We start from the raw sequence: 71,920 nt of genomic DNA, 5'->3' as shown, positions 1-71,920 counted from the left end.
TTTGCCTAGGTCCATGCAGCAGGTTAACAGCATAGTCAGGATTAGGAATCCTGGGCCCTGAGTCACAGGTTAGTGCTCTCTCCAGTGCATGGCATTACCTCCTCCGCACGCGATCCAAACATACCACATTCACAGCAAATAATGGTTACAGATAGGACTTGAATTTAGGGAGCTGCTACACTGTACATAGTATCATAAGCACGTATGGGTGCATACGGTTAAAAAGAACAAAAACTCATCCAAAAGCAAGATATTTCTTTATGTATGCCCCTTTCCTGGCAAAGAGGAAAGAACAGCATGCTACAGATGTGATTGACATAGTTTAACATACTAATGGACTGTCTTGTCAGACACTATGGTAAAGAGCATAACACCAGAACAGGCACAGAGGCAACATGGCCTTGCCTGGCCTCCATCTCCCCATCAGTACCATCACCACTCAGCCCCCGAGAATCTGTAGAGTCAGGCAGCTTCACACAGGCATCCACTGAGTACTCCTCTTGGCATGCAGCTGGGTGGATTTCCCCACCTTTGTGTTGCATTGCACATACAGAGAGAGGTACTTCCCAGGAGCAAGAAAAGCTTTGTACGCCCTCAGCACAAGCATAATCAAATCACTTTTTCTTAAAATTAAGCTTGATGGTCCAACACCTGGGCGTGGTTTCAAATTTAGTTCTTTTGAACAAAGGCAAATGGGCTCTAACATTCAGATTTGTAGCAATACACTGGATCAGGCATGTATCATAAACCTTTCACACAGCTCTAGAAATAATTCCTTTTGTCCCTACAAGAGTTATATATTTGGCAAATTCATCTCTTGTGTAACGTTATTGTCTTCCAGTGTAGTTACATGAAGGATGAATTAATCCTGTTACAAATGATTTTTTTACAAACAAATAATTGAGGCCTACTGAATGAGAAATAAATAGACTCTGCTATTTAAAAGCCAAAGCAAGACAAAAACTGCTTCCCATATTAACTCCTTTAAATCTCTGCCAAAAAAAAAAGGTGTCAAAGGTCAGGAAATATAACACAACCATGAACTGCAACATCGCATGCTCTTTCACTAAAAGGAGGAACTCAACTGCTAGTGAAGGACAAGGAATTGATCAAGCAGCAATAAGTTCATTCTTCCGACATATAAAGAGTAGAACATAGCTCCTTTGTTCCACATTTGTTCCATGCAGTTATCAACCAGAATTTGCTTAGGCTTTCATTCCAGTGTCATTGTGCAGACTTATTCAAAGAGTATGGACGGAGCGGCAGTACAGAGATAACTGACCCATTTCTCTCTTTCTCATCCCCACATTTAATGGACTCCATTAAATGTGATCCACCTCGAGTTTGTAGGTAAAATAAAATGTAAAGTAGAAGAGAAATGTTTTAAGAGGAATAAGGTGGGTGTAAAAGGTCACAAAATGTAGAGTAGCAAGTTTGGAAAGTCCTCAGAAAACATGCAACATGCTTGTGAATTATGTTATCGGAGTACAGCAGATTTTATGGTACTAGGTAACATCTGGGTGACAGGTTAAAATCTTTTCTGAATGGGTATAGCACAAGCATAGTTTAAGAAGTGAACTTAAGGGATGTTTCTCTGTCGTGAGTGCTTGGTGATGTTTACTTCTTTGGTCAGACAGCCTTCACCCTGCTTCAGCTCTTCTGCTCTTATTCAAAGTTTCATTATCACCTCAGTACATTTTAAGATCTTGCAGCAGAAAGCCATTTCATTTGGTTCCTATTACTTGCAAAATATATGGTAGGAATTACATCACTATTCAGTATACCACAAAGATATATCGCACACCAGTATGCCCAAGGTGGCTGGCAGGGTCCTGCGCAAGCACTGGCAGGTGGGGCAGGACTGTCCCTCTCTGAGCACTCCATCAGGACAGGGGGAGCAAATAACCCCAAGGGAGAATCGCAGAAGAATTGATCATTGCTCCCCATTTCTTCCTCATCATCTGCTTCTCCTGACAGGAGGAACAAAACTTCTGCCTTTCTTGGGTATGCCCCTCCCCAGCTTCACCCTTCTGGGTTCAGCCAACACTGAGCAACCTGTGGGCACAAAGTGAGGATTTTCTTTCTCTTTGGAATATGCATTGTGGAGAACGATGGTAAAAGCTGACATAACACAAGGCTACATGGCTCAGCGTTCCTGGTGTGCTTTTCCTTCAGTTACAACAAAAGTTATCTACTCAGCTCCCTTGTTTCTGTTTGAAGGAAGTTTTCATCTTCATTAAAATTCATTGTTCCCTATTCTCCCTCCAGGGCTTCTTGTTAATTCTATCTTTGTTATCACTATATCTACTATAAATATCCCAGCTCTGTTTGTCCTCCCCTCTGTCTTCTGTTGGTTTGGTCACAGCCACTGCCTACTACTTGTGTTTCGCTACAAAATAATTTACCAATCAACTTTAAAGAACACTTGAGCATTTGTATCTCACCAGGGAAGATCAACAGGTCTGTGGCCATATCCTACTTTTATTGACTCTATTCAACTGCCCACAGACCCTTCAAGCATTTTCTCTCGGAAGTCTCTTGCATCCAAACCCTCATGCCTCATCACTTAACCTTCTGTTTTCCATTTTACAAGCAAGTCCAGAGACAAAAAGCACCCAGACAGCTGTACGCAGGTTTTCCAAATCCTTGGTTGATTGACTATAAGCTAAGCCACTCTTCTTTCCTCTGTGACTTCCTACACCACATGGATGTTCTTCCCCTTGTTTGTATTGCTGCCTTATCTCCCTCTCCCGGAAACATTTTTGTTCTTAAATCTCATCTGAAAACTTTCCAATTCCCTTTCCCTTTTTTCTTGTTACAAAACTCATTTCCTTTCCATTATTTTCCCTTTCCTTTTCCCTTCTTCCCTGGCCCTTAAACTTGATCTAGGTTTCAAAAATAATTCTGCTGCTATTTCTTCTTTATTTCTGATTTTCTTATGTTCATACTACTCAATCCTCAGAGATTGTTTTTCATTTTTGTCTCCTTGAGAGTCACTGTGGCAATCTGTGTAAAACATTCCTTCTTTTCTTTATCTCTCTCTGCAAAGCATTCTGCCTCACTTTTTATGGAGGGTGCTTTTATAGAAATAAATTAGATTCTGATTGTATTGGAAATGAAAAGGCTAGAGTAAGCAAGCTCTGAGGACACTGGAAGCATTATAAGTAGCAATATTTATTCTTTAGCTATCCTTATTAAAAAAAAAAATAAAATTAAAAAAAACCCACAGAGATAACACCCTGGAAAATTTTAGTACACAAAACACAATTTGTGTGTTCTCATAATAGTTAGTTTGAATTCAATTTTGTACTAGGTAGCAAATTTTGGGAAACTATTCAAAGCAAGTCCTTAAATAAACAAAGTCCCAGACATAGAGAGGGATAAAGAGAGACTTATCTGTAGTTAAAATCCATGTCTGCGCTTTTAGAGAATACAGTGGTTTTCCTCATCCTCATTTTAACTTCCATGTCATGCCTCATTATATCCTGTCTTTAATATATAACCTTTTAGGTATAGGTACTCTTTTGCTTCAGTGTCACCAACAGGAGAAGAAAATAGTCCTTAAATCTGTAACAGCTGCATATGCTTCCCCCGAAACCGAATGCACTGTAGATGTGCAAGCCTTCACTATTAAATATTTTCATCTGCTTATGTGATGTACACATGCAGCAAGTTAGCAAAGTGTTAGCTTGCAGTGCTCCCAGCCAGTCATATATCTTCGTTCTCCATGTGTTGTTGTCTTCCATCTTATGCACATCAATATCATCTTTACTACCTATCTCCACTTTTTATAATGCACCTAATATAAATCTACCTGAATGCTTGCATAATAGGCAAAAACATGTGACTTAATATGGAGAGTTAGACAATCAAATGGAGAAATCCATTTTATGAAATTTCATCAGTCTCCAATGTAAAAGGCACATGGGCTTTGTTTGGTTTTGGAAGAAACGGAGGGTTTTAGTTTCTCATCACTAATTCTGATATTTCAGAAATAAGGCGGTCCTGTCAGCTCTCACACACAAAAAATACTCACATTAATGTCCTCTGGACCCTAAAAGGTACTCACCCTGGCTGTAACACCTTAGACAAGGGAAGGTGATGGGCTGTTGGGGATACAGGGCTTCTCCACCATTTGGACAAATGTTGCTTCATGCCCCTCTCTGCAGCATACAGGTCATGTATGCTACTGAGCAGCATCACTTGGAGCCGCCATCATGCCTGCTTTGCACCCTTTCAAATCACTGTGCACCAATGTAAACTCCAGAGAAAACAGAGCTTGTTCTGGGCAGAGACTGGTAGCCTTGATTCGAGAAACACAAATGTCCACAGAAGAAATTCGTGACGTTCTCCATGCCATCCACCCAACAGCGATCTACCCTTTCTGCTCTACAACGCCTACATCAGCACTGTGAGTTCACATGATAGCTAAAGGACACTAACAAGGAAGAATAAGGACAGAGATTCTCTTTTTGTCAATCCAACACAGCAGTTGGTTAAGAAGAGAAAAACCCCTGGCACACAAGACTTCTACAGTTCCTACAGAAGAATAGAAATCCCTATGTTTTTGCTGACACTCTCGTTTGGTCTAATAAAGAGATAATACTTCTTTCTACAAACCTGGTCTCAATAATTTATGGCACTTCAAAAAGCTTCATTTGCCAGCATCCCCCACATACAAAGATCCCGCAGAAACAATCAGAGTGGTTTGGTGACTGTGCAAGCAGTGAGTGACAGAGGACTTTCACTCAAGGCCAGTCTGCCCACACAAAGCTGATGACATGGGTGCATTGGCCTGCCCTATTGATTCATGCCTATTAGCACTCGCTGAACTGATTGTGTTTCCTGTCACAGCTCAGTTATTATATTATCAAGTTCTGCTTTTCATATGTGGAGCACAGTGAATTTGAACCAACTCCAGCAAAACATAAAGAGAGATGCTTTGGTTTCCCATATGTGACGGGATATGATTTGACCTGTGTGGCCCACAGCTCCTGTGCCTTAATCACAAAAATCCCTTGCAAATTCAACGTGTAAAACTGTAGGTACACTCATTAAGATTTTGCCCCTGTTATTATTAATATACCACTAGACAAATCAGACACTGTCTTTAACTAATTGAAGTGCAGGGTGTCCTATAGATAGCCACTTGTATTATTTCATATATGACTGTAGCCAGAAAAAAAATTCATCTCTCTGTGAGAAGATCTCAGGTTGGCCAGAGCTTTGAGGTCACATTTTCTAGATCTGTTGCTTATACCGAGCTCTCCAAATAAGACAAGGTTTTGAATGTGAAAGCCAGATTTTATTACAATATAAATTAGAATAGTTGATTTTTCAAACAGAGAAACATGCAAATAAAACAAACACTATCATAGATGCTTACAGCATTAAGACTATTACATCCAAATTTAGGCTTCTAAATAAAATTGCTTTATTATTCACAGGCAGTGCCCAACTGGAAGCTCTGACTTCATCAGAGAATTATGAGTATTGGGTACATAGCCACAAATAATTAGGTAACTTAATATCAGTTTAGGACTAAATTCTAATCCTAGACATTTAAAAATTTTAGTCATGTGAATGTACTAGGTGTACACGTAAGGTTTTGCTCTGGCGCATCAAGATACACCTCTTCAACTATTCTGCAAATTGTAAATTCAGCCAGGTCTCCCCAGTGGCTTACCATGTTTCCCTTGTTAATAACTAACAGTTTTAAGAGTTACCCATATGTTTTTTGTCAGTCTTCAGCTTTCTAGGATTACCTGTGTACCATGTCTTGAATGACAGAAATATCATTATCTCATAATTTATACATTGTTGAGTCACTATGTATTGTGCCTATGTGAAGCACCTGAAAAACTTATATTTATGTACAAAATCAAAGCAGATCTATCTTGAGCCTTTCTCCAGATGTAGAAATCTGAAAGGAGATGGCAGTATTAGTACAACTGTATAGCTGTATAGCAAAACAGCAAGGTCGTTGGGCAGAGAAAGTCACGATTGTATCTCTTAGACACAGGTTACTCTGCTTGCCTCCAAACACATCGGTGCTGCAACCATTCAGAATGGACTTTCCATGGCCTTTTTCTTAGCCCTGCTGGTTCTTATAACAGCACTTATATTCACGGATTCAGCAGAACCATAAAAGCAGCACAGAAAGTGTTGAGATAACATCTACCTTTTTTCCTGTTTATTCAGTCCACCTTTTCGTGTAGACTTCAAAGTGAAAAAGATGTAGTCATAAATGTGAAATTAATATGCATTTCAGGACTCGTGTAAGCACACTGCTCCATATTTAAAAGTCACAAAGCTGCTCTCTCTTTTACCCATTACGGCTCTTAACTAAGTATCTCCATTCATTTCCAAAATGATCTTAGTTCTGTGACTTACCTTGATAGGTAACATTCAATGTCAAAGAACAATGCCATTGTTTAAGGATGCAATGGTGATGTATATATTACTATTGCTTACACAATAAGAAAAAGGTTTCTACAGAGGTATCTAAATTCATATAATGATCCAGATGTGTGTCATAATCTGTCAACATTTGTGGTAAACTTAGGCCAATGTTTTCAAAAGTGACTGGGGTTTATGAGTGGTTTTGCAGCAACAGGGATCAAAAAGTGCCTGTTTCACAATACTTTAAATTTATCTTGATCACCCCAGAACTTCACAATCCTGAAACTAACGCCTCTTTGCAATCTTGGGAAAAGTGACATGATTACAAGCCAGTTCTGACTTTTTGAAACATATTCACTTTAGCACGGTAAGCACCAGTGCAAGGAGTTGTGCAAGTGGGATAGGGATTGCACACAAAGGGTTTACACTGGTCACATTCATTGTCAGATTTCTGTGAGAAGATGCCTAATTCACATTGCATCGTCTCTGCCCCATGGCTGACTGACTAAAATATTTTTGAAGAGGTGGAGATCAGTTGATATATACATAGTGAGTAATTATATTAAAATTTTCATATGCATTTTCGAACACCACCAATGCCATTTTTAAAATATTTGGATTTCATATAGTTCTCAGATATTTGCAGAACCTGTAAATATCGAAACAGAATGATTAAAATAACTCCCAAATTACACTGGACCAGTCCAGCATTATTTGCAATTAAATTCTAGTTTGCTTTCAAAATATTTATTCCTAGTATCATTAGAAATAATTATTACTCTTCTAAGTTGCAGTCAGGATCAAAGTTTCATTGTGCTAATCGCTGAATATTCAGAAGAGACAATCCCTGCTCCAAGGAGGCTGCTAGTTTAATAGGCAAAAAAAACAGAATCCAGATGGGGAAATGTGATATAACATACAAGCACAGTGGTTAAGGTGATGATAGCTTCACATCTTAGCCAAGAGCCTGCAAACTGCACGGAACTGGTTGATATCCACACCCATACAGTAACCCATTGATTCCAGTGGGGCTCTGACAGGCAGCTAGAGCTTCCTTGAAAGCGCTAATGTCAAAACAGGGGTGTATTAATTCCTCCTCTAAGGCTTTTTCCCCTTCTGTTATATTAATTCTATTTGGAGGTTTCTCACTTTTTGCCACTTTCATTTTTACCTTCTACCTATACTTTTAATCAGCCTGGGTTGCTTCTGATTTCATGTATACTTAAAACTGTCTGATGTAATCTTTGGGGTTTTTAATTTTAAAAAATTTGAAAATAAAAAAATTAAAAACCACACTAGCTATTTTCAATTTAATTTTCAAACCTTTCATTCTTTCAATCAATCCCTTCTCAGCTAGCTATACATTTTGTGGTCTTCTGCTTTTACTATTTAATTCCATCCCTTCCTTCTCTTCAAATCTCAGAGTTACTTTAAACTTTTAGTTCTTGGTCCTTCCCCCTCGCCAAATTCTCAGAGAATCAAATTACTTCTTCTACAGTCAGCACAATGTCTTGATTATCATTACGTTGTCTAATTTAATCTTTGCTATCGCTTCAGCGATATGAATTCCAAAATAAAGCACTGTATGAAAAATAGTGTGAAAATAAACTATCTATTAATGATTAGAACTCCTGCTGGTTGCCTGGCTGTATGTGAAATGATGGCAGTCACATGTTCAAAGCATGCCAACCGAAGTGTGGCTACCATACTTAGCAGTTTGGTTTCTTATGTGACAGTTGTATGAAATACAGCAAAGAACCTTTCCGTGGCTTTACAGTCTTATACAGTGCTCAATGAAAAAGCTGTGTCAGAACTTCAAGTGAAGATGGATCTTTAATATAACAAGTAAGCTAAGAAATGTGAGAGAACAAGGTTTTGTGGTGGAAAAACAGCAAGCTGTTTTCTTCTGTAAGAAAGTTTGTTATTGAACACGGACTGGTTAAGCTAGATTTTTCCAAGGCTGGTGCAGATCATCCCTATCCTGGAAGGGTCAGATACTTTTTCATTGATGAGTTAACAAAATATAAATCGAAGAAATGAAATAACTGTGTGTTTAAAATGTGAGCACGTCTGTATCAGTTTGACTACAGATACCTCAAAGAGAAAAGGGGTTTTTTTGCATATCTGTGGCATTATCTTCGGTCCTCTGTATCAATCTTGCTGCAACCCTTTTTACACCATTCAAGGAGCTCTGAGTGGTGCAGACTGGAGGATGATTCATGGCAGCTGTCTCCTCTGCTCCGTGTCCCTCCTCCTCCACAGGGAAAGAGCTGTCTGAAGTGCAGGATTTGAGGTTGATGGCTTTTGCTTTCCTCTGTTTTTTAAATGGCAAATATGCAGTGTTAAGTGTTTATGGCCACAAAGACTACGTAAGAGATGTAACTTGTTCTTGGAGGGGGAGATAAATTCTGAGACACTTCTTACTTCCAGTGAAAGCTCACAGGAAAGTCGAGTTCTTAGTTGCTGTATCTCTGTCAGACAGGCGTTTTAATGTTGGTGGTATTATAAGGGCACACATTCCTACTGTCAAAGAATGTCCTTTCGTCAGCATAGTTTTCCACTTGGGGTGCTAGCAGAAACTATGCTGACAAAAGGACATTTTTGCTGGTATACAGTGAATCTACCTGAGGAAGGTCTGCTGATAAAGCTACTCCAACAAAAATTGTACAGGTAGTCGAAGCCTTGAGCTGACTCTCCATAAATTTCTACCTTCTGCAGAGATGAGTTTCTTCCGGTAGTAGATACTTCTGTTGCTCTTCAGGAGTCACTGTGGATACAACTTTCACCCAAGAGATTAAAATGAGCATAATTGAACTTAGCATCTGGACAAATGACAGAAGATCCAATGAGTGAGTGGATTTCAAAGTTTCTATAGTATAGTCATGAATCAAGAAGCAGAGAAAAGCTCCATGTGACATAGGTGACAAGGTATTTCCATATTGACTAAAGTACCATATACCTGGGTATATGGTGGTGTCCCTATACAAACCACAGTCTGTTCCCATGTATATAGCAAGCCTCAGAAGCTGCCATTTTTGCACATAGAAGCCCACTGAAATTCTCCAGGAGACACTTTTCCAGCAGCTGACCATGCAATGAACTGCAGGATCACAACCCACAAATACCAGAAGGAATCTGTATTTATACAATGCATTTTATAGCTGTTACTAGGTAATGCAGTGATAACCGGTTTGTAAAACAAGTGTAAATGTCATGGTACAGACATGAAAATAAGGGGAAAGTGGCATAAGAAATATTTTATATACACCATATTGAAATATTATTCAAACCTCCTACAATTTGCTTTATTTTATTGGTATAATTATACATCCTTAACCATTGGCTTACACCATACTTTAAAACCAATATTATCACTTCTGTATTAGATCACTACATCTTGCTTACGCGTTGGGAAAAACAAAATATTTACTTGATCATCTCTAACTTACAACTTTCTGAACCAATTCCCTCATTGCTAGCATAATTCTTGGTTCCACACCAAGATCTTCAAGAGCAGACTAGGCTTTAGCCGTGCAACTCTCATTAAAAGCAGCTGGGAGAGTAAATCCTTGTGTGACTAAAATGCAGGGATACGAGTTTGCCAGTGATATGCCTCTCAGTTTATGTGACTAATCAGTCTCATCTGTGATAGCATGATACAGGTAACTTTGAGGGACATGCTTTCATTAAGCTGTAAATCAGTCACCTTTTTGGAAAGTGACACTATCACATTGGCATACAATTACGCTACTTCAGATGCCCTCGAGGAGACACACTACAGCCCTATTTTGCACAGTGCACATGGAGGTTATTCCCCCTCCTCAGGTTCATAGATGGCCTTAACCATCCTAAGGCTCTTCCTACACTCAGAGAATGAACAACAGGAAACAACAATAGAGCAATTATTGGAAATTACTGCTCAAGCCAGAATTTCCTAACACTTTCAAAGTTTGACAAGTACATACACCTTTGCATAACTAAGTGGAGGTTTGCACTGCGATTGCATGAGGCCTTCAGTAAATAGTACAAATGGTCAATTTTTCAAGGTATTTAGGTGTCTGGATTTAGTAAGCGAGCTAGAAATCTAAGTATGCTTAAAAATCTTCCCTGAATCCTAGCACATCACCGCGTGTGGGCTCATTCATTCATTTTAAATGTGCGCACACCCCATATTTCTACCAGGGCAGGATTTGGGATTGACTGCAACAGGGATTACATATTTGAATATTCTGAAAGTGGCATCTAAGTCTCCATGTCATAAGTTTTGCTAAGATTATTGTACCAGTGGATTTTCTCAAATGTAACAATTCTACTACTGGACATTCGTATAATTTCCTGTGTCCTCTGTTTGCCCTTTTTCCAAGGGCATACATTTATAAACTGAGGTTATAAATAATTAATACAATTTAATTTTCAATACTGTGGAAAAAGGTATGCTTGCTGTATCTTTAATAAAGTAGGTTATAACAAAACGGACATGTGAGCTTTGACTGAACAGAAGGTTGCGATAACCTGTGATATTTTCCAAACGTCAAAAAAAAATATTGGTTGGCTAGTTAGTGTTGTATAATGTAGCTATTAATTTCAATGGGATTATGCCACAATAGAATCCTTTCAGTAATTTTAAATGTGTTTGCACAAAATGACCCCAGCAGCTGAAAGAATGAATCGTATTTTGTTCTGACAAAATCTAGTCCAAAATTAATTTCTGCGCATAGTTTATTGTACTCATCAAAATTCTGAATTTAAATATATAGCTATAAATATTTAAATATAGGTTTCCGTTTGTAATTTCCAGTGTATTATTATAAAATTATATAAAGTCAAATATCCAAAACTATGACTGATATAATTCGGGTAGTTCCATCAAGATCAATAGTTATGCTGATTAACACCAGCTGAGGATCTGGCCCAATGAATAGCTAACTACATAATGAGGAAAATAATTCACTCTGCTATTAATTAGAAAAAAAGAGCTAACAAACACTTAATCCAAATGTTGGGGTTTGCAGAGGGTGTTCCAAAGCACGTAGGCAGTTGTGGGCAATTTGGGAGTGGATCAAAGTGTCAAGTTGTGGAGTTCCCACATTTCTCTGTTCTCAGCTCTAAACCCTTTGCATATTTTGGGAGTAAAGGAGGAGTCTACATTTTTTGCAGATGCTGGAAATGTGCCAAATTCTCCTATTACAAATATTTCTACATACTGCCAAATGCTCCTATTGGGAATACTCCTTGTATCCCCATAACTACTGGTTTTGCTCAGTCCATTACTCAATAAAACTAGCCACCAGTCCATCTGGAATAATCTGGTCAGAGAAATAGAGCCCCAGAAATTCAGACACATCTTGCTGAAGAAACTGGGCAGTTAATAAATCCAGCATGCTGAGATTTATTACATAATTTTTGCATTAAAAGAGAGTATAAAGCACTGCCTCACAGGTACAAATATGTTTTACTAAGGATCACGTAATGACATGACTTGAAATGATAATAGTATTTAAAAGTATGATGTGAGAGAAACGGTCTAGTGATAATAGCTATAAATTTCTTTTAGACCTGTATTTTCCATTCGTTTGCCTATTATTGACTTCAGTGGGGCCAAGAGTTCAACCCTGATGTCCTAATGATTTGGGAAAAATTGAAAGTATCTCAGCTTTAAAATCTTTTATTTTCCACCTCTACGCAGTACTTGAGATCAAGTATGTTTTCCCTGGTGAATCTAAAAAGAAAGGAATTCATGTATTTGCTACCTTCTACTTTCTACATGCAATTTTTCTATTTTCTTATCATTCTGTAACAATGAAACATGCCACATTAGTGCATAGAGCTTTAATCTTAACCTGTCAGATGCATTCATTCCTTTCAATGTAAAAAATTGCATTTCACATTTTCTTTCCTTAGACCCCAAATTTGCAAACACTTAAGCATATGCTTAATATTAAGTCTCATTTGGTACAGAATGGGAAAGCAATGAACTGTACTTAAGAGACATCAGTGCTCTACAGAAATATTTTATAGCTGTTTTTCTAGACTACACTTAATTATTTTAATACCAAATTGAACTGTTTCATCTCATCTCCAATATACCAGAGAAACCTTATAGCTGCTCTTTAGGCTTCTTTTGATCTGGTGAATATTTTCTGGTTTCGAGAATTTCTTCGAACAACCCAATGATTTAATTGCAGCTCTTTTTCCTCTAGCCTAGCAACTAAGTCAGAGCCATTCCACATTAAAGGCAATGAAAATAGACTAGACTGATTTACAATAAAAATATTTATATTTAATATTAGTGTTTCTATAGTAGGTCACTAAAGGAATAATAAAAATGGTAGGCTGTTGTTACTGCCTTAAAAAAAAGAGATTTTTATTTAAGTAAATCGTGTCAGTGTCTGAAGCCTACTGGATTATCTTCTAACATATGGTAAGTATTGGTTATGTGGTGTGCTGGCTTGCATTTCATTGTTGGAAAAGCATAGAAAACTGATTTTAGTATGCCTTTGCTCTTAGCAGCAGGGTATAATCATTTTTAAAAGAAATTATGGAATCAAGCATTAGCATACTGTGTAAATTTAGGATTTATGGGAGGATGTCATATATCACACACATATATTGCTTTGGGATGCTTAGAAAATCTTCAGTACCACATGTCACTGTTTTGTCGTTGTTTAAAATGGTAACTAAGCACACGCAAAAAGATAGCAATGCTAGGATAGTCTTCTAAAAAATAACATTCTTAAGTGTTTAATAAACATACTGAAACCTTAATATATTATCCATTTTAAAGAATTACCTTCTGCAAATGCATCTAGTTATCATTATCCCTGAGGTATTTGAGCTTCAGGTACTTAGCACCTTGCAACCTTGCCCTTTTTAAAGGATTTGGTTCAGGTGCCTGGAGGTGGGAGGATGCACGTGGGTGGAAATGGGGGCTCCTCACATGCACAGAAGAGAAAATCGGTCCCTCGTGTCCCCATACGTCCCTTCACAATGGACAAACTCTTTTCTCTATGCAAGGGGAACGAGCACTGTGTCAGCAGGTGACACTGGCTGGCCACCCCTACGCACCTCCAGCAGGTACAGGATGAACACATCGGGCTTTTACCTGGCAAAGCACTGGGAGGTGTGCTCCGCTCCCACACCGGTGGGCGTCTGCCCCATCTCCTGAAACAACAACCTGCACATTGTCACTCTACACAGGAAACCAAAATTGTAATTGAAAAGTGAGAGAAAAGTACACATTAGATACTTGCTGGATCGCACTTACTACTGATGGTAGGCTTGACTTTACCCTTCACTTTAGATTTTAGCAGTTTAATTAATCTACTAATGTCAAAAGGAAAATAATATGTTCCAAGCATTCATTCTAAAGACTTATTGCTTTGAAACTCCATTTCAAGATCAATCTCACCTCTATCAAAATGAATGTAAAACTCAGAGACTAGAAGAATCCTGTGCTGTAACCCTCCACCATTGTCACTTTTGTTCCATCAGACCTCTCTAATGTGTCACCTCCCGTTTGATCACTGCCATTTATTCCATACTTGTGTCTAAATAAGGCTATATGTTATTCAACCACACAGTGAGAGCCAAGCCACAAAACCCAAAAATTAAGGGATTTAAGGTTATTGGCTGTTACAGGCCTGTTCTGTTAGATTATGGCTACATGGGAGCTTGTAGTGAAGCCACTGCATTGGCCAGTCCTGGCAGCAGGCTATGAGGAGAGGGCAGAAAGTCAGCATGGACCACTTTCTTCATTGCACCATGGCCCATGCTGTGCCAATGACACTGGGCTGCCTGTTATTGAGCAGTGACTGGTCAAAGTCCTCTGAGCTGTGGAGCTAACACACCTCTTGCTTGTCCTGTGCCAGGCAGACGATAGCACTGTATGAATAGTGACTGCTACTAGCACGTGCAGACAAACCACAGACCCCAAGGAGGTGGGAGGAGAGAAAAGGGGATTTGGACCGCACAAGGCTGCTCCGTTTAGAGACCAATGAGACAATGATGGGGGGAGCTGCAACTGGTGTAAATGACGGTTAACAGCCGTTTTGGGAGAGACCACGTTGCGTTCATGTAACAGCCGTCCAAAAGTGATTGCTTAAGAATAAGACATCTTGACACTTCATCAGGGACCAGCCCTGGTCTCCTGCCCTCAGCTAGGTGATTGCTTGATGGGAAATAAAAAAGTAAAGCAAGAATCAAAGTGCTGATGCATTGGCTCTTAAACTTTAAACTGCTAACTGCTCATGGAAGGAAGAGGCACAACATTACCAATTAGTTTAATTATAACGTGCAATGCTAGAGTCTGCAATCACATCAGCAACTGGTCCGAGCTGCTTGAAAGTAGCAGAGGTACGTGTTGAAGCACAGGCATCTCATCCTATGTGACTCACTCACTGCGTTGACAGTGACGATAATTCACATTTGCAGACAAATATTCAGCAACTCCGATATAGCCTGTGATCTATCACTTAGAAATATCCCTGCAAAAACCCCGTAAATCTGTAACAACCTGGAGAAATCCCAACTTTTGCTATTGCTCCATGGCCTACCATCCCCTGCCGGTGTCCCAGCCATGTTCCTGGGGCAGACAAGCTTTCCAGATACAGCACTGGAATGGACCAGGAGGTGTGTTGGCTCTGTGCAAGAAAGGGGAACCTGGGTGAAGCTATAGGAAAGCGACTTTTGAAGACAGATGTGAGCCTCCAAGGTTCGCCATGCCTGAGAAGAAGTTTTCTTTCTTCTTGTTTCCCTCATCGGGCCCCTGCTTCCTCACTGGCATTTTGCAAAGCCTGGGGACCTGCGGGTGAGCTGACTGCCTCTGCCTAGGTGTCCAACAGGGCAGTGCCGGAGACCGGTTTTCCGATCCATTAAATCATTTTGAAAATGCAATTACGTCTAATTAGTGTTTAGCATTGGCTGTCTTCAGTGTTTATATTGGTTTGCTTCCATGAAGTGAGATTTCTGGCTTATTTATTACTGCTAATATGTTACACCCTGCTTTGACAGTCACCTTATGTTCTGCCAGTTTGGGTTTTTTTGTCAATTACACTGATTTCTTATGTGACTCCTGATCTTTATCTACACATTCTTTTCGCTGCATCCTCTCAAGACAGGAGTTTGTCATGGTTGCTGGATGGATTGTAAGGGCTGGACTGTAGAATAACTGCACAAGAAGTAAGGGATTTGTTTACAAACATCTTGAGAGGGTAAGTTTGCCCAAGCACACAAGCTATCCAAATCTCATGTAAAACAGACCTCTTGCATTGAAGGGGAGTAAAGAAAACCTGTGGCTCATGGTTGGGTTTGTATTTGCATTTTCCATCAAGGGATTATTTGATCCTCTCTGCAGGAAGCATTTACTTGAAAGATGGGTCTCAGCCACAAAGTGTAAATTCCATTTCACTCTCCCTAAAAGTTTGGGTTATTCAGAACTCCCAAGTTTTGATCCTCCTCCATACTAAACTTAGTCTATGGAACAAGAGCTACCTTCCTTCACATTTCAGCTGTCTCTTTAATACACACTCCTCTATTTCATTGTTAATCACGTCTCAGCCTCTTGCTCACATGTGACAATGTCAGCTCAAGCATATGCAACAAATTCATAATTCAAAATTACTTGGCTCTGCAACACAAGATAATCTTAAGGAACAACTGGAGATTAAATACTGTAATATAATACTCACAAATACGTTATCCGATAATGTACACTGTGATTTAAATCCTACTACTGCCAAATTCTTTGAATCATTAAACACGTGATACCAAATGGACAGTTTATTCATTGTAGAAATGTTTTGACATTTTGGATCAAAATAGTTTTTAGAATGGTTAGCTAACTTGCTTAGCAATTGTTTTTGGGTGTGCTGTATAAACTAAGAACACCTTATCAGTTACGGTGAATTATAATTTCTAACTCAGGACTGCAGCAGTATATAAAAATTGGTGGAGTTCTCTAGAAAAGAACAACATTTACGACTCATAAGAACTAAAGGCTGTTGTGTCTTGACATTAGGGTGGGCTGGGATATTATGAAACTAAACTTCTACTAAAAAACTTTTTTTTTTTGCATTAGAATTAAGCTTAAAAAAATACATATTTGACTTCCTGAATTTACCAAGGTTGTTGGCATCCTAGTGCTATGTAGTTGTGCAGCTGGATTAGATCAATTACTCCCAAAGCTTTTATTAATACTAGTTCATGCAGTTGCATTCTGTAACAAAATCAATATTTTAAGGGTGAACAGCAACACGTTTTCAATTTCCTTGTAGACATTGAGTCAGAATCTGGAGTGTAACACATTTAGTAGTGTAATCAGTTCATCTTATTCATCTTATCATCAGTTCTTGCTTATTTTCCTGAAGCTCTAGTAATCGTTTATTTTTACTTTTTCATATCCTTACCTAGTAATGGTTGTTTAACTGCTTTTATATCATCTACAGTGAACACTTCAAAGAGACGAGGGGAGAAGAGGAAGGGTGTGTAAAAAAAAAAGCAGTTTTATCACAGTCATGTAGGTAACAACTGTGTTATCAAATATTTTAGTTTATCCTTTTTTATAAAGAATGCTAATGGTTCAAACATGCACTCAACCATATGTGAAGAGTTTACAACCTCCCAATAAAGCTATTTTTGATTAAACATAGACTCGGGGCCAGCTGTGGCCTGAGTACTGAACTCCACTCCTGTCCACTTTTGAATGAGGTCCAGCACAGTGAGTTGTGCCTTGCTTGCTTTGGAGACCAATGAGAGCTACCACGGATGCATGCAGGAGCAGAAGTGGCTTCTTTGGGAACCACCAGGAAGAACCTGGGGTGCCTGCATGGGAAAAGCCATCTGCCACCAACAAGTAGGGACAGGGACATGGCGCTTCTGAGAGATAGACCCTGATTTCTACCTTATCCTCCTAAGTTTCAAACAGTCCTCTCCCTCAACCAACCACCTTCTGTACAGGGAGATATTTCTCTACATGTAGGTTGCAAGACTAAAGATTTTGATATTAAATGTTGTTTTCCAGCAAAAATGTCAACACTGATGATGTTTTCCAGGATGTCTTTTTCCTATATTTGTTAACATCATGCCTCACATTTCAGTGACTTTTATTCAAACTTACTACAGCTGAGTTGCAAAATGTTGTCTTTGTCCTTAAGACCATGACAGAGAAGTTTATCTGCATTCAGATGCCTACTGGTTTGTGGTATTTCAATAATAAAACAGCAGGATTGAAGGCTCATGATGAGAAATCTGACTAATTACCTGTTAGATGATAGATGGTTGTAACTCGGCAGTGCCAGTCACTGAAAACAAAACACTTCTAGATATCAATCAGCTTCCTGACAAATTCAATTTCCATCACATTCAGTGGACAATAAATGTGAATTTTACCTCAGCAGCTATACAGCTTTGACTTTTAACTTTCCAATATGCATAATGATATTTTAATAGAGATTTTTTTAAGTAAATTAGTATTTAAACACCTGACATATTCATCTTTCAGGCTCAAAGCTGGTGGAAATAATTAATGTTATAAATCCGTCTTGTGTTCTACTACAGACAGCAAAGGTGTATTTAATAGCAGCTTTTCTGTTTTCTCCATATATTTTTATTTAAGACCAACTATATACAACGCTTGTAATGGAGGTATTGACCTTCTTTTTCCAGTATCTTATTCCTCCATATGTCAATGAGTTGGGTGCAGATCCTACAGATGACTCGAAAACCAAAATGTCCAATTATCACCATGACACATGAGCATGTGGGTAAAGTTAAAACAAAGAAGGATTGAAGCATGGAAATTGAATATGGGTTCGAAGAAACACCTCTCTTTCTTTCCACTTAGGAACCAATTGCATTGTCAACATCTGGAAGTTGTGGATAAGCTTGTCCAATTCAGAATGAATCTGAGTCCACTTACTCTGTTACAAATCAGGAGAGGTCAATTACAGTGTGTTTAATATCCATGTCAACTGTGTGAGATGAGAATTAGGCTCTAGAGGTCATCAATCTGTTTATTATGTTGGACACAATAAAAGGAAAGCTAAGAGGAAACGTTAGCACTGACCCCACGTTGTTCCTTGTATCACTGCAACTAACCATCCTGATGAGCAATCCTCTGCCCGTGCATCATACATGCACAAATCAGACATAGCAGGCTCAGTCCCAAACATCTGAAATCTTCACATATTGTGGGATACAAATTCAGACCAAATCATTTATCTCAGCTTTATGGCAGGTGGCATCAATACAAGAAAAAGGAAGGGCAGCAAAATTATAGTTATACTTGGTTTAGAGCACTGTGGCTCTCCTATTCTATTTCACCTAATAAAAAATGGGAAAAAAAAAAGCAACCCTTAATGCAATTGTCTTCCTTGGAGGTGGGGGCATGAGGTGCAGCCATTTCAATGTGCTCCGTCAGCTGCCAGTGACAAAGCGCAGCTCTGAGGAACCACCATAGGTGTCCGCGCAGCTCTCGGTGCAGGAGCTGCGGGGAGCTTTGTCCTTGGGAAGTGGGATAATTATTAAGCAGGTAACATCTGAGACCTGCTTCTCTCAAACAGCACCGGGGAAAGATAACTGTGTTAGTGTAAATGATGGTAGAGGGTTTCCAGGGCTGGCCACCAGTCTGTGTGTTCAATTTGATTGATTGGCAGGTGCTGGGAGAAGCCTTGTCTGCTCATTTCTCCCAACCAGAAACAGCCTCCGTCTTTACCCAGAGCTCCCCTCACAATCTCCCTCTCAGCAGCAGGTTCCCAGCCGGCTGATGGACCAGGGATGGGCAGAAGACACCTGGGCAACCGCGGGGACCACCCTGCTCCAGGGCTGAAGCAGGGACCCGGTGCAAGGCACGGCGGGTGCCGGCTGCCTGGGCTGTGGGGAGCTCCGTGCCAGAGGTGAGTGGTGTGAAAAGAATACAAGAGGCTGAAAGGGCTGAGAATTTTTCACCAGAGTCAGAGTTTAATCAGGAAACACACTATGGTGCTGCCATTTCTCCTGAACAGGAGTTTCTTTCTTTTCCACGGCGCACCTTGACATCTCACCATAAGCACCCCGGGAAGAGCTGTCCAAGCACCAGCCGCAGTTTGCAGGTTTCCCAGGGTGCTGAAGGTCACACACATATGAATCAGACCTGGTTGCCTGGCCTTATGTTGGGTTTAAATGGTTTTACACTGGAAGCTGCAGCCAATTTGCCCTCCAAACCACATCCCTCTCTGCAGCCTGCCATTTTGCAAGTAACTGTTATTTTCCAATTTGCAGTAATACATGTTGCTGTTTCTGAATTTTCAGGAACTATTTCTACTTTGTTTTAAGAAACATCCTTACTAGTACTGGCAGAGTTTGTCTTTTGTTTTGTACAGTTGGGCTATCTCTGTAAAAGGTGCCAATATATCTATGAAATAAGAGGTTTAGTGCATCAGTGAAAAATTATGTTCTTAAACACAGGTTATTAATGCTTATGTCACCAATCTGCATGCGTGCACATTCAGATACATATATATATATATATACATGCGTATATATGTATAATATATGCAGGTAATCGAATAAGAATAGCTTATATTTTTACATCCTTTGGAAACAATGATGGTTGTATCAACAAATTCTTCTGTTTCTGATACCAATAATAAATTGCCAGGCTCACATTTATGTACTACTTTTCATTATATATGTATTGAAGATTATGTAATGATTTTTTCTTAATCAAACCACTGTACAGAGGAGGTCTACTTAGGCATCTCTTAAAGCAGCCTGACATCAAAAGATTTCAAAAGGACAAATGCTGCTTTTAAAAGCTAACACACTATTTAGGATTTTAAATGACAGAGGTATGATTTAGCCTGCCTTATTACAGCTGTTATAAACAGTATTTCACATAAGAATATGATTCTCTCATTGCTTTCCAGGTAGAGTTTCCACTGGCTTCATTAAAAGGCCTGAATGTGAAACAGCTGCAGAACCATGAATTGGGTCCTGGCAAGTGAAATCGCTCAATTTTTTTTAGCCCTTGACATGGCAACATGGCAGCTATTTAATTACACTCATACAAGAACAATAAATAAAAGTTATATGACCTTATGTTTAAATAAAATAAAATCCACTTATTGTTTTTAACTAAAATGTCATTTCTCATTTATTTTTCTGCTATGTAGTTGCCAGTGTCAATTTTTAGGCTCAGTGCACAATAGTGATAAGGTCAAAACCTGAGACACAGTGATGTGATTAGTTCTGTCCTAGGCTACCTCATAAAAATGTCTGCCACACAGCACATGCTCTGTCATGCAAGAAAAATGGTTTACCAAAGGGTTCAACTGAACAGAGAGTTGTATGTACATGCAGAGGGTGCTACCCGGACTTTCTGCAGTCTCCTCTCAACTGGTTTGTACAAGGGAGACGCGATGGAGAGAAAGAAAGAAAAAAAAAAAAAAAAAGAAAGAACAAAAAAAGTAAATAGAAAATAAAACCAGACACTCTGGAAAAACAAAAATTGAGGTGGGTGGTCTGGCAGCTCGAATAACTGTTGCAGATGACCTTATGGAGCCAAGGTGTGATTCATCAATCCCATAATACTTGTGATATGCGATATTTTCCCTGCTTTGGAATAGACACCAACCCAAACAAAACCTGACTTGATGAGGTTTGGTTCACAGAGGTCTCCTCTCTCCATGAGAATAGGTGGAGTTACAAGCATCAGTACCAAGCACTGATATGGTACCATAGACAGAGACTTTATTTATCATGCAGAGAGTGAAAACAAAGCTTTCTAATAGATTTATTAGTAAAAGGGAACAGAAGAAACTAGTATGGACAAACTGCATGTTCCCCATGTCTCAGCTGCCAGGACTTCCTGCCCTCAGGCTTAGATATATTTATCTGGTTATAATTCAGTAAAGTTGTGTGATTTCAAGCCATTCCAAACAAACAATACATCTAGGATATCATTCAAGGATGTCCTGACAACGCAATATTTCACATTTCAGTTTAAAATAAAAAATTGAGATGTTAATTAAATGCTCTCACAAAGATGAGTTGTTCTTCTCAGAAATTGTTCTTATTAATTTTAATTTTTTAAACAGTTTAAGGACTGTAAAAATTAAAATGATGACAGTTTTATCTGGATGAAATTACTATAATATGTATATCACTGGGAAAGGGAGAAAAGCATATGGAATACATAAATTCAGAGCTTGATTGTGCTGTTTCTTTGTATTCAAAGGCCTCTTTGACTTCACTGGAAATTTTACATATGTGACAGTTGCAGAAATGAGTCTTCAAATTGTAGAGAAATCAAATTTCCATGTTAAAGAGACCCTGTTTCTAATTTCACTTGGAAAAAAATCACAGTTTTTCAATATGTTCCAAATATCATTATTTTTCCAGCCTTTCTAAACATTGGTGCTTTTTATAAGTGAGGGATATTGGGGGGGGAAGAAAAAAAAAAAACCACACCACTTTGTGTTTACCAGTGGACAAATATGCTACTGGAACAATCATTTGGTGTCAAGTGTACTGTCAGAAGTAAAGAGAAACAAGAGTAATACCATTTGCACCCCAGTGCTCAAAATAAGATATTGACACCATTTCTTGAAAAATTAAATTACTAAAGAAAAAAATCTTAAAAGTTTGCATTCCGCTGCCTTGTTGAGAGTCCTCACACAAATTATAGTCAAATTAATATCCTTTTGTCTTCAGCACACATACTTTATGACCCTGAGAGATGTTCTCATGTAAATGTCTGATGTTTTCTTATTTTAAAAGAGTCATATTTTCACACAATCACTGGCCAAAGAAAAAAGCACAACCATTAGCTAAACTTGAATGGTGAAAGTCAGTTGTGTGTTTGCAGGAGTCACAAGATTATCTGGGCTCTATTTAGTTCCCACTTAAACCTCCAAAATGATTCAACTTTAGCCATTCTTAACATAATTGCACTGATGCCAAAGGGTAACGTCTGACCAGACTAGTTTGTACCCAGCTGCACTGACAGACAGTCAGACTCAGCACATTAAGAGAGTGCTGTTTTTATTGCAACTCTTCACAATGTCTTCATGGTTCCTAGTCAACCATTAGTAGTGACTCGCTGGTTGTTAGATAATGGAAGTTCTCACTAACCTGAAAACAAACGAAAAAAATCAAGACCCATTCTAACACCGGTCCTCTCCGTGTGATAAATTCTGGCTACTATGCCTCTAAGAATAATATAATTATCTTAAATATAATTCATTATCTTAATTTTACAATGCACTCTATATTCTCAACATAAGCTAAAAAAAAAACCAAACAAACAAAACCGGTTTCTAGATTATGACTACTTAAAAAAGACAATCATGGTGTAAAGGATGGAAACATTATGACTCATGCCTATCAATTTTCTTTTGCCTAGATCCAATTATACCTGAAAAAAAAAAAAGAAAAAAATGCAATGGTCTGCCAATAAATTGAAATTGTTAGCATTAAAATCATGTTTCAAGTAGGTTAGTAAAATGCCACCAACCTCATAAGCAGGAAGGACAGTTCTTTCATTTGCCCTGACTGTGGGACACAGGAACAGGTTTGCTCCTGCTGAGACTATGAGGGGGCTCAAACTTTCCTTTCTCTAATAAGGTCACCAAGAAACACAGATATTTGGGGCATAAAGCTGCAATCAGCTGAATACTGTCAAATGAGAAAAATCTGTGTACCTCACATGATGCTTAGCATCTTGTCAAACACGGGTGCACTGACTTAAGGTCAGACCAAACGTCTGCCTCCTACTCTGGTCTTTGCAAGAAGACTCTAACACTGTTACTATTAAAATTATATAAATGAGTATCTTCCACAGTCATAAATATTTTCCCAGCAAGATTTTTAACCGTTATCCCCGATTTTCAGACGTGATCCACTCTGCCAGATTTTAAGGACAGTTTTACAGAACTGATGCAAACAAGTTTAAATCTAAGATCCCACAGCAGTGTAATAAATATTCATCAGTACTGTGTTTGCCTTTATGCACTTCCCAAGCTTCAAAATAGCTAAATGACACAAATTTGTTACAGTGGTAACAGCAACACAATTATGGTTAGTGGCCTGTCGCTGCTACCATCCAACTTCAGCTTACAATAATATAAAACTCTTGACAGGCCATTCGTGGATCAAACTTAAAATATAAGGAAAGAGGAGAAATGGTTTTAACAACTGAAAGTTTATGGAATGTCCAACTGACAAGCTAGCATATGGCAAAGAAAAATAAATGTACAGTGAAAAAAAAAAAAAGTACATGCACATCACAAATAGGTTTTATACATACACACAGTATTTACCCTGACATTTTTGAAAAACAGTACATTTCCTAAAGGAATGGCAAGAAATTAAGACCCTGGGGGATGTTCTCCTCCATGCCAGGAATCCAAACTGAGCTCAGGAGAGGCCGAAGTCCATCCCACAGACATGAAACAAATGATTTCTGCCCATCTGGGCAGCAGGCACAAACTGGTGCTGGAGGTGGATGTCTCGGAGGGGAACCCAGGGATTCATTAGGCAGCGAACGCTGCCATCCTTGCAGGCAACAGCCGCCTAGAAGAGAAGCTTTCACTCCCTGGCTCATTACTAGCATCACACCAGAAACAAGATACAGTTTGGTGGTGTTACTCATGCTTTAGGCTTGCTTTATGAACCAGGAAAGGAGAAGAAATGACGGGAGTGAAGGAGCAGGAGAGAGAGAGAGAGAGGTCCCCAGTGAGTGGCCAAGAGCACCCAAGTCAGACTCCTGCTCTAAGCTGCCAGGGTTGAGTTTCTCCCTCTTCATCAGCTCTTTGGAAGCCAACGCAGGCAAGCAGCCAACCCAGCTGCAGCAACTTTCCCAAGTTGACAGCCACTCCTTCCCAGTATCTCCACCAGACCTGATCAGGCTGGCCCCGAGGACTGTAGGAACTTCTTAGGAATTATCTCTGAAACAAGGTCCCCCACTCAAGGAAAAAGCACTCACCCATCTTCTCACAAAGGATCGAATATCAGAGTGCTGCAATGGGGCCTTTGGTTACTAAAACATACTTTTTATAAAAATCACACACTCCATAGCTCCATGTGCTACCACCCAATGAATTATTAACATAAATAATTAAAACTAATATATGGTTGTAAAAATAAATGAATAAGTATATTTCATTATGCAGTATCCTTGATTTTTATGGTGTTTGTTTGATTACTCACTAATTTGCAAAATGTGGTAATCTGCAGTGTGCATCCCAGTCATTAGTGAAATCATACTGTACTGTAGTCAACAGGCTGATGAACTGACATGTTGCACCAGCAGCCCATACCTCATATAGAAGGGAAGAAATGAATTAAAGGGCCTGATTCTTGTTTTTATAAAAGCCAGTTTACAACACTCAGGCAATGAAGAGTAACCACTGAGTTTTTGCAGAGAGGCCTATGGTGATATAAATGAACATTAAAGTAAATAATAATCTGACCAAAGACACGGCTTAACGGGGATGGGGTGGGTGCCACATATTTTTTCTTTTAGTATCTCTGATTAAAATTGGTGAGAATATCTAACTGACACCTAGAAGACAAATATAACTCGGCATGGGTCAACAGCATAAGTTCCAACACCCAATTTTGAGAAACGTATGTTCTCTTGAACAGATATATTTGTGTTATCTTTGGCACAGCTATAAATAAATATTAAATCCTCGTCAGTCAAAATAAGGAGTACTCTAAGGTTTCACTTTCATCAGATAACAATAACACCTCTGGAAAAACATTAAGTCTAAATCATAGCATATTTATTATTTGACAAAAACTATCTTACACAATATTTTGTTTTAATTCCCAGATGATTTACATAATAGAGTATAACAGCTGCTATAACAATTCCAATGTTGTTTTTTTCTGAGAACTCTTTGAATCCTCTAACACTTGAAGTGTTTTTCCAGGTCTTATTCTTTAAATTAGCATGCCTTGAGAAAATACCTACATGTATTTTCCTAGAACCACACTAGCTATTGATCTCAGCTAACAAAAGTGGAAGAATTCATAGGTCATTTCAAAGTCACCTGTTGAACTACGAGGTTCAGAGAAGAAATATTTCTCCTTCTCCAGACTAGAACCTCTACAAACCGGTGGGCAGTACAAATGCTTTGCAGGGCACGTAATGGTTTTGGTGCACAGGCGGAGCAGAGCTGCCTGGCAGATATCACTGTATTTCAGCATTCTAATCTGAGCCCTGAAAAAACTGACTCTATCCTGAGTTCCATCTCAGGCAAAACTCCTCCTGAAGCAGCGGTGGGCCTTTTGTTTAATTCTAGCCACATGCAAATTTATTTTGGGATGAGCCAATAATTAATCTACTAAAAGGTTCCATGGGACACTCTGAAAGTTGCCATGAAAAATTATTGTCAGTGCAGAGCTGAGATGCTGCTTTATAGAATTAGCTCATAAAATAGTATCATGTGTAATTGCATTCATGTTGTCACTGTCTCTTTCTAAATCTCCAGAGATTTACAGCACCACACACTGGAGCAAGACTATCTAATATTTATAATGTTTCATTATTTTCATCTACTTGGAACAAAACCTATAGACTTATAGAAAATCCAACACGATGTGTCAGAAATAGCAGTGTCCACTTGCAGGATTTATAGCAGTACACAAAATGCAGGCAGACACAATACCACAGTAAATGCAAGCTACCAAACAGCTGCATGGCATTTACTCAAAATACTTTATGCATTTAACACACTTATTGAGCGGAACTTGAAACAGGCTCATTGTTTATTTGGGCATGTCAGAGGGGAAATTTTGTTTCTTTACTAGACCTACAGAGTATAAACAGATCTGGATTGTAAAGCCCTTTCATCATACCTCTACAGGTAAAAATAATACTTTAATGACAGCTTTGGCTGGGGAAAAGTTAAAAAGCTTCAGAACTTTTCTTGTAGTTTAACTCAAAGTCCAGCTTGGAAAAGCCAGATTGTTCTTGCATAGCTTTCATATCAGCAGTGAGTTTACAGCTTTTTGAAACATTTAGGATTTCATCTTAACAATTTCCAACTTACAACAGAAAAACTAGGAGCATGCAGCTTTCCGATTGCTACTGTCAGCCAGCAAACACTACAGCAAGAGTAAAACAATTTCCTTGTAATTGGTGGAGTTTTAAAATACATGTCTGAGCTTCATAAAGAACATAGCACTGATGTCAATGGGAATTTTGCCAGATTAAGAAAGGAAGAATTTGGCCCTTTCTCTGCAGCTACTGACAACACTGCACAATTTTATGTTGTTAGGATTTTTTAATTAAATGTGCTATTCTTCAACGCACAATGGAACTTAAAAGGAGAGAGTATCTAAATATGAAGCTAAGTTTATAAAGGAGTTTCTAAGTCTTTTGCAAATGAGGAGAGAAAATTAAAAATTCCAGTCATGCTGAGATTTTCTAGATAAGCAAGTCCATATATTTTTAAGGGGTGGGTGTTTTTAAATAGCTGTGTTTTTTGCTCCAGTCACTAAGTATCATGAGAAGGAGAAATATGATATTAAGCAGGATCTGATCCTAAACTTATGGCTCCAGTGGGAACAGACTGAAACTCATTTATAGCATACCCCAACAGAAACACTCCATTTGCTGTAGCAGTATTTACTGCATCTGAATTCTCCTACCAGAAAACAGCATTTTCACAGTCAAGTTCCAGTATTATTAGGGAATTAATAATTAAGTGATATCTGTAGAACAGTGCTAAGGTTGGGGGGGTGGGATGGAGATCTCTCGTTGCCATCATTCTTTGACAAAGAAGAATATAGATTTGGTAATCTGGTCAATTTTCAACTTTTAGTCATATGGCTAAAAAAAATTTTTACTGGAGAGGACCTGACCAAATCTTTTAGATAGCTTCAGCATTCATACAAAAATACACCTTTATCTAAAAGAACAATAGCTTAAGAGATATCCCAAAGGCAATCATTGCTCAGATAAAATGAACCTTGCATATCATTTCCATCAGCTCTGCCATACCAGTCCAGCCTTCCTATCAGGACTCACATCCAAACACAGATCTTTTTATGCCAGGCGTGGATCAAGAAATTTTAATCTAGCTCTGGAATGTTACCTGTAAATAACATGCTGCAAACCAAAGCAAGACTGGAAAGAGATTAAAAGTGCTGTACCTGTACAGTCATTTGTACTGTGCCTGAAGCCTGTTCCAGCTCAACAGGAGTCTCTCATTGATTTCAGTGAGGTTTGGTTTAGTCCCTTATTTCAGCCCTCATGTTTCACAGTTTAATGTAGTTACACTTCCCAGTAGCCTTTGTCCATTGCTCCTTGTAGGAACATTCAACAATTTGCCATATGATTAAAATGTTTGTTGAAGCATAAACCACATTCTATATTGATCAAACATACAGACTGAACAACTCCTACAAATATCACAGCAGAAAAATAATCCAGCATTTAATTTTTTTAATATCCTAAATATTTTAAACAAAGTAAATTTAAAATTATATTTAGAATCACAGATATTCACCTCAGTGAAAGTCCCGCTGCAAGCAGAAATGGTAAATAAAAATAAATAACTAAATCTATATGGATCAAAAGATATGACTGACACTAAAATTGCCATAAGCAAATAACCTGCTTCACTCGCCTCCATGAAAAATAATGATTTTGATTTAAACCCAGACACTTGCATTAGGCAAGTGAGTGCCTGTATTATAACCCCTCTTCCTAAACAAAACACATCAGTAACAAGTCTAAGGGTTCAACGGCTTTCCATAAAGCATAAAGACAAGGAAAACCCAAACTTGAATAATTAAGCATGTTTTTTTATAAATAGGAAAAAATATCTTCAGTGCTGTGATGCTGGCACTGCATTTACAAATTGTCGATTTATCAATCATATGATATTTACAATGTTCCTTGGTTTGTATTACAGAGCTGGTGGAAATATATTCCTATTCAGTACTCACATTATCTAACAGATTAATATTTTCACTGTATTTCCTAGATTATAGTTCTTTCAGGTATCAAGCAGAAACTATACTTGCCCTGTTAGTATTTTTTTTTAATGTACAGTACCTTAAAACCTAAAATTCTACTGTAACCACTCTCCATTACAATGCTTCATGCTTACGTGAGTATAAACTTTCACCATTCAAGAAAACAAAAAACCATGAAGTTTTAAGTGCAAAAGAATACCTATTTGTAGAAAAAAAAATTGTTCTTATTTCAGAAATATTACACCTAGTCCAAGTTTATTTCTAACATGTGAGCTGTTTGAGCTTGCTTGGCCTGCAACCTGCAAATGTATCCTGTCAGCGTGACTGTCTGGTTTTTTGCTATGAATTATTAGTAAAATCTACTTGAAATAAAATGGAGGAAGAGTTATACAGTAATATCTGCATAGTGGTTTTATCAACTTCTGAGGTAACAATTTTACATTCTGACTGTAAAATGTGCACAGAAAATGGGCCTGAGAAAGAATTCGAACCTTACAGCATTTGGTTTATATTTTTTTTACTAGAAGTGAAGTGTCTGGCACATCATTCATTTACTCCTGAAGGTGCAGATTTGAGGACATGTTCAATCCTGCTCTAAGTTTAGAAAGTTTCAGAATAAAAGGGAACTATCCCCAAAGTCCCTGCCCTCTAGGTCTGTATTTTAGATAATGAAGTTTCTGATGGTGTTGGTCAACACAGACCAACTAAAGAGGAAAGAAAAAGGGGGGGGGGGGGAGAGAAAATTGCAGAAAAGCGTATGTTTTTGCATTTCTTCTGCGTTTATTCAGAATTGTATCCATCTGGGCGAAACAACTAGCTCCCCAGCAAATTAATGGTCTGATGATTCAGGGAAATGTAGAGCTGGGGGTCTGGTTGTTAAATGCATGTAAATGAAGAAAGGAGTGCAGGGAGGTGAATCTAGTTTGGTAGGATAGACATTTTTCATATATTATGTATTAATTTGGAAACAATGACCTCCTAACAAAATTCCAACGTTACAGCAGTTTTATTAAAACACATCTTCAAATAAAGAATCAAATTCTCTCGGACTCAGCTGCAGACCACTGAGGAACCTGAGCAGAGGCATCATTTATTAGCAGAGGCGACTCATTAGAGAAGGGGAAATTGCTGTCTGCTGGGAACTCGGTCCTGCTTCAGCTGGAAGTTTAGCGCAGGATCGGCCCCTCGCCGTGCCCCTGCCCCCTCCCGCCCCGCTGCAGGGGGGGAATGGCTCTCACCTCTTCCAGCGGGGAAAAAAGGGCATGAGCCTGCGCTTGGGAAACGCTCCGTTCTCTCTAGAACAACAATCCCCCCGCAAGCCTGCGTGAGCAAAGCAGCAGTGTCCGCAGATACTCAGCAAACGATCAGTTAAAACCCGAAACGCGGTTTCCTTATTTTTTTTTCTTCCTTTTTCTTTTTTTTTTTTTTTTGACAGAAACTTCTGGGGATTAAGCCCTCTCCAGGGTTTGCCCGTGCCTTGTCATGTGAGTAACGCCCTGCACAACTTAACGAGATAAACTCTGGCAAGCTAATAAGGCAGGGCGAGGTCCCGTGCCTGCCGGCACCCTGGCACCGCGTCCCCGGGGAGGGCGGCCGGCTCCGCGCCCTCGCTGCCGCCCACGGAACCCAGTCCCGCCGCAGATCGAGAACCGCGCCGGCGGGGAGGCCGCAGAGCGTCCCCATCTCCCGGTGGCCAGGCCGGCCCCGAGGGCAGCGACGCGGCCGCGCAGAGCCCGCGGGCGCGGAGCGGCAGGGCGGAGCTGGAGCTGCCGGGCACGGTCCCGCCACTCGTGAGCACCCGCGGCCTCTGCGCGGCTGCGGAGCGGGGACCTGCGAAAGCGGATTCAAGAGCGTGCCGGTTATCGGGCTCGTTTCTCGGCGGCGCGCAGGGGCGGCTTTTTGGCAGAGGCGACGTGCTCTGAAGTTGGCGGTGCCCGGCGGCTCTCCGCGCCCCTCCGCCGGGACTGTCCTCCCGCCGCCGCCCTGGGGCGGGAGGGCCGCGGGGTAGCCTCTGCCCCGGCTCCTGTTGGTGGGAGCCGAGCGCTGAGCATCGCTTTATCCGGAGAACTAGAGGGTCTGATTTATCCAGTGCTCATTTGCGAACGGTCTCCTGCTAAATCATGTCAGCCAAAGGTCAGCCGGACTCAGCGGTTCTCTTCATTTTCTTAATTTTTAAAACAAAACGCACCCCCCCCCCCCAAAAAAAAAAAGAGGGGGAGGGCGATGGGGGAGGGCGGGGGAGAAAAACCAGCAAGTTATTCAAATGCAATCTCATCTGAATAATCGTGAATTTGATCCAGTCAGAGCTGCAGACTGTACATTAAAAATAAATGTCCAGGAGGCATTTACTGTAGTTGGCGGTTTTTTTAATATAGAGGTTTTAAAAATGCAACGTCTCTCCAACCCCTCCCCCCAAATATGGAGTGAGCTTTCAGGTATTGCACGAACCTTGCAAAGTGGTATCAGTGTGTCTGCAACACTACTTAGGTTGAATGCATGAACCCCCAATCATAATTGCATGTTCACAAAGCACATATGGCAGCTGCATTCTTTGTATAGCTTGTTATGGTCTGGTGTGTAATGTAAATATAAAGATCAGACCCAAAACAGCGGCTCGCTCTCCCCATAAAAAAAAAAAAAAAAAAAAAAAAAGTTGCTTTGCAAACTTAAAAAGAATGACATTAGTGCCATGCTACCGTCTGAGCCAGCAATGATTATTTGGTCTGTTTGTTCCCATTCAGAGTTAATACACGACAATAGTTTTACTCTGTGCTGCTTGACGTGAAACAACTGGGGTTGGGCAATTCTGTTCCAAACAAATGCAACTTCTACACCCATCCCTGGGACAGCGAGCCGAGAGCTGAGCTAGTTTTGCAATGGAGAAAAGCATCACTTACCACGGCGGGGATCTAGATCTCGGCAAATGCTGCCAGTAGGTCTGAGAAGTGAAAAAACTGGAAGGGAAGCGCAAAAGGCAGAAAGTTGGAAAGGGGGATTTGTGTGTGTGTGTGTGTGTGTAAAAGCCAGAGGGAAACGCGAGCACAGCGCTCCCTGCTCTGCCTGGTCGCCACCAAAACAAAGATCCAGGAGTTAAGGGAGCAAAGCTGTGCCAGATCTACACACACAGTTCCTCAGGGCCAAACCTCAGCTTCTCACTCACTCCAGCTAGCGACAAGGGTTAATGCTCCGGAGGGACAGGCTAGCCGGCCCCTGACACCATTGGCTAGGAAAGAAATCAGGTTTAAGGTAAATTTACAGGCGCTTTCCAAGTTACAAAGGGGCAATTTGAAATGGAATATAATAATACTAACAATAATAATAACAGAGCCCTTCCTGGTCCAGCTGGCTAAAAAGTGAGGGCACGTCCCTCTCCCCCGTCACCCCCCCCCCCGCCCCGAAAACGCTCCGCGGTCCCGTCCCGGCGCAGGAGCCCGCGCGCTGTGCCTGCCCCAGCCCTGCCGGGGGGACCCGGGGATCTCTGGAGATACAACACAGGAACGAAGCTGGGGGAAAAAAAAAAAAGGCGGGGGGGGGACACGACTGGGAGGAGGGAAGAAGCGACGCAGCCATGAGCACTAAATGCAAAGGTTCAGCCTCACACTTGGAGGAGATCAACAGTTTTCTTGGGAGTTTAATAATACGAGCGGGTTCCCATGCGAAGGCGGGGGCATGTGGCTCAGGTGTGTGTCGGGGTGTCACTGTCCCCCTGACGCCCTCTGCACCCCCTGCAGATAACGAGAAGCTTCCCCTTCGACTAAGGGGGGAAATGGAAGAAAGAAAAAAGCCTGGTTGGAAAGGGAAAAAAATATGTGTTCACACGTATCTGTGTAAATGTTGGAGTAAATGGTGCCCACAGTGCGAGCCTGAAACAAGCTTCCACTTGCGGAACTGAGGTCAGGATCTGCCCTTTCTGAAATGAACAGGCGACATGATGGACATCGGCTTTATTGTCGCCTCTTGTAGTTGGCTGGGGCGCGCAGGGAGCCTCAGTCGGGCGGGGAGGGGGGCACAGGCACTCAAGGTGTTGGTCGGAGAGGCTTTCACAACCCAGCCCCTGCGCACACACCGATGGGCGCGTTTCTCTGAAGCGCCGGGCAAGGAAGAGAGAAGGTGATGGAGAGTGGTGGGCTGTAGCGGAGGGGGAGAGGGAGAGAGGGGCTGCGGAGGACGACTTGTCGCTGGACGATTTCCAGCCAGCCTCGCTCCACCCGGAAAGGCCTTTCTGGGAACTTCTGAGGGGCCGGGCCGGGCTGCGCGGCCGCGGCCGTGCCCCGCCGGGGCAACGCGCCCAGATGCGCCCGGGAGCCCCGCGCGGGCTCCGAGGGCGCCTGCCCGCTCCCTGCCGCGCTCTGTAGGGAAAGAAAAACCCACCTCGTTAGCAAGATTGAGAAGTACATTTCTGATAACATGGGATGTAATTTTGCCACCGCACAAAGGGCTTTAAAATCACTTTGTGCCGCTGAACAATGAGCACTGGGAATTATTACTATTTGTTTAAACACTGCAGCCTACAAACGGAATAAATGCCAAGACTGTGCGTTTTTTCTTCGGATCTATCATGCGATGTCGATATATCAGCAATAAAATATGATGGGCCATACAGCGTAAAGAGATTTTACTAACAGGAGAGAGGCAGAAAGGAATCCATTACAAGAACCTTTCTCCCTTCCCCCGAGACTGTACTTTTCTGGCGACTGTGCCCGTTATGTTTTGCCATATAAGCCCACGAGTAACAACTCGGCTGGCGGACACCGGCGCTGAGAATTGCTGCGGGGAGGGAGCCGGTGATTTGCTAAAGCACCCGTTAAATTAAGGAGGTCGCGTTTGCCCAACATGCCGGGGAAGGCAGGAAAGGGGGAAAGTGCCTTCCCAGGCCCACCGATGCCCGCAGGGGGACGGCGCGGCGGAAGCAGCCCCGGACGGGCCGGGCCGCGCTGGGGTGCGGCGAGACCCGAGCGGGCGGGCAGCACGTGCAGCGCCGGCGCCGCTCCCCTGCGCGGGCGCGGTTACCTTCCGCGGTTACCTTCCGCGGTTACCTTCCGCGGGCGGCGGGGAGGCAGCGAGAGTTATAAATATTCAACAGCACGTGGAGCCGGCCCGCTGACGCGCATGCGCCTCCGGGGCTGTCGCCGGGGTGCGCGGCGGGCGCGCACGCATACACCGCCCCCGCGCACGGCCGCGATTTCTAGGAACCGTCCCCAGACGGGGAGCCCCGCACCTACCCACTGCCCCACGGCCACCCCCGAGAGAAGCAACATCAAACACAGACACATGTCGGGCGTGTGGGGAGCTGGGGACGCTTGCTGATGTGGGGGCTTTTTCCTTCTTTAATTTTTCTACAGCCTTTGGCGGTGTTGTTCACGAAATTTTGGAAGCAAGAAAGATCTGAAAGGATCTTAAAGTCCTGACCCATGCCAATACACAACTTTCGGTTTTTTGCTAAGCAAAGCCGTGCCCACGTATCGCGAACGGGCATGTTTAGACGTGGGCTTGAGTGTGCACCGCTGATCATGTGCTCTGCCTCGCCTCAGCCACCCCCAGACAGCTAATGCTGTGTTTGGGTCCCGAAATGTAAACACATGCACAATCACAGATGCACACACGGAGCATTTTTTTAATAGCGGTTTCATAGAGAGGTAGTATGATCTTATATATCTAAAAGGTAATTAATTTGATTTATTATACTTGAAAAATCCTGTCTGCAGTACGGGCGTCATCTGGAAACTTCATGCTATTTTATACTATCGTTCTAAAGCCGAAATAAATGTTACGAATTGATGACAGCTTCCAGCTGCATGATAAAAATAGCCCATTCGCTTCACAGAATCGTGTTTCTTGTTATCGAAGATGAACCAGATCTGACCCACAGAGATTAGCAGCGAAAAAAATACCACGATATAAAATAAAAACCTTGGCCATTTTTAGTATGCAATGCACCCTAAAACACAGCCTCTTTGCCATGGAAAGGAACCCACATTAGTTCGTGCAGCAAGTTGAAGAAATCCGACCTTCGCCTAGTTCAAAATAGGAATCTCTTCGGGCGAATTTGGAAAATACACCCATTTTGTTACAAACGCGATCCATTGTACACAGCCATTTGCATTAAATAATAGAGGTTACGTGAACCTTCAAAAATATACCTCCATGTAAACACATGAATACGTGTCTTTCTAGAAATACCACTCTTTACATACGAATATAAATAGAAAGACGTATATATATATATTTATAGACACGTGTATATTTGTAACAAAACCAGTAAGGCGAACGGTGATTCCGGTGAGCGTATGTGCATTTGCAGCAATGATCATTTGCCCTGTGCATTATACCCACAAAACAGACAGTGCGCGTCCCCACCAAGGGTTCCCCCGCGCCTGCGGTGCCGGCCCGCGGCCAGGCGCGGAAGGCGGCTGCGGCGGAGCCCCTCCGCAGGCCAGGTTGCACGGTCGTGCCGGGCCCTGGCCGGGCCTCCCAGCTCTCCCCGGCCTCTCCTCGGCAGCAAACCCCCTCTCAGGAGAGAATCGCCACATTTTGAGGAAAACGTGATGATTTCCCGGGGAAGCGCCGCGGGGCTCGATCCCTCATTTCGAGGTGCAGAGCGCGCACGTGTGCACGCCGTGGCGGGCGCTTCCCACCCGCGGACACGGACAGGCACACCCGTGTAGGAGTACACAGACGTTGTGCGAGTGTGAACGGGGTGCGGATGTTCGTATATGCATATGTGCGTTTTGTAACGGTGATACATAACGTGTCTAGTAAACGGTACAGCCTCCTCCATGGAGATACCGCTCACAAATTCTTTTCCCTCTCAGCTCTAGCGGTAAAACGCACTTCGGCTCTTCCAGCATCAAGTCGCTTGAAATACCCTGCACTGTGTCAGCAGCCTTTTCCAGAGATCTCCTTCCCCGTCCTGCCGGCTGGAAGTGGGCTTTGCAGAGGGGCTCCGGCTCGGCGCCGGCTGCGCCGGGGCTCCTGCCGACCCGGGCGCTCTACGGGGCTCCTTGTGCGCCCGCCGGCACCAGCCCGCCGCCGGACTAGCCGCTTGCTCCGCTTAAAAGTTGCTCCGAAAGGAGCAAGAGCTCTGAACGTGAGAAAACTTACAAAGTCGGAGCCGTTTACCAGCGAGGCCAGAAAACCAGTAAATAAAAATCCCGATGTATGTGCATCAGTCCAGGGACTGCTACCTCCTTACGGCTAAAACAAGGGCGATAAGCGGTCGAGGCCAGCGCGGGGTGTGTGCCCCCATTTCGAACACTGTCTGTGGTAAAGAAGCTAACTTTGTTTTATGAATGCCGGATTTGCCTTTTTAAAAAATTCAAACGATCGTTCACAAGCCATTAAAGCGACCTGAAAGGCGAGTGTTTCGCGGGGGAGGAATCGAGGAAGCGCCCGATTATTGTTTTGTATTTAACTTTCTGCGTGCAAGCAGCACAGGCCAGGCCAGGGGTTGCTGCGTGCGCCCCGCTGGCACATCGCCCGAGAGGGTACAGCACCCACACACACACCAAACAGTCTCCTGTACGCTCCCGCGAGCACTGCGGTGCTGCCGTGGGTATCTCCAAACGCTACTCCTCAGCGGCAAAAGCCTCCGCGGGCGCGGAAGCCTGCGGACGACGGGCCCCAGCGTTTTGGCTACCACGGAGCAGGCAGCGCGGGGGCTGCCGGCGTGGCCTGCCCTGGGCGCGGCGGGACCTCGCTAGATAGCCCCCGTCTACTTCGAAGTCTAATAACCCCCACAGGAAAAACAGCCCGACAGCATCCCGAGATTAGAAAGAAAATCATGGCCCCGGTCGAGGATGGAGAGACGGGGTTCGTGTTTCTCCCCGCAGGTCTTCGTAAGTAAATCCGCAAAGGGCGCCTTGCTAGGGGAAAGTTTGCTTTAGGGACTGAAACAGCGCAGGAACAGCCGAGAGACGCCTCACAACCTCCCTGCCTGCGAAAATACCCCTCTCTCTGCCGAGGATTTCAAAGCACTGCTCCGCTCTCCAGAGTCAAGCGAACAGCACAAGCATGGCGTGGACTTGAATTCAGCATTAGCAGTTCCAGCCACAGTGATCGTCGCTAATTCAGAACATATACGGGATGGCGATCTACCAGTATTGCACCGTTCTCCCCGCCCCAGATTAAAATAAAATAAAATTAAATTAAAAAAAGCAGCAGCAACAACACTACTAAAATCATTCTTTCTGCAGTAGGACGCTCCAACAAACCTCAGACCAAAAGTTTAAAAGAATACTCATTAACTAAGTGCTCCAATACACACAAGTAACAGATCTGTGTTAAGCGACCAATAGGGACTGTACACAGGTTCAAAGAATTTTGCAATAAGCTTCTTTAAAATACATCACCCCCACCACGTTTCTCCGGGTTTGTTTTATAGTGGGATGGCTCAGACTATCTCTGCCATTTTACTTTACTTTTTTTTTTTATCTACGCTCAGGTTATTTTTTTTTCAAACCGCTGCCTGGTCAAGTCTGCTGAACAGATAAGCTGAAAGATTCGCAGAGAGCAACATTTTCGGGTCATGAAACATTTTTTCCCTGACTCTTTTGCCCGGTGGGTTACATTTCCGCAAGTCCCAGCACTCTCTGCCCGGGTCCCACAGGGCTCCAACTTTTTCTATCTCGCCAAGCCCTGCAAGGTGGCGCTCTGTTCATTGAAAACCGACATTAGCCTCATAATAATATTTTGTAGAAAGTAAAGTTAAAACGAAGCCTTCCCACGGGTGCTGCAGAGAGCAAACGGCGATGCCGAGCTGGCAGGAGTGGGGCTTCATCTGAGCAACGCAAACTTTTTTTTTTTTTTTGGGGGGGGGTGAGTGTTGTGCTTTGGGAGAGAGAAAAATCTCCGAGGGAGATCCCCAAATGTTACGGACAAAGCAGAATAGTTGGGGGGGTTTGGTCTGAGCTGGGCAGGCTGTACTCTGGCTGGGTTACAGCCGGAGCTGCGGAGCGCCCGCATGAATATGAGCAGAGAGCGGCTTCCCCCGGCACTCCCTCCCCCCCCGAGCGGTTAATATGGCTATTGACTCGCTGTACACATAATATTTCTTTAAAGAAGCTGTTAAAGTGTCATCTTGGTCTACTGGAAGGTCAGTTTCTGCAATTCACTCTATGACATATCACAAGCCCTCGCAGCTTTAGCCAACCTCATGATTTGTGTTGTCTGTTGATATGTTGTCTGCTTAATGGGGCGATCATGCAAGCTACAACCAGGAACAAAGCCCAACAGTTCCAACAACCGTAGCTAAGTTAGTGGAAGCAGTACAGCTTGCAAATCTATCAAACTAAACTGCAAGGAAGACAATCTGATTTAGAGAAAAGGCGTTCTGCTACAGTCATTAAGCACAAGTAATTTAGATTTTTTATATTGTCTTCTCATTTACAAATTTACTGTATCAACGCCAGCCAATGGAACGAATTTCTTAAGTAAATGAGAAATAAATAAAAGAGATAGAAAGATAATCAAATTACATAAAATAATTCTTAGCCCCTAGATTTATTTTTTTAGAAAGCTATTAACACTGGCAAAATTATAGTAATAATAATAACATAACACAAGAAGTAATTGATTTAAATTAACATCACGTTTTAAGGAATATCAGGGGGAAAAAAAAGAGATTAAAAATATATGTATACCCAACAACAACAACTGCCTTCGTGAAACAGTGCTGTACTTCTTGGAGTAAAAGGCCCAAGGAAAGTCATGAGTCCACTGCCTGAGAATTAGTTATGGCCATAAATGCCTTAAATTAAAATAGCAACCGAAATCTCCTCTGTTTTAAATCTCCTAATATATGTTATCCGAATTAATTTAATTTAAGGACCCAGTCTATGCAGATTCATGGGCAATGTTGGAGTGGAGAGCAGCACTTCTCGAGTAACAATTCCCCACATTAATATTTATGCAGCATATGCAATCTATTTCTGTTATTTTTATGGTTGTTATTCTATGTCTGCAAAGGTCATTTAAATTATACTGCGGCCGAAAATTTGTTTCATAAATTTTGATATAAATACTAATTACACACTATAGTAATGCCAGCAGGGATCCTTTCATTTATCACATTTATATCACCTTCGCTGCTTTAGTGATGACATAATGGAAAGCAGTGAAAAACTGGGACAGTTTTATTCTAATATCCTAAAGCTAGTTGGAGTTGCAGCAGGTTGACTTAGTGAATAAGAATTCCTACCACAATTCATGTGATTTAAGAATCTTTAATAAGGTACGAAATGTTACCAAACAGTTCTGTAAACTAAATTTTACATACCAATTCTTCTAACCATAAATATTGAATATCTTGTAACATGTATAACCGGACCTTTACATGCGGATAAATATGGAAATTAGGATTTATATACATTATGTTCTTGTATTTGCCAAAAGCAACGGACAGATATAGTTTATATCTTTTTTTTTTTTTAATATCACTTTACATAAACAAATGTAACAGTTTGACACGCAGATCCAGGCTTTCACTATACGAATTTCTTGACAGGACGTGTAACAACATTTTACTGCACTACTTAGACTGGACTTTGGGACGAAATGTTGCACTTTATACAAAAAAGCACATTAATACCAATAATATTCTGTTAGATGGACGTTTAGACTGTAATAATACAAAGTAATTCACATTTTGGTACACATTTACTAGAACATTCTTGCCATTCAGTACAAATAGTTGAATTTCTACCTCTTCCCTCTGCCCCCCCCAACCACCTCCGCCCCCCCGCCGCTGCTCCCGCCCGCCCGCCCCTCCCCCCACATATATGCAAAGACCACAAATCCACGTATCCCCTTATTCAACTTGCGATATAACTATTTACAAAATCAAACAGTACATTTTTTTGTTGTTTTGTTTTTGAAGCTAATAATTCTGTATTTACAAGAGGGGATGGGGGGAAGGCCGCTGCCCGAGCAGACATGCAGTTGGAGATCTCTAATCAGTGGTTTCCAGTAAAGCCCTAAACAGTTGGCATTTGCCCTGGTAACCTTGTCTTCTTATGCATCCTACTAACCCCTTCGCCTATCAAGCCTTGGAACAGAGCACAGCAGAACAGTCGGAAAAAAAGGGGGAAAAAAAAAAAGAAAATTAAAAAAACCACAACAATTTTAAGAAATGAAGTCTTCATTTTACTCGGTCCTGGGTCTACTGGCAGCATTTTACTTTTGTTTGCTCGTTTAAATTCTGATTTCAAAGTGTTCATTATTTTTGGAGTCTTTAAATAGGGTATTTGTTTTCTCACTTGGGGCTTTTTTGTTTTGTTTCGTTTTGTGGGTTTTTGTTGTTTTGTTTTAGCGTTTTAGACGTACCATTCGTTAAAATTTGATGTAAGCGTGCTGTGGCTGGACGTGTGGTGGACTGCGGAGGAGGAAGGGGATAAGGAGCTGGCGGTCTGGTTTTCTGTGGATGGAGACACGATGGTTGGAGGGGTAGAGGACTCGTAGCCTGAGCTGGCGGCGGGAGAAGGCTGAGACCCCTGCGAGGATGATTCATGGACCTGCAAGAGAAAACCCGGGCAGAAATAGAGAGCGGCAGAGGACGGAGGCCCTGGCGGCGGTCGCTTACGACTGGGGATGCGCCAGACAAGGGGACCCAGCGCCGAGCCCCGGGCCCGGGCATCCCCGCGGGGCTCCTTGCCGGCCCCAGCCCCGGGGCCGCCCCCCCGGCCCCGGCCCGGCGGGGAAGGCCGGGCAGCGCCGCACCGGCTGCTTCCTCGCACTGCCCCCCCTCCCCTCCCGGGCTAAAACGCACCGACAAAAAGGCCCTGCCCGAGGGCCCGGGACTGAGCACGGCCGGGTGCGGGCCGGCGCGGCTCGGCGGGCCCGGGGCGGACTCCGGGGCTGGGCCGCAGCAGCGCGGAGCCCCGCAGCTGGCCGGGCCGCGCTCCGCCCGCAGGCACCACCGCGCCGCCGGCCCGCGGCCTGGGCTCTGCTGTCCCCGTCCCCGCAGCCCTTTCCTCCGGCCAGGCCCGAGGCAGCATCCGAGCCGCGCACACCAGGCACCCTCCATTTACCTTCATGTGCTTTCTGAGGGAGCTGGGGTGCGTGTAGGACTTGTCACACATTTTGCAGAGATAGGGCTTGTCGGAAGTGTGCACATGCATGTGCTTTTTGCGATCGCTGCTGTTTGCAAAGCGCCTGTCACAGCCCTCGAATTCACACTTAAATGGTTTTTCACCTATTGCAGAGGGAAGGAGGGGGAAACGGATCTGATTAAGCAGGGCCGGCTGGATCGCTCATTGTCCCCACCGCCCCGCCGGATAGAAGCCCAGGGCTCCATTTCAAACACTTGCAACTTTCTAACTTCAACGAGGCTCAGATACCCCAAACCTTGCTTGTCTTCTCTGTTCTTTCCACACCTCCAACCCCTGTTCAGCGCCCATTTCGGGGCGGGGGGAGGAGGGAGCTAAATAACTTTTTTTTTTTCCTTTGGAGGGGTGAGTTTCAATTGCAGCCCCAGCCCGGGCACCTCTCCCTCCTCGCAACGCTCTGAGAGCAGGCATGGTGGTATTTACACACGATCCTCAGTGTCTAGTTTCCGTTTTTATAGCTCATTCTCGTGATATTTAACGCTCCCACCCACCCCAGCCCCCTCCCCCGTATTTTCTTGCAATATTGCAAATTATCCGGCCGGGGAAAACAATGAGAGGACAGCCCTAACAAACCCTTTGCAAAAGCGCTCGGGAAAGCGGCGCTGGCTTTCGGCGCTCCGGGGTGAGAGCGGTGGGAGAGAGTTCTCTCAGCCAGAGGCTGCTGCATTTCCACCTCCCGCGACAGGGAAAAGTTCTCAGAGATCCTGGCGCCTACCCTTCGCACAACAATAACACACTAACGCGCCGAGCTCGGTTTATTTAAAATCGCTCATCGGAATTAAATATTTACCAAGCCCTGAATTGCACAGGGGAGACGGATGAGCTGCCTGCAATATTTAGCACAATTTCTCATCGTGCCACCGTCAAAACTGCCGAACAACAATTAATTAAAACCTATAAATTTAAACAGGACAGGTTGCTGCGATACCCGCCCCCCCCCCCTCCGCCCTTGCCCTACCAATCCCAGCAGCAAGCCCTGCCTTTCTCCCCCTCTGCTTCGGCAGGGATAATTTTCTTTTTGTTGCCGCTGCTGGCGTGGCTGTGACCGAGCTCGTTTTGCAGCGGAGCTCCGAGCCGAACTCCCCGGAAAAATCAGTGGCCTTGGATCATAACCCCTTCACCCCCTAACTCGACCAAGCAGCGCCCCGGCCCCTCCGGCCCGTCCCTGCCCCCCGCTCCGGCGCTCGGCGCTTCCACTCGCAGAGAGAAAAGCTACAGAGAAGGTTACCGTACCTGTATGAGTTCTTTTGTGTATTTTGAGATTCTCTGATCTGGCAAACACTTTGCCACAGCCTGGGAAAGGGCAGGGGAAAGGTTTTTCACCTGTGTGGACTCTGATGTGATTTACAAGTTTATATTTGGCCTTGAAAGGTTTCCCTTCTCTTGGACACTCTTCCCAGAAACATATGTGATTGGACTGCTCGGGTCCTCCAACGTGCTCCACCGTGACATGAGTCACCAGCTCGTGCATCGTGCTGAAAGTTTTGTTGCAGGACTTTTTGGGGTTTGACAATTGCTCGGGCTCAATCCACTTACAGATGAGTTCCTGTTTGATGGGTTGCCGCATGTAACGAAAGAAGGCCCCTGCCCCGTGGTGGGCTGCCATGTTCATGTTCATGTGGCCGTAGCCGTGCAGCTGGGTCGAGGCGTAGTGCTCGGAGCGGGGGCTGGTGACCTGGCCGTACTGGTCGGGTCTGCCGTACATGTCTCCGGAGAAGCCCAGGCGCATCTGCCCGTTCACCACGTTCGGCGAAGCGTGGCTGGTGGCTTGTTCGTGCAGCCCCGGGAAAAGTATATGTCCCGCGGCATCGGTGTGTCCGTGGGGTCCGGCGAAGCTGCCGGCAGCGGAGGCGAAGAGGCTGTGCTGGGCGCTGGCGGCCGCCGCCTCCCCGAAGCCTCGGTTGCGGAACAGAAAGTCCCGGGTGGAGTTGAAGGCGGCGCTGGAGTAGGAGCTGACATGGGTCGGGTGGTGGTGGTGCCCCAGGGCCGCCGCCGCGTAGCCGGGCGCCTGCGAGGTGAAGGCGGTCTGGCCGGCCGACGCCAGCTCGTGGGTGCTGGGGTTGATTTTGAAGGCGCCCATGCCATCAGCGAAAGGGTTGATCCCCAGCCCCACTTCTCTGTCCGTGACATCGGCCGTGGAGTGGTGGCGAGAGGACCCGAAGGTAGTGACTCCTATGGCGGGATACTGCGGTCCAGCATCCAGAAGCATCTTCCCAGCGTCGATGCAGCAACCAAAAAAAAAGCACGCGCGCACACACACAACGCGGAGAGAAGCAGCAGCAGCAGCGGCGAAAACACCCTCTTTGGAAAGTCAGCGACGATCACCACCAAAGCAACCACATCAAAAACACCCCCTTCGGCATCAGCGCGGGGGGAAGAAAAAAAAAGGGGGGAGAAGGAAAAAAAAAAAAAAAGGAGGCTGGTGCAGAAAGGGGAAAGAGATCTTCGGAGTTGTAAATAATAATAATAAAAATGTGCCCAAAAAATATTCACTGTCTCTCTGCTTTGACTTTTCAGGGAGGTTTAAGTTGGGAGGGGGTTGGGTGGGCTCAAAAATAAACTGCCTGCAAATAACAATAACGGAGAGAGAGCAACACGGGCAGAAAAAAAAAAAAAAAAAGCAAAACAGAAAAGAAACTTCCTTCAGTGATTTTTTTGGCTATAGGAATGTTGCAAAGTGGCCGAGAGATTGTTTCTCTCTCCTCTTCGAGCTTCCCCACACTCTCCCCGATTTTTTTGGGGGGGGGCCCTTTTTTTTTTCGCTTTGCAAAAAAAAAGGCGCAAATCATGCACAATATTGTCTTTTGCGGTTTATCTTCCTGGGGAGAAACTTTCACCTCCTCAGCCGGGCGGTGAACGCGAGACTGATAGCGGCAATCATTCCTGCAGATAAATGAATTGAAAAGACGACACCGTCCCCCCCCTTGATGAATGGGAGCCGGGGGCGGAGCGCCGTGCGGGCGGACGTGAGCGCTCATTGGTCGGCGGCGACTCCCCCTTCCCCGCGTAACTCCCCCCGGCCCCGCCAACGAGGGGCGCGCACGGCCGCCTCCCGCCGCTGATTGGCCCCTCCGCCTCATCAATCGCAGGTATTGTGAGCGCCCTGACATCCCTTCTGACAAACAGGGCGGCAGGAGTAGCAACTTTTTTTTTTTTTTTTAATATATAAAGCTTTTTTTTTTTTTTCCCCACTAAAATATTTCCAGCGCATCTTTTCGTATGTATGTGTGCTAAGGAAAAAAAAAATCTTTGATTATTATTAGGGTTATTTTCTCCCCCGCTCTCCCCCTCTCTGTCCCTCTCCAGCACTCTGATAATGATGGTAATGATGATTTCTTGGTGATCCAGAATTTTTAAGATCACTGAGCAACTTTTTAGGCTTTGAAAAGAGAAGCCCTGTAGGGACTCGCTTCTTTTGAAGTTGTTGTTTTCTTCCTGTTTAAAACTGAAGCTCTCCGAGAGTAGGTGCTGGGTGCATTTGATTTTGTTTTTAAACACCAGGCGTGATTTCTCTGGGTAGCTGACTCTATCTCTCCATCAGGTTTCTGAAATAAATCTTGTTTTCTGCACCCATCAAAACGCAGGTGGGTGAGAACTCTTAACTTTCTACTTTTGTTGTTGTTGTTTAGCCTCTTTTTTTGTTTTCTTTCTCCTTTCTCTCGCTCTCCCTTTCTCTCGCTCTCTCCATTTACGGAGCCTCTTTCATTCAGGTAAAACTGTAAATTTCCCAAACCTACATTATTTCTCATCCTACGGCATGAAACTCCCAGATACATCTTCTCTTTTGCTTTTTTTTGTTTGTTTGTTTTGGTTGGTTGGGGTTTATTTTTTTTGGGGGGGGGTAGCGTGTGTGTAAAAATTTATTTTAAATCCTCGATAGGAGAAATGTAAATTTTCTGACATTCAAACCTTTTCTAGTTCACAAATCAGTCACCCTTGTCACAGTTATTGAAATTCCTCAACTTGCCACACCAGGACGGTGGAAAAAGCAGGCGGTGTCTTTGTTGCTGACCAGGCTTTTGATCGCCAGAGAAAATTTACTTACCTTCAGATGAGTGAGCAGAAAAAGAAATAACACTCCCTTTGATTTAGTTAGAAAAATGCAGACATTTGGATTCAGTGCAAACATACAACACTTGGTTGTTTTCTAGATGCAACCCTCGATTAACCTGTCTTTCCCCAGCTCAAAGTCTATTGAAAAACTGAGGATAGTTCTTTTTTGTTCCCGCTACAAAGAGCCATTGACTATATATTAAAATTATTGTTGAAAGGTATTATAAGTATGGTATTTAAAAGCAGAAAACCTTTGTGGCTGAATCAATTAAGCTAAGCAACATTTGTACAATATTTTAAACGATGCTTCCGCAGAAAAAAAAAAATCTCGTGAAACTTTAAAACATAGACCTCTTTGTGCGTGTATGCATATAGACACTTACGTATGTGACCATGTGTGTGTGTACATATATAGAACTGGCAAATTATTTATTTACTTAGTCGCCTGCACATTCATTAGCTCTAATTATTTTCAAGTAACGAAAACAGCAAAAGCCCGCTAAGAGTCGGACTCCTTCCTTTTCACCTTTGTTCAGCCGTTCACTTGTCTCCTTCGCAGCTCAATCCGAGCCCCTCCAATTCCTAGTGCCAAACAAAGAAACTTTAAACTCATCCCGTCTAATTAAAGGCGCTGGTAAGCAATCCGCAGCGCAGGTACCGGGGAATCAGACCAGTAGCGCTGCTGCGCGAACGCTTCTCGGGTGACAACTGCGTACAAAAATGGCCATTCCGCCTAGAAAACAAACAAGCAAACAACAACAAATAAACTTTGATACTCCTTGAAGGAATGTTTCGCTGCAGTTTATCTGCAGATGCAGCTTGCATGTGCTCGGTGCACGCAGATGGCTTTCAAAGCAGATGTATTATGTAATTTCCCCTGGATCTTGGGAGGCTTTATTTTTTTTTTTCGGAATAATGCTGGGCTGAATCTACACGTTTGCATTTATTCTGCCAAACCCATTCGACGGAACTGCAATAGTCTATAGCAACAGGTATACCCGCCCTAGGAGCGCGCCTGTGCGTGGACGTGGTCTTCAGGCGGGTGTTACGCGATTTTCTGTGTTTGGTGCTAAAATTAAGCAAAGGACAGAGTTGTCAGTGTTGTAAAGTCTTCAGGGCGATGTCAATAGGAGATCAAGAAAGTTAGGTAGTCCAGTACTATCCTGCCTACCAGTGCAGGGAGAACACAGTGATCATTCCAGGACGGCACAAAATATATGAGAAGGCAGACGAGAGGGTATTTTTAGGAAGCGTATCTAAATATACAGTGTAACAGTGAATGTAAAAAAAAAAAAAAAAATGTTGTGGGTTGTAGAAGTTATCAAGTGGGATTTGCGGCGCGCTCTCTGCAGGAAACGAAAGCTGCTCCAGTTCAAAGCCACATGCACCAACGTGACATATAAGCCATTAAAATATCATCCTGACGGCTCATTTCTGCTTCATCATACATTCCCTAACTGCTTCCAGAAAGCAAGAAAAGAAGAAATGAAGGATGACCGCCTCGATGGAAGAGCCAAAGAGGTGGTGGGTTCATGGAGGGGGGTTATTGTTTTCTTCTTTCATTCTCTCTTTCTTTTCCCTCCCCCCTCCCCCCTCTTTCATTTTTGCCAGTTCAGAAATGAGGGCGAAACCTTCAACAGGTCGCAGGGGTAAGTGCCTGGGAGCAGGGGGTGGCTGGACAGCGGGCTAGCCCTCCACCGCCTGCCCCAAGGGCCGGACGAGTGCTCCCTGCCCTCGGGGGGCCCCGGCAGGAGGAGGGTTTGCCACCCGGGGGGGGAAGGGCTGGAGCCCTGTGGTGCGGGGGGCCAGTGCCTCGACTGCCCTTCGCCCACGTGGGGCCGGTCCCCGGCGGCACCTCGGTGTGCGGGGGCGGGCGGAGGCAGAAGCACCCGAGCGCCGTCGAGGGGGGTTCAGCATCTCCACCGGACGCCGGGCACCGCGCCTGCTCCCCTCCAACCCGAGCCCGAGGAGGGGCCCGGACGGGCTGTCCGCGCAACGCGGAGTAGAGGGGGTTCACCTAGCGGAACGGAGGCGCTCCCAGCCCAGACAGCGGCCGGGGTCGGTGGGGACGGGCAGACGGCGGGTCCAGCGGCCGCCCAGGCGGGGCTGGGTGCCCGGGGGGGCGGGCAGAAGGCGAGGTGTGCTGACAATGGGGCGAGCCCCGTGGGGAGGGGTCCCAGGGGACGCGCTCCCCGCCCAGAGACTCACCCACCGCCGCGCCCGGTACCACGGGGGCGCGCTGGGGGAGCCGTCGCTCCGGCACTGCACGCTGTTCTTTATAGGTGGGTGCAGTGGAGACGGAGCCCCGGAGTCCGGCCGGCCCCCTCCACCCCCCACTCACCCACCCCCCCGCGGGCAGGGCCTGAGGAGCTGCCAAAGGAGCTGGGTGCCGCCGCCAACTTCGTGCAAAACCCGCAGAGGAGCTGAGACCAGGATCTCAGCCCCGAGGGCCCCCCCCACGCTCGGTGCCGGCTGGGGAAGGGGAGATGCTGCCAAATCCCTGCCGAGGGTGATGCCCTCAAGGGTGACCTCTGACCCGAACCCTGCTCCATGTGCCAGCCCAGCGCACCGGCACAGCGCCGAACCGGGCGGGGACCGACATGGGCTCCTCGCCGAGACTCCCCGGCTGCCCGCCCTCCTGGTCCTTTGTCATGAACGGTCCCTCAGCCCTCGGGAGCCGAGGAACTTTATTTCTGCACCGAGACCTTCTCGGCGAGCTCTTCCTTCTCCTTGCGCGGCCGCGGAAAGCACAGGTTGGGTGACAAGACGCCGGCGGCGAGGCATACGCCACCCCGGCTACCGCACGCTCAGCCCGGCTCCCACGGCCAGAGGCAGCGCCGCCAAACCCGCCTGGGGCCGCCCGGCACCCGCGGGGGCTGCGGCTGCTCCCACGCCCGCTCCGCCGGTGCAGCTTTGGCGGGGTGTAGAAGTGACCGTTTGGGAAAGGGGGGCCGGGTCCCGCCTGCGCGGGTTGCAGCCCCTCACACCTCCAGACCCAGCGTGGGACTCCGGGGAGGGTGGTACTGGTACCCCGCACCGGAGCCCCGGGTCTCGGCCCGGACGAGATCCGTCCAGCTCGGGCAATGGGACATCCTCGCCCTCCTGCTCCACCAGTGGCACTGCGTAGATGAGAAAGAGGAGCGAGATCGAGCCAGAGTTTTAGCCAATATTTACTCTGAAATCCACAACTGTTTTGCCTTCGCTTTTTGTCATCTGGTAACCATTTGAAATATTAAATGCAGCGATTTTTTTTTTGCCCAGTTTCAACAAGTTTTGGCAAACGCTTGGAAGCTGAGCACTCTTCCAGCCTCCCATCCTAACCAATAAAGCATAACTGCAAACCTCTCGCTAACGGGGCTATCTGACTTGATAAAAGTGTGAAGACGAATGGAAGATGACTAAAAAATATAATTCCTAAGGGTTTCCTCTAGTTCTTTTTATTTCGGCAGTAATTTTCATCACAGCAGTGAAAATATTGAGGACATCAAATTATTTGTGATAGAGTATAACTGTGATGCCCTGACGAAGTTTCGTAATTAATATCATCAATTATTTGTGTTAGGATTCATTTTTATTTAGCAGCCCTGGAGTCCCGATAATAATAGTAGCAAGAGCAATAATAGTAATAATAATAATATCTTTTGAAGTAACTGATTCCAGATTCTAGTGTGCTTTTTTGTATTGGGGGGGGGGGAAAGGGGGTCGGTGGGGGGGGGGGGGGGGAAAAAAAAAGAAAGAATTTCAAAGATACCTGCAAAAATTCATACTCGGACATCAAATCCCAGACCTGCTCTCAGGGTTATAGCTGCCGCTCAAAGAAAGCTGTGCAAAGTTCTGCCTGCAGTAGTGGCAGTGCTCTGCCTTGTGAAGTGCAAAGAGCAAGCTGAAAATTATAGGCAGGGAGAAGTGCCAGGGTGGTACTATACTAATCCTTGCTGAGACAACAACTTGCGTTGGAGGCTCGCATAGAGTCCGAAATTTAATTTCGGGAGGGAAGGATCTGTAAACAATATCGTCGAGTTGGTAAAAACCTGCCTTACAATAGCCTGCCAGAAGGTGAATGTCAGATCAAAGGAGAACTGAAAAGATGTCCTTTCATATTTTTTTTTCCCCTAAATCAGCCATGGAAACTTCATGACTCCATAAAACATGTGCTGCTTTGCTGGGGAGACAGCCTCCAGTTTCCCCTCGGAGAAAGCTTGTCTTCAACCCTTCTGTGATTTCCCTCACCCTCACTGCTTGACTCTTTTGTTTTGTTTTCTTTTCGAATCCATGATGCTGAAGTCATATAGCGCCTCACTTTTTTCATATCATACACAAATGGTTTTGCTCTTAACTTTCCACCCCTCTTCCCAAACAGGAAGAAAGTCAGGAAATGAGGCACAAGACTCCCCTTGTCATGAGGAAAAGAAAACGACTTTACCGAAACATCCTGGAAAAGTCAAGTAAGTTAAAATACGTCTCTTTTTCTCCTTCTTCTTTTTTTTTTTTCAGTTCAAAGAAGACAATATTTTTTCAGCTTAGTGTTTAACATACTTGCATAAATACAAATCAGCGACACAACTGCCCACCAGCAGCTGCCTAATCCTGCTCAATGCCTATTCATTTGGAGGTTCTAGAATTAATATTTGACGACTCTCTCATTGAAACAACAACCCCTGACCCCGTGTGATTGCACTGTCACATTATTCTATGACATATTCATCTTGAATTCATTTACGGACGATTTGATTGGAATGAGGTTTGACATGTATTGGATCCTATTAAAGAAGAAGACTTTGATCTTGTTGATGGGGTTTACATGATATGTATCATCTTTACCAGGGATACCAGGCTTCCACAATGTGGTGTCTAAGTAGTTAGTGACTGACAGCTTATCTGACAGGAATACCTTAATTTTGAGGTACTGAATGAAATATTCGATTTAAAATAAGCATATGATTTGCTTCTCCTAGGTTAGCTCTAGGTCACAAAAAGTGAGAGGCAAACCTAGGCACCTCGTCTGGTAGCTGAGTTCCCGTTATTCAGGAACCTTGAAACAGAGACGTCCCCATAGACGAGAACGGGGCGAGGGAATAGAAGCAGAGTGCCCCCAAGCCACTCGGTACCCTCACCTCTCTTCTCCGAGGAGATGCTGGGATTACAGAAAGGCTTTCTCTTGAACCACCTCTTCCTAAACAGCAGTGCCTTCTGCCGGGACAGGCAGGGACTCGGGCTCAGGTCCTATGCCCTGCTCCTGTGCCACTTGCTGCTTCCATCATCCCTCCCTGCCCAACGCGAGTTTGGGGGATAAGGAATCGCACAGGGTGACTTCTCGGTCCTCTCTGTTTCTATTCCTTGCTTTTATCCCTTACTCATACTAAATATTAGAATTTTAAGATTAACCCGTTCCCTTCCTCTCATTCGGGAGTTGAAGCCTAAAGGTAAGCCCTGGAATCGGCTGTCTGGGGAGTTCAGAGCATCCCGTCCCAGCCGTCGGGCAGCGACTGGGAAGTTTCTAGCAGGGTCGTCAGGAAGGGAAGTTTCCGCAGCTGCAGGCTGGGAGAAGTTCAGATTTTGCTCTCCTCGATGCTTCTCAGGGCAGGAGCCGTTCCTTGCACTGAGCACGGCCCTCAGGGTGAGCAGGATTCGACCCCAAGTCAAAGAGCACAACACGAGCAGCCTCTGATTTTCGGGACCTTTGCACCTCACCTTCACAGCAGACCCTTTCTCCGGCAAAGGCAGAAATACGGATAAGGGCTTTGCTGAATAGGTAGATTCCGACCCCAAACAGGGCAAAGTGTGGTGGATGCGTAAAAGCGTGCAGCAGCTGTGGCTGTCCCCATCCCTCTTACCGCAAAGGGGTGCGCGGCTCAGTTTCAATCTCGTAGGCCCCGGTAGCCGCCGAGTGCAGGCGGGAGCCAGGGGGTTGGGGCTGCCCGGCTCGGCCCCACACCCCCGAAGTGGGGGCAGGCGGAACTCCGGATCCCCCCGCACTGCAGGGCGGGAAGCGAGGAGGCAGCTCTACCCCCTCCCAGGGCACAAGCCCGACGCGCGGGGCTCCTGCCTTCTCCCGTTGCTGTCTCGGCCAACTCGCTTCTTTCCCGAGAGAACCGGGCCGGGGGCAGGTTCAGGTGGAGAAAGTGGGCAAGAAAGGTGCTTGTCACTCTTCTTTGCAACATGTCCCCTCTATAGAGCAGCCCTCCGGCAGGGACGGGCTTTGAGGCCGGGGGCTGTGGACGGGGTCGCAGGAACACAGCAGCCACCAGAACATTTGTACTCAAGATCAAGTTGCCCGTCTATTAGTGCTGATCTGGCACTCAAGAGAGCACTATGGTCCCTCCAAACTTTACTTCCCTTAAGATAAGGTCTATCTTATAGATCTTAAAAAAATATTGTCCTATGGATCTGCCCTGACGTCTGAGTTTCAGCTTCAGCTCAGGATGTTTCTGTTCTGCTGCTTGAGCAATCTTGATTTCTCCCTGGAAAAGCTCTGGTTCATCCAGCTCATGAGTCCCGAGGGTAGCCTAGAAGGGGATGCCCTTACCATAGCCAGGTGGGTTGAAAAGGAAAAAGTAATTTTTTTTTTTTTTTTAACGGCCCTGCACAAGCTGATGTTGACACGTTTGAAAGTTTTCGAGAGCCTGGCTTATCTGGTCAAACACGGCTGAGGTCGTTGCCAAGAAGCAGGAGACCTCGGTCACCCCTCGAGTGGCAGCCGTACGAGCTAAAGCTGCCAAAGGGCTGCACGAACAGGCGTTCAAGTTTTCAAAACATCCTGGGAGATGTGCGGAGCTCGGCCGGGTCTGGCCCCGCTCCCCTCCTCTTTCCCGTTTCTCCGCCTCCCCGCAGTCATGTGGCGACCCCGCCCGCCCCCCGCCCCGCTCCCCCCCACCCCCCGCGCGCAACCGGGGCTCACACCAACTTCACATAACAGTGGGGGACACCGAGGGCCAGGTTCTCCTGCACTGCCTGTAAAAGGGAATGAGTAAAAGCCCTGAGCGAGAGGCGAGCGGAGAGCCATCAGTGTCTGACGAGAAACCATCACAACATTTTAAATGAGCTTAGGGAAAACCGGTTATGACATCTTTTTAATTGATAAACTGTTCCAGATGTTTTCTCCCTTGACTGAGAAGTGTCAGAATTGATGGATAACAAGTATGTAGAGATGCAGTGTTTTAAGGAGGTATGAGGAAAGCAGCTTTATTTGGAATTCACACTTTCAGTACATTTGTAAGTAACAGATTCATACTTCCTAACGTTTGTCTCTTCTGTGCACTCCTATTGAAATCGTCGTGAATAGGACTGTCAAATCCATTTCGTAGAGCAAGTAGACTTGAAAGTTGCGATATTGTGAGGATGGTGTGCGGTTTAAAATGTCTGCGTAAACATGTTATGTAAGGATGGAGAGCTAATTGCATCATTTGTCACTTTTCATCATCTCCACTCAGAAAGATGTACACAGGGATGTATCTATAGCTTGCTACCTAAATATCAGCCTTGTGATACACGGGAAATGTGGTGAAGCCTAGCAGAGCCAAAATATTTAACTGTAGCCAGCTCGGAGTGTGCGAATTTGTGATAAAAATGTCCCCTATGTGGTTATGTATGTCCTACACTTTAATCTTAACAGTTTCCGATCATTGGCTGTAGCTTCTGTTATGGAAGTTTCTAGGTTGACATTGCCAGATTCTTGTTTTACCACTTAACATAAAACCTATCCATTGCTGACAGTGTTAAATTTCTATGGAGATGCAAAATACCACGCTGGGAGCTTTACCTGGTGTGCGTGCAGTAAAGTATCCACTGCCAAGTTAACAGCAAGTCAATGTACTAAAATGCTGGGAATTTGACACGATGGATAGACAATTGATTGTTGCTCTATTTAGTAAGGCCGCGGGTTTATTGGTGGAGTCGTTTTTATGTCAGAATCCAGGTTCTGAGGTAATACTGTAGGCAGATATTTACAGCTGTGTTTTCCTTTCTGGAAGTAGAAATCCTATTTATTCCTTCTTTTCCCATGTTTCATTTACTTTTTAAAGTTCACGATCCCCTTCTTAAAAACTTAAGTAGATGCTTCCTTCTGTGCCGAAGCCCTAAGCTTTTCTAAACCTGTAAGGCCTCAGTGTGTAAAGCTGAAACGCTACCCTACACTTCCACCACTAGTGACGCAAACCCTGCAGACCACGTTCCTTCGTTCAACAGAGAAGCATCAGAACTGACTCGGTTTTGAATGTTTTGCAATGCCGTTCCTTCAAGTCAAGGATGGGGATTTTACATGGAACTACCCTGTGTGTGTGTGAGAGAGAGGGAAAGGGAGAGAGTCTCCCTCTTCTGGGTTGAATACTCAGATTCAGTCTAAACATCACGATTTCTTGCATTGCTCCCGCAACCAATAACCAGATAACTGCTAAAACTTGTCGAAGGAGGAAAAGGGGATGGGGAATCCTTTGTCAGGGCTCAGGCGGCGGTGCCACAGCCCGAGCACCAGGCCGAACGCGTGAGCCTGTCAGACGAGCTGCCGGTGCGGCTCCAGGGGCGGTTTCAGCCGAGGAAGGCCCCGCTCCCCGCGCTGTCAACAAGTGCCGGGGACCGGCGGGCTGGCCCGGGCGTGCTTCGCGGGGGCCGTCTCGCCTCCCGCTGCTCCGTCCGGGCGGCGGGGACCGGCTGGGCTGGCGGTGCTCTTCCGGAGGGGAACCCCGCGGGCTGCCCCTCCGCCTCGGGGCAGGGCGGCGGGACCGGACAAAGGCCTGGCCGGGCGGCCGGTGTGCTCTTCCCCGAATCGCCCCGCCAGCCTCGGCTTTGTTCCCCTAGGGCGACATTCCGGCGGGGAAGGCTCGGCAGTGTCCCGACAGCAGGACGCAGGGCGGCTTAGGGGAAGACCCCGACCAGGGCCTCCCGCCGCCGGGCCGGGCTGCGGGCTCCGCCGTGTCCCCGGGCCGGCCCGAGGGGCTCCGTGGGGCGGGGCGGGGCGGAGGAAGGGGACGCCCGGCGGCGGCGCATGCGCAGGCCTTCCCCCGGCACTTACACCCCCGCCTCACCGAGCGGTAACCCATTCAACCGCCAGCGCTACCTGTCATCGCTGACGTCACCGTGGCGTCAGCCAATGGGAAGGCGCGGCGATTGTTTGGCCGGCGGGGCCGGCGCCACGGCTCGGAGGCGGCGCGCGGCCGCTCGCGCCCCGTCCCGTCCCGCGGCCGCGCCGCGTGGGGCTGCCCGGCGGCCCCGCGGGAGGACGGGCGGCGCGGGGGCACCTCCCCGGCTCCCGCCGCCAAAACCGAGCCCCCGCCGCCAAATCGGAGCCCCCGCCGGCCCCGCCGAGCCCTCCTGCTGGCAACGCCGCCCGCGCGCCCCGCCGCCGGGGCAGCGGGACCGGGAAACTTTTTTGGGGGAAAAGAAAAAAAAAGAAAAAGTTTTGTTCCCCCCCCCCCCTCCCCGCCCCGTGTCTCTCTCCTCCCGCTGTCAGGTGACTTTTTAGCCTTTAGAAGCTAATGAGTGTGGATGCTCTGGGATCCCAGTGATGGACCCTGCTGCTCTCTCCAGGCGGAACACGGCACTGAGATTAGTAGACTTGGCGGGGGCTCCTCGCCACCACCACCACTACCCCCCCCCGAGCATGACAGCCTTCCCAGGCTTCGCCGGGCACCCCCACGCCACGGCGCCCACGCAGTCGGGGGAGCACGCCGCCGAATCCCGCCTCGGGCCGTACTCGCTCCGGCCAGAACACATGGGGCACCGCCACCATCCTCATCCTCCTCCTCAGCATCACCCCGCGGCCCTTAAGCTCAGCCCTGCCCCTCATCCCCACCACCAGCTGCACCACCACCACCACCACCACCATCATCATCATCATCATCATATGGCAGGCCAAGCCGAGGTGGTCTCTAGTCAAACGGGAACGTTTGGCCCGGCGCAGTCACCAGCAGTCCCTTACCCCGTCTCTCGCCCAGCCCAGGCTCTGGCAGCAGGTAGGGACTTCTTCATACGCAGAGACCTGCCGGCCCCACTCATGCCAGGGCTGACCGAGCAACACCCCGCTGCACGTTCTCACCACGGACTGTTTGTCTCAACAACAGGTAGCTGCCCCGGACACCATGGTCACCACCACCACCACTCAGAAGCTGGGAATCCCTCTGTGTTCACTGGACTCCATGAGCAGCCTCCCAATGCAGCTCCAGGTGGCCATCTAAACGGACAGATGAGACTGGGGTTACCTGGAGAAATGTACGCCAGGTCTGAGCATTTCACTCAAGTACCAGCCTCCAGGACAGATCCTTTTACTGCTTCTTCGCTTCATAGCTACGGTGGCATGAATCTGAACATGAATCTGGCTCCACACCACGGCCCGGGTGCCTTCTTTCGTTATATGAGGCAGCCCATTAAACAGGAACTCATCTGTAAGTGGATTGAGTTGGACCAGACTCCCAAAAAATTATGCTCGAAAACTTTCAGCACGATGCACGAGCTGGTGACTCATGTCACGGTGGAGCACGTTGGAGGACCCGAGCAGTCCAATCACATATGTTTCTGGGAAGAGTGTCCAAGAGAAGGGAAACCTTTCAAGGCCAAATATAAACTTGTAAATCACATCAGAGTCCACACAGGTGAAAAACCTTTCCCCTGCCCTTTCCCAGGCTGTGGCAAAGTGTTTGCCAGATCAGAGAATCTCAAAATACACAAAAGAACTCATACAGGTCAGTATGTAAAGCTCTCTTTACTCTCTCTCTGTGTTATTCAGCATACTGTTTTGCTTTATTTTGTTTTTAATGTATCCTTTGGGTTGTTGTTGAATGCACGCCAACTACTTCTGAAAAATAAATTCTCAGATTTGTTTGCTTCTTTACCGTTTGGATGGAAGGGGGAGAAAAGGGAGGGGGAAAAAAGGAAAGCGAGAACAAATCTCAGAATTCTCGTCCATATTTTTTTCTGATTGTGCGGAGAGGCGGCTGTAATGTTTATGCGGGTAGAGCTGCGTAAATATCGAGTGATATAGCTTTATTTCTGCTTATTCACACAGGCGGGGATTTTTTTTTTGGCAGTTTAAAGTAGCTGGGAAAAAAATGAAATCATTGTGCAAGCTCACGAATTAAAACTGAACAATAGAAGTTACAACTTGTCTAGTCAGTTTTGACTGATGTCGCTGAGATGCTGCTGCTCGAACATTGTGAGAATAACACAGCTGCGACCTTTTCGTTCAACAGTTTTGTTTTGGGCAGAGGGACTTTCAAATGTTTGATCTGAATAACAGTGACATTTTTAATGAGCATTGCCTTCCAACAACTCTTTGCATTCGCAAACATGGGGAGCTGCAAGTTCCGATCCTCTGGAGGGGAAAAAACAAAACGAACCCTCCCCCCCCCCAAAAAAAAAAGGAGAAAAAAAAGGTATTGTTTCGGCCTGTACATTTTGAAATATCATTTGCAGATCTGTTAAGCGAAATTGGGACATGTGTCAGAAATATCTGTTAGCTCTAGTTAATAGAAAATAAAGTAACTCGATGGACGATCTTTCAAAGCTATTTTTGAACTCTTCCGGACAGGAAAGCATTTATAATTAATGAAATTTCACGTAGAAAGTTTTCACACTTCCAGGAGCAGCTTATGAAGTTGTATTAATTAGTTTAGCAGCCGGTGTTTGTGGAGTGTAGCGCTGGCACTATTTTTTTTTTCCCTCTGAAGAAGAAGATAAGAAATAAGTCCTTTTCGGAAAATTTAATCTGTTCCAGTGTAGGGTTTTCCACCTCCCACCCCCTCCTGTACAGCCTTATGCACTGCGAGGGAAACTACATAATCCTATTGTAAGATCTGCTTACAGCCAAACGATTTTTTTCGCCTTCCAGTTCATAAAACTCCCCTTCCCCCATGCTCAGTGAAGGGTTTGACCTTCCAGGAGTTGCGTTTTTATGATATAACTCGACGTGATATAATATGCAGAACGTATACTAATTCCGTATCGCTATAGTCTAAACATAGCACAGAGATTTTACAGCGACCGTCACTCGTCACCTAATTATTTTTCCATCGCTCTATGAATAGCTCGACTGTGTGCAGGGGGGACGATAGCAAAGTTGTGCTCCTCTGCTGCCTTCTCGGCTCCCTTTTTCGAGGAGAAAGGAGTGTCCCCGTGTCACATAACTTGTATTCGAACCAGGCTCTTGTCGGATCAGCACAGGTACAGCCATTAACCGGGAGAACTCATCCCTTAATGACAGTGTTTTTCTTAAGTAAACAACTTTTACTGCTCTTTAACGGCCTCTCTGTTTGAAGTCTCTGAAGCAGAAAATGGTTAAATTCTTGGGAAAACTGACCTACATCGGAGACGCAGGTTCAGGGCAAACCCGAGATTGGAGGTTTGCATTTATTAAACATCATTCCGCGCGTCTGTACTTTTCGCTTTAACTTTCCCGGTGATTAATTGCTGTATTGTGAAAACTCCTGCAGGGCCTTTATGGTTCCACCGTTTCTATTAAACACCCAGAAGTTGTCAAAAATGCAATGTTTCTGAAACCCTAATAGAACTCGCTACGAATTATTCATGAAGACAGTTCTAGATTCAACAGGAAAATTATTGCCTCCTCAAATATTAATGACTTCTGATTTCTCCGAGGCTGGGGAGCAGGCAGAGGGATTTCTGGCAGTGTGAGAGTTGTCCAGGTTGGAAGATAAAGCCGTTGAGGCGGCGGCAGCGGGACGAGCAGGACGGGCAGGGATCGCTTCGCCTCCATCCCAGCGGGCCAGGAACAATAGTGCGAGGCGTGGGACGGAGCCTCTGGCCCTCCCGGGCGGCCCCCGCCACCCCCACGCCTCGCCCGCAGCCCCGGGGGCCGCCACCTCCGGCTCCCCTCCTCCCCCCAGACCCTTGTTCCCCCCTCATCCCGGAGAAGTTGCTAAATACCTTAATCCACTCCCGGAGACAGGGGATTATGCCACAATTTCCAAGCTGAATTTCACTGAGCACTTTTGCCCAGCTACAAGTGTGGGGGTAAAATGGCGGTTGAGATCCGGCGCTTCTCCATCGCCCGGGGAACTTTCTGCGTGGCTGCACCTCTGAGCCCGGGCTGCGGCAGCCAGGACCTGTAAAATATCCTCTCCCTGCCGGGTAGGGATTTCCACGTAAGGAAAACTGCTTTCGCGAAAGCAATACTTGCAAATGGCTCGGATGTCTCCTCTTTATTGAGGCGTTCAGGGAATGCAAACCGGGCAGCTGAGAAAATGCTGCCCTTTTCCCACTTGAAACCTGACTGTACGGAGGGACTTTTCAGCGGCTCTTTCAGGGGATTAAGCGAAGTTGAACATTTTTCAACTCTCTGGGAAGCGGAATGCGCCCCAGCCCGCTTTTACCTGAATGTAACTCACTTTGCACAGAGTGCTTATGAGGATGGCTTTCCCTGGGGTCTCCTAACTTACTGCTTGCTTGTACTACACTAATATCCTTGATTTGTTGTCTCAACTTGGATGCTGAAGGTCAAATTGTTTCCTTACGTGAAACTGTAATTAGATTATATGCGTGCGTGTGTCTATACATACGCGCAGCTGTATGTCGACAGTATTTGGTTACAGGACCCACATCGTTTTCTAAGAGACCTTATTTTTAATCTCTTCCCCCCTTCCCTCTAACGCCAGGTATTTACCCATCCTCTGTGCAAATGTTAGCGGATCAGGATATGAGAACTCCTCGTTGATGATTACAGTGCAGAAAGGACATACTTGAAACACGAAGCCATGAGCTTTTTCCCACCCACCTTGCATGAAGTGCATTCATGTGAAATATTTGGAATGCCTTCCTTTATCTGCCTCTGCTCGCAGCCGAGCACGAGGTGGGCTGTGTCCCTCCGAAATTTAATCGTGACGAACTGAGAGGGGGGAAGAAAAAAATCGGAAAAAAAACCCCAAACCTGGAAGCTTTTACAAAGGTTGGAAGTCCTTTCGACCGCATACGCCATGATGGTGAACACAGTGGCTTTGTTTGCACTTCACGTTTAAGGTTCGGCCATACATTTTTATGGTGTCCTCAGCTCCCTGATACGTTTTGGCTTTTGAGGGATGAGTAGGTTATTTTCATACTCGGTTGGTGCGAGACCTGGGCACTCCTCGGCGAGCAAGGTTTTGCAGTTTGCTATTATCAGCCACAATAATGTCGTCAACATTTCATCCCGAAGCTGTCTGTGGCGTATTTCCTTGAAAACCTCTTATATATTGTGTACCATACACGGTCCACACGATCCCGAGGTTAAACTTTCACACGACTTCAGCAACACGATTATATTTCTATTATGCTTAACGTCACTTATCATATTACCAGACAAATTAATCCCGATTGCAATTCCTTCCATGACTGAGTAGGTTCAAATGAAACGGGAATCCTACTCTCACGACAGTGCCGTGCACTGGCCTAGTCATCCTCCTGCTGGATATCATTTTGAGACCCACAAACAATGTCTTTTTGAAAGATTTTGTGCCTTAACACACGGTGTCAGCAAGCCAAGGAGCGGGGAAAGGAGGCAGAGTGCGGATCTTCCACGGCATTGTAATCAGTGCAAGAATGGAGTGGATGAGATGTGATCTAGCCAGGCTATGACTAATATTTCCACGTGCACCTGGGCAGTGTGAGAAATGTATTTAACTTAAAAACCTTCCCAGGGATAAAACACTGACCGCTCTTTCTGCAGGACATCGGAGCCTGCGGGGACAACACACGTTGTTCGCCCGGAACGAGCACTTGGCCTCTAAGTCTTCCTTATCTTGGGGCTATTTCTTTTGCACAAAACCCCACGTCGACACACAGGGCACGGGAAGGAGGAGAAGTGGCCTGGCACAGCGCTGCCGGTGTGGAGCCGGCTGCGCAGCCGGGTGGGCACCGGGCGGCGGCGCTGGGGGAGGTCGGCGGGGCGGGCGGGGAAGGGCAGGGCCGGTGGCGAGGGGCCGGGCGGAGGCCAGAGGGGAGCTGCCCCAGGGACAGCGGTGCCAGGGCCGGAGAGAGGGGCCCGGAGAGGCTGCGGGCTTGGGGAGGTGCCGGGATGAGCCGCTCCATGCCCCGCGGCTACCGTCGCTAATGGCTGTGCTCGCCCATTGCCTCCTGCAGGGGAGAAGCCGTTCAAATGTGAATTCGAAGGCTGTGACAGACGCTTCGCCAACAGCAGTGACAGGAAGAAGCACTCGCACGTCCACACCAGCGACAAGCCCTACAACTGCAAAGTGAGAGGCTGCGACAAGTCCTACACCCACCCCAGCTCCCTGAGAAAACACATGAAAGTGCACTGCAAATCCCCTCCTCCCAGCTCTGGCTACGAGTCCTCCACGCCCTCCCTGCTGTCCCCCTCCTCGGACTCCGGCCGGGAGCCTCCCGCCTCCTGTTCCCACGCCGAGCCCTCCGCGCCCGCGCAGCCCGCCGCCAACCTGAGCGAATGGTACGTGTGTCAGGGCGCGGGGCTCCGCGGCCCCTCCGCGCCCCCCGCTGCCCCCCCGCCACCGCGCCCCCACGGCGAGCCCCGGCCCCGCTGCTAGGGCGTACGGCGGGCGGCGGAGGGGCGGCGGGCGGCCCTCGCCCGGCTGGGGTCGGGGAGCGCTGCTCCGGGGCACGGGGAGGCCGAGCGGGAGAGGCGGAGAGGCGCTTGGCGGAGGGAGAGACGACGCGCTGCGAAGGACGCGGGTGGGCCGGCGGCTGGGCCCAGCGCGGGCTCCCGACACCCCGCACACTGGAGGGCTGCTCCCGCCTCGGCCGGGGTGCTGCCGCCTCCTCTGTCCGTTCCACACACCCCCTCCGCCCTCTGACCGTCTTGCGCCAGTCTGTTTACAAGCCCACTGATTTGCATTTCCTTTCCTTTCCTTTCCTTTCCTTTCCTTTCCTTTCCTTTCCTTTCCTTTCCTTTCCTTTCCTTTCCTCTCCTCTCCTCTCCTCTCCTCTCCTCTCCTCTCCTCTCCTCTCCTCTCTCCTCTTTCCTCTCCTCTTTCCTCTCCTCTTTCCCTTCCCTTCCTTTCCCCGAAGGACCAAAGTGGTTTCACACAGATTTTGGCTGTACAGATTTTCTCTTGTCAACAGTAGCCTGTGCTGCAGTGTTCTCTTCGCCCACTATTTCTGTGAGAGTGTGGTTTTTAAGAAATATATATAAAAACTATTATTTGTTACCAAATTGTACAAAATGGATCCATTAAATTCTTTCTAATTAAACGATGGACGTTTCTATAAAGAATCTCCTTACTTTTCCCTGTTGCTGCATATAAATACATATATGTGCACATATATATTCCCTCTCCCCCCAGCAGTCACTAATAAAGAAAGGCCCACGGGGGTGCGATGATTGACTGTCCATTTTAGCTCCCACTGCTGATGACTTTTAATACCCAAACATGCCCGTCCCCATCCAGAGTGTGACTCCTGTTGAACCGTGGGCGCTGGGGCTCCCGCGGGGGGAAGGAGGGGCAGACCCCGCTCAGTGACGTCACGGCAGGGGCCGAGGCCGAGCAGCCCCCGGCAGCGCGGGCACCCAGGGCCTCTGCTCCTCGGCGCCTGCCCTGCCAATAGTCCCGGTGCTTATTCCGGTCCGGCAAGGCGGCTTTAGCATCTTCATCCTGCCTCCGAGCTTCAAACCAGACCCACGCAAACCCACAACGGCCACTTCTCTGGCTCAGAGAAAGAAAGAAGGGGAAAAAGAACGAAATAAATAAACAACTCCCTCCACTGGGGTAGCTTGAAACTGCCGAATGGTGCCGTTTTAATTACTTTAATGATGTTTAAGAATACCAGATAGTATAGGCAAATAAATAGCATGGGCTGCTGGAAGAGGTTTCCAGGGCTTGCTGAGAGGATGCGATAATCGCATCTTGTCGTGTCTAATACATCACCTCTGCACCCAGGTGACTGAAGTTAGGGGGTGTGTACAGCTGTACGCACACGCACTCACACGTACATGTATATATATAAAAATATAAAAGCTACAGGAAAATAGATAGCTGGTCGGTGTCTAAAAACACCCCCACGCCCGGCGCCTCCCCTACTGATGCAGCCCTATTTTCTTCCCAAGGCACCAAGTCGGGGTTCCCTTCTGCACTCGCCCAAACTTGACAACTTCTGTATTTAAACACCTCGAATAGTGACAATTATTCGAGCGTGTCTCTACCGGGAGATACACGTAGTGAATTACCTAGGCGAGAGAAATGTGTGTGAGAGAAGCCTAAACTAGGGGAGAATTTTGCCCCTTTGCAGCCCCTGAAAATTGTATTGTGGAAATGGAGAGGTACAGAAGCCAGCTGCGGGCAGGGAGGATGTTTCCATCGTGTCCTGAGATCTGTTTATTTCTTTATTTCTCTATTTACAGAAGTATTTGGATGTGCGGGCTAATCACCTTTAATTTTTCATTTGCTTGTTACAGATGTCTACCCCGTTGCTCTCAAGGTAATCTAGACAGACGCAGCTGAAAGCCTGAACCTTATGCCTTAGACATCAAAGCAAGCTCGCACAAAGAAGTATTTCTTCACAACGGTGAATCTTCATGGTAAGTTAGGATTTCTATGGCAATAGGCAAGTCATACTTAAATAGTGAAAGGCGAAGTCTGGAGCCCGTCCAGTCTTTTCATTAAGGACATAATATTTACGTCTAACAGGCCCTTTTTCTTGTGTATACAAGTATATATTTTTGTTTGACGTGAACTAAATCATTTTCATTTAATTTCCGGTAAACAAAACCCACGCGAACAGGGCACTTCTTCCAGACCATAATAAAAATGGATAAGACTGTCAGGAAGAAAAGGCCCGCTTGAACCGTCGCCTCAGCTCACTTTTGTTTCTGCTTTCTGCCGGGATCAGAGAATGGGTTTGGGATTTGAGGGCGAGTTTCTAAAGGCAAGGAAATGGTTTTTAAGGGGGAAAAGAAAAGGAGAAAGGTCTAATCAAGCTCGGGTTGTTCAAAGGGCCTGATTTTGGGGTTGAAAGTGTGAGTTTTATGGTGCATCAGCATGCCACGTTAGGATCGCTATGGTAATGAGGAGAGCAATAGCAAGCGGCCTTCAAAGGAGGCACACTCCATTTGAGACAGTCTATTAAGATACATTTGCGGTGACCTTTGGTTTCATGCTAGCTTAATACACTCAATCTGCTCGCCGCTACAGATATACTTCCTCCACGTAATGCACTTCGGCGGAGTTGGGGTTTGCTGGGCTTCGCCCTCCCCACGAGGCGGGCTCCGCTCCCCCGTTGTAGCCTCGCTGTCCTTTTCCCCAAAGTAAAGGGCTGCCAGCCAAGCTCGGGGCGATCTCCTGTTCCCTCTCCCCAGCGTTTCTGACCATCGTCTCGCAACAAAACCCGCCTCAAAAGCCCGACAAGTGCGTTCCTCTCCTCTTCCCCACGCCTCGAAGGGGGAGATAGGATGGGGACCGAAAGACCCCCTCCCTTGGGCTGCCTCGCCCCAGGGAGTAGGTGTGCTGATGGAAGTCCCCCAGGATCCGGGGGCGAGTGCAGGGGGGAGCTGCCCGTGCCCCCCTTCCCACCCCGCCCGGCCCGGCCGGCGCTGCGCGGCGGCGAGCGGAGGCACCGCGTTGCGGGGGAACTTGACACCCGCACGGCCGGGGCCATGGGCGCTGGGCCGTGGGCCCGGGAAAGTTAGAAGTCCATGTTCCAGTAATTGTCTTGTTGTTTATTTTATCCAAGTACCCTAGTGAATAGGGGAAAAATAAACACGATGAAAAAAAATTCAAACAGTTGAGTCGTCTTTAGTGCCAGCCCTTGTGGTTGAATAAAAAGGATGGTCCAATTTCTATTGAGCTGAGAAATCTTTGAAGTGGGAGTTATTATCTGAGAAATTCCTGCTCGTCGTCCTAACAACGCTGATGAAACGTAAAAGGTTCTTTGTCAGCGATTTGTTCTCCTCTCTGTCAAACTCACCCTGCCCGTTAGCTTTAAACCGTTTCTAAAGAGATAAAATCAAACTTTTAAAGATAACTTTAGGGGCCCAGAGGGTGCAGAAAATACCAAACTATCGAATCCTGTGTATAGACATACATCTGGATATATGTGGCTGTGTCTGTGTGAAACTCTGTATACAAATCTCCATAGATGTCTGTATGACCTTACTGTTTGAAAGTTGAAATAATGTCCATCTTTTTTTTTTTTTTTTTGCATTTTATCCTCTGAACTTTTCGGTCTAATAAATTATTCCTACACATATGCTGCACAGAATGAGATTCTTAGGAGAAGGCAGAAATGTTGTGTGTCATTAACACCAGTATGTGACCAACAAACGTTTTCTTTCCAGTAGAGTGAAAGCAAGAGCGTAGACATAAGAGTAAAGGCTTTGATCATTTTAACAGCCCGAATACCTATTAAGCATGTATATACTGCGATGCATCGAAGTTGTTAACACATTCAAAGCGATGGCTTCCATATGCTCTCATGTTTTATTGTCCGTCAGTGTAAAGATAGACAAGCTGCATTCCTTTTGTATCTTCATTTTATAAACATCACGATGTATACTGAAATGATTCCCTGATCAAAGTTTATTTAGCAGTTTCTCATTGGAGATCACGAAATGCTCTGCTCATAACGCGAATTCCTTGAAGTTCTAACTCATCAGTGTACTTCTGTTTTAGTTGCTACAGAATGATCTGAGCCCAATCCTGCCATTCTAAGCAACCCCATTATTTTAATGGGACTTTTCCTGAGTAAAGACCGAGTCAAACTGCAGTGGAGTGGGTATTATTATTGTTATTATTAATCCTGGATCTTTTCATATTTATGGGAAAATCTAACACATTCCTTGTGAACTGTACAGAGAAGAAATGTCTCTGAAAAACGTAGCTCACAAAAAAACATTTGCAATGTTGATATGCTGTATCTCTTTCCAGACTTCTTATATTCCATATTTTCCTTCAGAACATGTTTGGTAACGAAGGAATGTTCTGTGTTTTGTTGTGTGTTTGAACATACTATTTATTTTTAATATTTGGATTTTTTTACAATAAATATTTATAAACGTTTCAATTCTACGGTTATTTTTACAAATGTGCACTTTTAAAATATGTGTTTGTACTGATGATACCGAGCCATTTCTAAAACACTGTGTGGTCAACCTTGTATTTCTGTTGGGTTTTATACTAGTTGGGAAAAAAAATCCTCAAACTGGTGTACTATTAATGTGGTGTACAACCAAGTACTAGTGCGTGCTTTTTGTTGGTCTTTAACCTCTTTTAATGTTAAACGTTTGGGGTTGGCATTTGAATTAAAAGAACAAAACAAAATACTTTTTTTGGCTTCATTTCTGAGATAATATTTTTCAGCTCGGAGATTTCAAATGATTTGTACTTTAAATAGCGACCGAGGTGCAGAGTGAGAAAACAGAGTCTGCTGTCACCCAGGTGGAGCCCTGTCCCTTTGTTGTTTCCCCCCCGCTTACCTCTGCCGTGGCACCCTGACTCCTGCACACGCAGTTTGCGGTTCTGGGGTCACCAGTACTCGGGATACTAAGCGAGACGCTCCAGCCAGAGCCGCCCCCGAAAAGCTGCTCCCCTCCGCCCCCGAGGGGTTATTGTTTTGGCAGGGCGAGTGAGAGATGGAACTGTTTGTTTGAAGAATTTATCCCCCAAAATGATTCCCTGTCACAGTGACACTTTTTATAAGGTTCCTAGGAGGACTTATAACATTTTATTTCTTTTGAACAGAGGAAATTCTTTCCTCAGATAAAATAATCTGAAGGTAAGCCTCCTTCGCCTTGAATATTCCCCTAAGCGATTTCAATACGTTGCAGGGTTTCGCAGTTCCCCAATATGCTCGGAGTTTTCTTCGCATGACTTTTTAAACCTCAGCTTTGCAATTTAGAGGGATGCAGCATCCTTGGGCACATAGCAGTCCTAACCCCGGCGGGCGTCGTGCGCATGCGCCCTGCCTTGACTCCTTTTAAGAAAGGAAAACTTGAAAGAAGTTGCCTAACACAGAGAGATGACAAAAAGTTGGCTTTAGGTGGTAGGAATATTGTCAATAAAGAATACATTTGACTGCACAGAGAGAGAGAAAGAAAATAGTTAAAGAAATAAAAGAATTCAAGAAAATGAACCGAAGGAAAACATTTTTGCTGGTCTGTAAAAAACAAAAAAAATGGCCCATAAAGGAAAGGAGGGCTAACAGTACATGCTAATTAAAGAATACAATTCTATGGTCTATAATGATTGAGTGAAGACATGTACTTATTACACTTGACTGTCAACAAGGGAAGGAATGTCCCCTCAGACAACATGGTGAGAGACGTGTGAGCATTATTAGTGGTCCTTTTATAGACATTGCCTTTTCTTTCTCAATGCTGACAAACCATTTTGGAGGGAACCATCCCCTGTTGCTTCCTATCATCGATCCCCATGCAAGCCCCCGCATTGTGCAAGTGCATTAATTAAAGACTATTCATTTAACAAAAGAACATTGTATGTTCAGGAAAGGAAGACTAGAAATATGAATCAGTAACCGACACCCGTTTCCGCCGCCTTACCGGGAGAAGCAAAGGGGAGGGAGGTGCAGTGTGTGGTTAAACACACGGCACCTCCCCAGCCTGAGCGGGGGATCAGCCACCATTTACCCTCTTTGGGACAGAAACCCTGAAATGGATTACAATTGAAGAAAGAAAAAAAGGTTCTTGTCAAGTGTCTCTGTGTGCGTCGGATTGCTCATCCCTCCCCTGGCCCCTGTCATGCTGCCCGCTCCGAGGGGCCGACCCGGCCCGGCCCGGCCCGGCCCGCAGCGCTTCGCACGCCGCTTCCCGGGCTGGACTCCCCCTCCCAGGGAGCGACCGCGTCCAGGGCTGCTGTGCGTGTGTACACATACCCCCACGCACATTTGTCATGTACACGGGGTTTCTCCAGCTGCACGTTGAAGACACAGACACACAGACGTGCGCCCATTCCTCCCCACTCCTTCACTGACTAGATTTTTCCAGTCCGGAGGAAAAACCAACTGATCCCCAAACGTCGGTCACGACACGAACGTGACTTATCGTGACAAGGTAGAGAGCGAGCGCATGGAAGCGGAGCTTAGGCGGGAGTGGGGGCAGGAGAGAAGTCGGATTCCCAGTATCACCCACATGACTTGATAAGCGGCTCCAGCCTCTCTAAAACCTCTGGGCCATATGTTAGTTTATTTACACCCTTTGTCTTTTCGTGTGTCGCCTAGTGGAAGAATATTCCTGAGATATAAATGAAGGTAAGCTAGAGTAAACAAACAAGGGCAGCGCCTGCTTAAGGGATATGTAACATTTCTGAGATCCCAACAGAGCACGTCGTTCCCGTGGTTATAATGGGGCCAGAATCGCAATTAAAGCTTTTAGTTAAAACCCTCGGATTTTTAATGCTGAACGACACATTGACTCCATTTTCTAGTAGATGATTTAGAATTTTTGCAGGATTACACTAGGAGAGGAGGAGGGTGGACGAGAAAACTCATCGCAAAATCAACCCTTTAACAGTTAAAAAAAAAAAAGGTACAACAGGTCAAGGTGTTCCTAATGATGGTATCATCCCAGGAAAACATCTGCAGCTTTCCCGTGAGTCTAAATTTATTCCCAACTTCTTTTGCATTTGGAGCTACCCAGCTCCTAGGCGAGGACCGCGCTGGCTCGCCTGGATTAGGCGACGAGATCCCGCGGCTCCGGGTACCAACTCCTGCGCTTGGAAATCTGCGCATCAGCTTCCTTTTCTCCTTCTTCAACGGCGGCAGCCAACTCCATGGCTTGGCTGGAGCACGCCAGGCTACGGGGAATCCTTTTTCCTAAAATAAACCGGACGCCCTAAGAAATTGGCTGATTTTTTTTTCCCCCCAAGTCAATGTTGCTCAGAGGATCGCCGCATCACTAATGGAAAACCTGTTTCTGGGTCACTGTACTGCTGTGTGCGGACTGGGGAAGCCACCCCGGGGTTGCAGGCTGAGCACCTGCGGAGGGCGAGCCGTGCGGGGCTGCACCTCCCGCCCGGGTCGCAGGAGCCCCCCAGGACGGCGCTGCCCGCCGCCGGCGGTTCCCTCCTGCCCTGGGCTCCCTCCTGCCCTCGGCTCCCTCCTGCCCTCGGCTCCCTCCTGCCCTCGCTCTGGCTCACTGCTGCCCCTGAGGATACCTGCTCCAGACCGCCCTGAAAGCCAGACAAAAGCGCGGGTTCTCCCCCTTCCCTTTGCGCCCCCCCTCCTCTCCTCCAACTGTTTTGGGAAGACACACACACACAGAATTTATTCTCGAACTTTTGACTAGTCACTGCTGGCTTAAATTATCCTCTGCCCTGGGGGGGCAATAGCGAAGCAATGGGAGCTCCTTGCTCTACCGCCTGCTCCCGCGAGCGGCTGGGAAACAGGGTGCATCTGAACTTGGGCAAAACTGGGCTGCCCTCACGCAGCCCTTTCCCCTCGTCTCCCCAGGGGTGGTCAGGCTGGGAGTCCCGGAGTGGGGGGTCAAGGGAGGTTTCAAGGGGGGGAGGTTTTGTTCTCCCTACCTGAGGACAGATTAATCTTCACATATACTTGATGAAGACCTTGCTGGGAAGAAGGGGTGAAAAATGGGTAGGAAAAGAATGAAGGAGTCACTGGATTGTTATTGTCTAGAAAACAGGCCACCTTTAAAAACCTGTTGTAGAAATACAGAGACTCCTTTAAGTGTGAAATATAATTTCATTGTAAAAAGTCGAAAAAGAGTCGGTAATCCAACTTCCGGAAACTGTTCTGAATTATTTCAGCAGACTCTTTTAAAAGGGGATTAGCAGGGCTTTAGGGGCAAAATCCTTCTGTTTTATTCAATCTCCGATTTTATGTTATAATTACTAGATGTAAAGACTCGCGAATTAGTATGCAGGCGTCGTCCAGACATTATGCAGGTGCTATTCTAATCATTCAGCTTTTTAATTAAGGAACGAGGTAAGAAAACAGAATCATAAAAACACTTTGTGAGAGCTGAGAAAATCGTGAGCGACTGCATGAATAAAGCCTTTATACCTTATCCTGACAGGTCAGACACCAATTGCCTGACTTACGACCTTTTCTTGCTGAAACAATGCTTAACAGCTTTCTCACCTTGTTCCCATTATAGCCTTTATTCTCGCGGAGAATTTATGGAAATGGTCCTAAAATGCTGACACTAAAGAGGGATGCAAAAAGGTATTGCAATTTTAATTGGTGCGTGTCCCGTACAAAGATACTTTCATTCGGGTTGTTCGGGAACGGGGGATCTCAGCCTGCCACGATTTGGGTAGATCGAAACTGTTTGAAGCATAAAATTCTCCTCCAGGAGAGGAGAGGGCACAAATAAACAAAAAAAGCCACCCAAAGTTGCAGGAATGTCTGGGCAGCCGCCGCGGCTGGGACGGCGCCGGGTCCCCCTTTGTTCCGTGCATCAGAAGGCATCGTGCTCCTTGATCCCGTGATGCAAACTTAAAGCCTTTGTGGGGCTTTGTTATTATTATTTAATTTCTTTCCCTTGCCTTCCTCCTCTCCCCTCCTCTCCCCCCTCCCCGCGCCTGGCACTACTGCATCACGTGTATTAACATATGAATGAAACAACCAGAGCCAATGCACTTAAGGTAATACCTATGCTCCGTTCTCGCCTGATTATCTTTTTATAGAAAGTTACATTAACTAATGACATTTACATAAATATGAATAATTAGTAAGGTAAGTAATTCTGCTCCGACGGGGGAAGGCTGAGTAGAGAAGTGCCTGAGACCTGAGCCCAATTTTTGGCTCCGCAGACCTGGGCGCTGCTTCGTCCTGGCACGGGCAGGAGGCGCGGAGTCGTCTGCGGCGAGGAGGGGAACTGTCACATTTATATTGTTTTCTGTCTCTCCTTTTTTTTTTTTTTTTTCGCCTAATGTGAAACTTTTTTTCTCGTGCCCCTCTTTTATCTCCCCTCCAGACCTTCAGTTCTGAGCAGGGTTCAGTGGCTGTAAATGATAGGTTCCCAAAAGCATCAATCCGCGCTCCTCTAGTACTTGGCCGAGAACAATGCAAGTATTAGGATATCAGCAGCACTCGAAATGATCACGCGTTAAATTATTTTGCTTTCACGGATGAGGGGGCTTTTTTCCAATGTAAATCAAGCGCTTTAGTTATTAAGTCTGAACACTAATCTCCAACAACCTTTACATAATGTGGCAGAATGTGCCACACCACTTCGCACCTGCACTCTGAATAGAGCCGCCTTTTGAATGTAAGACACGCTTGTTGCCCCTGGGCTCCAAAGGAGTTGTGTGAATAAGTCAAGCTTTTTGAATACCCCTACTCGCTTTCTCTTCCTCCTTTGATCACAGAAAATGTCTTCTAATTTGTCCTTTTTCATTGTAACAACGTTTTCAAGTCTCTTTTTATTTTCCAAACCACATATTTATAAAGAACATAAATCGCCCCAGAAAACAAAAGTTCTCTCCTCGCCAACTGGCCGAGTAGCCTATGATCATTTTGTTGTTCACAAGGAGAAGAAGGGGAAAACAGGGTTCTCGCAAAGACTGTTGCTTCTCGAGTTTGTCCTAAACAAGTGTTTAACTTTGGGACGGGACGTGGAGGGAGAAACATATTTGTTCCCCTCAAAAATAAGGGCAGACCCATTTGACTTGAGGATCCGCTCGCTGCTCTCCCCAGGCTGGTGGCCAGCTGCGCTGCAACCTTTTAGATACCGGCGATAAATGGCGTGGAGAAGGGCAGGAGGGAGCACTGTCTCTCCCTGCCCACTGGAGTGACTGTAGCCTCCGCCTGCTTTCTGAGCCCAGCAGACAGCTCAGGGCGAAGCCAGCTGTAGCGAGGGGGTTTGCACGCATTAATTCTTAGCTGAGCTGCCTACTTTAACGACCTCCGAGGATAATGAACTCTAATTCATAAACCCGCGCAAGATGTCAAAGTTAATAGGGAGAGGAACCGCTGCAAAAAAAACACGCCGGGCTCCTCTCCCTCCCCCCAGGCCCCCGACCCTATTTTTCTGCCGAGGACCGGACAGAGGTTGCCCCGCCGCCGGGTGCGCGGTGCCCGGCCCGGCGGCTCCGGGCTGCCCTTGCCCGCTCCGCAGCCCCCATCAGCTGCAGAGGCGAGAGCCCAGCAGGGGTTCCACCTCCTGCCTCCGCCTCGGCCCCGTCTCAGACATTTCCGAGGTGTTTTGCCCGAGTGTCTGCTAAGGAGCAGTAGGTTAATGGCATTTTAGTTAAGTCGGTCTCTCTGCAGGCTAAGCCCAACCTAGGAGTTTCTCACTCCTCCTTCTCACAGACGGGTTTCCGGGCGACTCTTTACCATCCCTATTCATTAGTACGTTAATCAAGGCTGTAATCCCAGCGAAGAGGTGCCCGTGCATTCCTGCTGCAGCTCAAGGCGCCTCTCGGGTGCGCACCTACGCGCAGTGCTGCGCAGCTCCCGATCCCCACTCCGAGGGGCTACCTCCACCGAGGGGCTATTTTCTTACATTACCGTAGGCTCCGGGTAAGAAAACTAACAAACCCTTCTAATACAGTTTAAAACACTTTGATGTTTTGCCAAGAAACACACTTCCTTAAAGAGACAAGTCAACATTTGTTTTTCACATTAAATGGTGTTTAGTTGCCACTGAAAAAATGATGCTGAAGGACCACTTTTTAATTCGATGTATAACAACCGCGGGGGTCTAAGAGAAAATAACGGCGAAAGCTATAGACACAAATAACTAAATTACCAAAACGTTAGTATATCTCCTAGGTTCATTAATATGTAACAGACTCCCCAGTTAATCTCCAAAAGCCAGTGTTCCCCCTCTAAAATAGCACTCTGGGACGAATTGTACAGGAGATCAATCACTGCTAATGCAGTAAGGTTTACTGCAAGGGGGGAAAAAGCTATTTACACCTTCAAATAGAAGCTTTTGAGATTTAAGAGTAAGGGTCATACATCACCAAGAATAAATGATTATGAATTGGTAAACGCGCCCTCCAGCCATTAGCTATGCGACTCGATTTATCATTTCTGGGTGTTTTTCTTTTTAAAATCATCTGGCTGTTTGAAAAGAAAAGCATGACGGAGAAAAAAAACACCGCGGGAAAGTTTGTTTTTGCATATACTATAAGTCATCAAAACATGGCTATTCAGAAATAAACAGGGTCACTTATGAACTGATTAACAAGAGACAATAAAGCCCTTCCATTGTACACTTTTATGACTAAGGGATCGGTGGGCTTCTCCCAGCCCAGCCTCCGGCCGCTTCTGCCCTTTTTCCTCCTTACGTTATAAGTTGCAAATCCGCTAATGTTGTAAGAAATCATTTACACCCTAAAAATGAGTTACCAGTGTCTTTCCGTCGCCTGACTTATATTGAACTTACATTACAGGGAACATTTTGCCAGTTTTCAACAATTACCAGTCGTTAGCCAAGATACCCACAAACAGCCGTGTAAGGGCTGGACAGGGAGGACCTGCCCTGGCAGCGGATGTGGGATGACAGGGCAGGACACTTCTCGTTCCTT

General features: G+C 45.6%; 2 protein-coding genes across 2 annotated transcripts; one reads left to right on the top strand and one right to left on the bottom strand.

Annotated features, from left to right (window-relative positions):
• Positions 1–39,135: 39,135 nt before the first annotated feature.
• Positions 39,136–43,338, bottom strand: LOC135991318 (zinc finger protein ZIC 1). The gene is made up of 3 exons (XM_065639825.1): positions 41,703–43,338; positions 40,392–40,555; positions 39,136–39,875 (listed from the first exon to the last, which is right to left on the bottom strand). Exons 1-3 carry the CDS (start codon positions 42,676–42,678, stop codon positions 39,678–39,680), a joined length of 1,338 nt encoding a protein of 445 aa, XP_065495897.1. The 5' UTR covers positions 42,679–43,338; the 3' UTR covers positions 39,136–39,677.
• A 10,654-nt stretch (positions 43,339–53,992) lies between these two features.
• ZIC4 (Zic family member 4) lies at positions 53,993–60,004 on the top strand. Its single transcript, XM_065640082.1, is given in 3 exon segments — positions 53,993–54,011; positions 54,014–55,195; positions 59,583–60,004. Coding segments are annotated over 3 exon segments (1,623 nt in total).
• The last annotated feature ends 11,916 nt before the right edge of the window (positions 60,005–71,920 follow it).

Source organism: Caloenas nicobarica, chromosome 8, assembly GCF_036013445.1.
Source record: "Caloenas nicobarica isolate bCalNic1 chromosome 8, bCalNic1.hap1, whole genome shotgun sequence".
Taxonomy (NCBI): Eukaryota; Metazoa; Chordata; class Aves; order Columbiformes; family Columbidae; genus Caloenas; species Caloenas nicobarica.
Note: the sequence above shows the minus strand (reverse complement) of the source record. Positions and strands in the feature narration are given on the sequence as shown.

What these genes read in the sequence shown, in the direction of transcription:
- LOC135991318 (XM_065639825.1), bottom strand. Translation starts at nt 42,678, where the DNA reads ATGCTTCTGGATGCTGGACCGCAGTATCCCGCCATAGGAGTCACTACC. An exon ending in ACACAAAAGAACTCATACAG is followed by an intron (nt 40,556 to 41,702) that starts GTACGGTAACCT and finishes CCTCTGCAATAG; the next exon opens with GTGAAAAACCATTTAAGTGT. An exon ending in CCCTCAGAAAGCACATGAAG is followed by an intron (nt 39,876 to 40,391) that starts GTAAATGGAGGG and finishes TTTCTCTTGCAG; the next exon opens with GTCCATGAATCATCCTCGCA.